The following is a 69132-nucleotide window of genomic DNA, read 5'->3' as shown; positions in this document are numbered from 1 at the left end:
GGTAGGACAGTCACGGTCCCAAATTCCAGGGCCCGCCTGCCCACAGAGAATGGCTCTCCGGGCCAGACATTCCAGTGGCCACTCAGCCCTGAGACCAGGAGAACGGTTACGCAGGCCAGGCGCTGGGCACTTCTGGACCCTCTTATTTATAAATCCATGTGCGTGCGTGCGTGCGTGCGTATGTGGTGCCGGGAATCAACCCCAAGACCTCACGTGTAAGCCACACGTGTAAGACCTCACATGGGGCCACAGCCCCCCTGTACTGCTAGACCCCAAAGGAAACGGGTAAGGACAGAAGCAGCTTGGCCACCACGTTTCCGTGACGCTGAAGTGTGACATCTTCCTCGGGGAGGACGGGGCGTGCAAAGGGCGGCCAGTCCCTTTGGAGGAAACCTGAAGGACACCTGGCTCACCCACCTGCGACTAGGTCCCAGTCCAAACTGCTTTAGGACACGGAATTCCCCTTTCACAGAAGCTGGACACCAAGATACAGCACCCCCGCCCCCAACTCCTACTAAGCTGCCACCAGGCCACCAGTGTCCAGGTACTGCTAGGGGCTGGAGGGTGGCAGGCTGCCAACATCATTCAGCACAGTGGGGGCGGGGGGGAGGGAACAGCCTCCCGTGCCAGTTCTGAAGGGCATGGAAGGGAATGGGCAGGGCAAACAGGTACCAACCAGGTGACTGCACACTTTCGGGGGTGGGGGGGCAGCGGGGGAGGGGGGCAAGGTAAAAGGGTCAAGTCAGGGTTTGGCCGGGACCATCAGGGTCCCCAGGGTGGGTGCCCAACAGACTTCTCTGTCTTCTTCCCATACTTGCTTCTACCAATGAAAAGGGAGGGACAGGTCGCATTTTACGCAAGAAACGCATTTCTAGGGGCTGGAGCGATCGCACAGCGGGGAGGGCGTTTGCCTTGCACGGGGCCGACCCGGGTTCGATTTCCAGCATCCCATAGGGTCCCCTGAGCACCGCCAGGAGTAATTCCTGAGTGCAGAGCCAGGAGTAACCCCTGTGCATCGCCGGGTGTGACCCAAAAAGCGAAAAGAAAGAAAGAAAGAAAGAAAGAAAGAAAGAAAGAAAGAAAGAAAGAAAGAAAGAAAGAAAGAAAGAAAGAAAGAAAGAAAGAAAGAAAGAAAGAAAGGCAGGCAGGCATTTCTAACACAAACTGGGGGGCAGGGAGGGGAGCGGGCTTCACAGGAGCTGCGCCCCGGGGTGCAGAGCCCTCGGTCCAGCCCCTGCCGCTACCTCCTCGCCATCCCCACCCCCCACCCAATTCCCAACCGCCAAAACAACTGTCAGAAGCGGGATTCAAGTTTCAGACGGTGTACAACAACTGAAGCTCCGGTCCAATTTTTTTTTTTTTAAATGAGTCAACCCGGCGATGCTCAGGGGTTCCTCCTGGCTCTGCGCTCAGGAATCTCTCCTGGCGGTGCTCGGGGGGGGGCGGGGGGCCCGGCGGGCGGGGGGGGGGGGGGAGCCCGGGATCGACCCCGGGTCGGCCGCGCACGCGGCAAACGCCCGCCCCGCTGCGGCCCCCGTTCCAAAGTTCCCCCAGTCCGGTTTCACGCGGGCACGAGACGCCGGCAAGAACCAGGTCCCGACCCTGCGCCCGCCGGCCCGCGCCGCGCCCGGGACCCCCGGCCGGCGGCGCCCCCGGCCCCGCCCCGCGCCGCGCGCCGCGAAGGGGGGAGGGGCCGCGGGGAAAGCGGGCGGGGGCCGGGCCGCGGCCTGGGGTCGGCGCCCCCCGCGCCGGCCGGCACTCACTCTCGGTGACCCGGCTGAGGCGCAGGACGTGCTCGGGCCGGATGGTGTCCAGGGTCAGCAGCTCCTGCTCCGTGACGGCGGCCCCGACGCCGTCGTCGGCCGCGAGGTGGGGCGCCTGCCGCCGCCCCTTGAGCCGGTTCAGGACGCCGCCGCCCGCCTTCTTCTTCTCCTCCTTGCCAGCCACCAGCCCCCGGGGCCCGGGCGCCGATCCCGCGGCCACAGCCTTCGGGTTCGGCCCGTTCATCGCGCCGCCGCCAAGATGGCCGCCGCCTCCACAGCGCCGTAACTATGGAGAGCGGGGGCGGGGCCGGAGGAGGGGCGGGGCCTTCTAGGCGGGAGGGGCGGGGCCTGCGGGACGGGGCCTACGAGGCGGCAGGGCGGGGCCTGAGGGCCGGGCGGGGCGGGGCCTGCGAGGCGGCGGGGCGGGCGGGGCGGGGCCTGCGGGCCGAGCGGCGGCGCTGCCCTTTCACGGGCATTGGTCCAGCCTGGTGGTGAGTGGGTGACTGAGGTGCTAGAACCCTTCAGATTCTCACGTCAGTCTACCCACGTCACCCCAGATGTTTTGAAAATATCCCGTACGGTCAAACGACTTTCTATATCAACTGTGAAAAGGCATCTTGAGAAAACGTTTTTTTTGTTTTGTTTTTTTTTAAAGGGGCCGGACCCGTGGTCCAGCGGGTAAGGTGTTTGCCTTGCACGCGGTTTGACCCCTGAACCCCGCCAGGAGTGATCCCTGAGCACAGTGTCGGAGTCACCGCTGAGCACCGCCAGGTACACCCCCTCCACCGCTACACACACACACACACACACACACACACACACACACACACGCAGAATGAACGCCTTTCCTGACCCCCCGCTAGGTTTTGGAGACGTGGGGCTGAGCCACCAGCGGCAATATGGATATGGGGGCAGGGATGGGTCTGCAAGACCGAGTTGCATTAATCATTGTGCCTCTCCCCCTCCACCAGCCTTTTAAGCACGAATGAAGACAGACCAGACTGCTGACTACTGTTTCCGAGGTAGGGCCAAAGCGCTACCAAGTACCAGCCAGTGGGGGCTGGGGGGAGAGTGGGAAGCAGGGACATCTGCAGTAGCCTCTGAATATAATGATTTCATCAATGGGAGGAGTTGGGGGTGGTACAAAGTGGTGTTACATCTGACATTAACTCAACCAGACTTAAAGTGCAACTCCACACCCCCATGGCCAACCTCAAGATTTATGTCCAGTCTTGCTGGGTCGCTGGATCTGGGAGGGGCTGACAGCCCTATCCTGGTTCCTGGACAAAATCCAGGCCTCACTACCTCTCAGTTGCACTGTGCTGGCGCAGTAGGTGCCCAGATTCCTGTCTAAATGCTGCCCGGACTTTGAGAGATGAACTCTGGGAGCACCACCTGCTCATGGAAATTTTAATAAATGTGTACAAAGAATGTCTTTCCCTTCACAAATGTGTATTTTTTAAAAAAAAAATACTACTGGAGTAATTACTGAAGACTTTCCAGGACCTCAGTTATGCAGCTGTGATTTATAGGGTAGACGTTCTCCATACTTACTTGTTCGCTGAACCTCTCTTCTCAGACCAGACTGGATCAGTATTAAGAGTTATCTAGAGGGGCTGGAGAAATAGCACAGCGGGTAGGACGTTTGCCTTGCATGCAGCCGACCCAGGTTCGATTCCCAGCATCCCATATGGTCCCCTGAGCACCGCCATGGGTAATTCCTGAGTGCAGAGGCAGGAATAGCATAGCCCCTGTGCATTGCTGGGTGTGATCCAAAAAGCAAAAAAAAAAAAAAAAAGAGTTATCTAGAGGGGCTGGAGAAATAGCACAGCGGGTAGGGCGTTTGCTTGCACGCAGCCGACTGAGGTTCGATTCCCAGCATCCCATATGGTCCCTTGAGCACTGCTAGAGGTAATTCCTGAGTGCAGAGCCAGGAGTAACCCATGCTTCGCTGGGTGTGACCCAAAAAGCGGAAAAAAAAGTTATCTAGACCTGTGGCTGGAGAAACAGTACAGCGAATAGGGCTTTGCCTTGCACATAGCCAACCTGAGTTTGATCCCTGGCATCCCATATGGTCCCCGAAGCAATGCCAGTCGTTAATTCCTGAATGCAGTCAGGAGTAACCCCTGAGCATTGCTGAGTATGACCCCAAATCCACCCCCTCCTCCAAAAAGGTTACCTGAACTACTATATTTTCTAGGAATGATGACAAATTGATGAGCCTATTTACCTGCAATTCCACATCCAGGAGTTTGGCTGACTTGCCTGCAGAAAGATGTTTACTGCAGGACCATTTGTAGCACTTAAGTATTGTAATAAATTATAGTTGCTTCCATTTATGTCATGCAGCTAAAAAGAATGAGCTCCATCCACATATTCTAGCATGGAGATAGCTCAAAGATGTATTGTTTGTTGGGGGCATAGAGTGAATGAATACAACTTCCATTTATTTAAAGAAAGGAGGGCCTGAAGATGTAATACAGTGGGTGAGGCACTTGTCTTACATGCACCTGACCTGGATTTGATCTCCAGCACACCATATTAACTGTGGATAAAAGGGAGAGATTCTGGCCTTTTTTTTTTTTTTAAAGTACCAGAGGCTGACCAATGGGGCAGTGCTCTACCAAACTATCACCATCCCTAAGGCCCTTGTCCCCAGATCACCTCTGGGTGTGGGCATAGTAACCCCTAAACAACCAGTCACAGAAAGTACACATCTGAACAACCTGCTTGCAGGAAAGATTCCGACTTACTGCATTAAATGGTAGCCGGCCAGGGTTTCCTGGGGCTAGACTTCCCAGGGGAAGACGAGTAGACAGGCTGGGCCCCTTTTAGCCCACGTCAGTGCTCTGTAAGTCCCTCTGTCAGCTGGCTGTTGGCCTTGCTGTGAGATATTTGACAGTGGCTGTTTTCCAGGGCAGTCCCAGAGTAGCCAGGCAGTCTGCCTCAAATCAGGTCAGGCAGGTGGGGCCTGGGGCTGGTACGGCCAAAGTAAGCAAGTTATCTGAGGGTTTTTTCCTGCAGTCTAGCAAGTCCTCCTTCCTGCCTCCTGACCTAAAGGTGGCATGTGGGGGAACAGCCGAACTGTGGTTGGGATTGCAGGCATGCCATGTGGTTTGGAACTAGTAATTTCCCTAGAACCCAAGCCACTTTTTCTTAGACTGGTCGAGGGACTGTTTTTTTTTTTTTTAAAAAAAAAACCCACATATTGGTTATTTATATCTAACCAGTTTCCAAAAATGATTTCTGGCACATTCCAAAGTTCTACCACACCAGACTAGTGAATGAAAATTCTTATGGCCTAATTGAGAGCTGTAGGTCTAAATTTTTTAAATTGCATATACTGATTCCTTAACAGAATTCTGAAGAAACAATTGTGCATGTGTGTACGTACTATATGCAAATGTGTTTATGTAGGTTTCTATACGTATCTATATAACACACAGGCCTACATATGAAATTAGGCTGCTACCTATAATTTTCCTGAGATTAGGATAGGGAAAGCAATGAGTTCTCAAATTTTGTATCCATGCATGTCTTTTTTTTTTTTTTGCTTCTTAGGTCACACCCAGTGATGCACAGGGTTTACTCCTGGCTCATATACTCAGGAATTATTCTTTGTGGTGCTCAGGGGGACCATATGGGATGCTGGGAATCGAACCCTGGTCAGCGTGTGCAGGGCAAACACCCTCCCCACTGTACTATCGCTCCAGCCCCTGTATGTGTCTTTAGAAAAATTATTTATTTTGCTTTGAGGCCACATCTGGCGATGCTCAGGGCTTACTCCTGCTTCTGTGCTTAGGAATCGCTCCTGGCAGGTTCAGGAGACCATATGGGATGAGAGGGATCAAACCCAGATCAGTCACATGCAAAGCAAACGCCCTCCCACCTGTACAATCCCTCCGGCCCTGCATGTGTATTTTTGAGGTGCCGAGGGCCATATCCATGGCCTCAACATGCAAGTGCTCCAACACTGACATAGACTCCTGACCCCGTATCCCAGTATAATTTGAGAGTAAACAATTATATATTGTAATAAAAAATCCAATATATTTGTTCAGGGGCTACTCCCTCCTTTGTACTAGCGAAACTACAATGTTAGAGATCAAGCCCTCTGGCAAGCAACGCTTATGCCCTAGTCCGCTGAGTTATTCCTCTTGCCCTCCTATTTCAAAATATGCATTTATGCATTTCTCCTATCACAAAGTTGGAGAGAATTATAACCTTATCACTCAGCTTTATCTATACTCAAAGGCTCCTTTTCATCTATTTGAGCGGGAGGGTGGGCCACGCCTGGCTATCAGGGCTTACTCCTGGCTGTGCTCAGGGACCATTCCTGGCAAGACTATTTGGTGTGCTGGGTATCAAACCTGGCTGGCTGTCCACAAGGCCAGTGTATTATACTATCTCTCTGGCCCCTTGATCTTTATTTTTGGTTTGGGGGCCACATCTGATGATGCCCTGGGTTTTGGGAATTATTTCTAGCGGTATTCATGGACAGCATATGATGCTGGGGATCAAACCCTGCTTCCTACATGCAAAGCATGCACTCCGTCCATGGAGGTCTCTCTCTGGCCACTCAAAAGATTCCTTTTTAAAACAAAAAAAAATGGAACAGTGTATAACGGGTGCTAAGGCTGAGGCATAAGCGGCAGAGCACATGATTGGAATGTACAGGGTCCTGAGTGGCGATAAAAATTAAGACTCTTCAGTGATCGTTGAGCACCAAGGTTGTGACTCCAAAACTGAAAACAGATAAATGTGGCTCAGTCAATGCACATGCCTTGCATGCTGAGAAATGGGCTCAATTTCTGGCTCTGCAAATAAGTAAATAGTATTTCATGGGGCCAGAGAGACAGGAGCGAGAGCACAGCGGGTAGGGCATTTGCCTTGCACGCGGCCAACCCGGATTCGATTCCTCTGTCTCTCTTGGAGAGCCCGGCAAGCTACCTGTGGCATATTCGATAAAACAGTAACAAAAACAGTAACAAGTCTCACAATGAGACGTTACTGGTGCCCGCTCAAACAAATCGATGAGCAACGGGATGACGATGGCAGTGATAGCGATACAGTGAGGCCAGAGAAATAGTACAGGGACCAAGGTCCTTGTTTTATACTCAGATGACCCTGGTCAGTCCCTGACACTGCCAAGAGTGATCCCTGAGCACAAGGCCAGATGTAAGCCCTAAGCACCACCAGGTATGACCTAAAAAACAAATAGCATCTCGGGGCTGGAGCAATAGCACAGCGGGTAGGGCGTTTGCCTTGCACTCGGCCGACCCCCCCGGTTCGATTCCCAGCATCCCATATGGTCCCCTGAGCAACGCCAGGAGTAATTCCTGAGTGCAGAGCCAGGAGCAACCCCTGTGCATCGCCGGGTGTGACCCAAAAAGCAAAAAAAAAAAAAAAATAGCATCTCATAGCATCGAATGTGCAGGCTTTGTGGCTCCAGAGAGCTGAATCCCAGGTTTCACTTAGCACCTTTGTGACTCTGGGATATCCCACTGTCTCCTCACTAATGTCAGGCTACTTACATGTCTTTCCAAAGGCTGTTGTAAAGAGGGGATGGAAACAACAAAAAGGTGCCAGGGAGAGTATCTCATGAACAGTTCCTCTGGCAATACACTCAAAGTGGGCTCTTTCTCCAGTCCTCTGTGCGAAGGACAGGCACCCGGGGACAGAAGGCACGGAGCTAGGTGGGAGTGCAGTGACTGAAAACAGACTAGAGCAAACTCAAACAAGCTGGAGCCCAGACCCTGAGGAAACAATAGATGGATTATGCAGTACTGAGGAAATACTGAAGAGCAATTCTAAGTATTAAACACCCAAGCCAAAGGCATGTAGCATTATTTTTAACCTATGTGATTAGCAACAAAAGGGAGAATCCTGGGCCAGAGTAAGGCAACAAGCTTTCCAGTAAATGTGTAGGAAAAATTTCATCTTTCTTCCTCTACGGGGTCTGGGGGGGGGGGGGCGGGTAGAGGGTGAGGTACTGAGGATGGAGAATGGTCCGACACACCGGCTCCAGCCAACCTGGAGCCTGATTTCCTTAGTGAGATTAAGATCTGGACCCAAGGAGTGGTTTAACCCAACCCCCCGCACTTGGCCCAAGATCTTGGTCAGACAGTTTCCCGCCCTGCAACTCCCTAGAGCAAGGCTTCTTCAGGTCTCTTCCCCATTTGGCAGCTCAAATCGACTTGAAATAGTAACAGCTAAGTAAAGAATCAGTCGAGAAGTCGATCTGGGTGGGCTCAAGCTAAGAAAGAGGCTCTGTGGGCCTCCTGGCTGATTCGAGGTCGGAACAGACTCCATCCAACACTGGTCTTATTCTTCGGGCTGAGTACTGAATTCTGCCCTTCACAGGGTAAGTGAGGGAGGCAATCCAAACCCTGCCCTGTATGCAACAGTCGCCATTCTGCTGGGAGAAATACAGCAGGTAGGTTCTGGGGCCCTACGGGCACAGCATCATGGGGCCGCCATTCCTGCTAAGAGAAATACGGTAGGTAGGTCCTGGGGCACAGCATCATGGGGCCGCCATTCCTGCTAGGAGAAATACGGCAGGTAGGTTCTGGGGCCCTCCCGCACAGCATCACAGGGAAATGGAAAGCAGCACTTATGGTGAAGAGCGAGAGACAGGGTCAAAATCCCCTACTCTGCCTCGTGCCGGCATGGCCTAAAGCAAGTCATCTCTAATCCCAACAGGTTTCTTGAAGATGAAACAGAGATAACATCTGTCAAAGCACTTGGCATTGTGCCTGGACATTTCAAGGGCTCAATAAAGGATATCTATAATTACCATTCTTTTTGGTTTGTTGGTTTGGTTTGGGGGGCCACACCCAGCTGTGCTAAGGGCTTCCTCCTGGCTGTGCACTTAGGGAGCACTCCTGCCGTGCTCAGAGGACCATATGCAGGGATCAAGTCTGGGTTGGCTGTGCGCAAGGCAAGCATTTCACCCGCTGGGCAATCTCTCCGGGCCCTACGTAATTACTGTTCTTACAGGCTTGGAAAGCACATGGACTTTGCAGGCAAGTGGAAGGAATTTCATTCGTGGTTTAACTACTGACTAGTCTTGGATAAATTACTGGTTATTTTACATTTCATGTTACTCAGCTACAAAACATGGCACATTTGAAAATTATTAAGGAAAAATTGAGGGTTTTGTTTTGGGCTCACACTTGATGATGCTCAGGGCTCTGTGCTCAAAGATCACTCCTGGTGGTGGCCAGGGAACCATACGAGGTGCCAGGGATCAAACCCAGGTTGGCCACAAGCAAGGCAAATGCATTACCTGCTGTACTATCTCTCTGGTTCCAACAGTGAGTAATTTCTTTTCTTTCTGTCAAATATAAGTACATGGGCCAACACATACTTGTATCAAAACATACACTTAGAGGAAAAAGCAAGCAGAAAAAAAACTCTCATGGCTTGTTAGTGTGTCCACAGGCTTTCTGGAGGCTGAAAGAGAGAAAAAGGAGGCAGCAGTGCTTGGCTTGTATGCCTTCGGGGTGAGACTACCATCTGGTTCCAGTGAAAGTGGAAACAAACAAAAGAAACTGTTTATTTTTCCTTGAATGATCTGCAGGCTCAGAGGGCCAGGCAGGGGTATTACAGAACTTCATCAAACAAATATCCCAGTGGAAAGAAAAGCAGGAGATATGAGGCTACATGAATAGCAGCGCCTAGCTTTCTCAAAGGGGGACCGCGTTCAAGATAAACACACACCGAGGCCTCCCTTTTGCTGCCCCATCACTTCGCTGCTTTGCAATCAAGTTCAAACTCAATCCCAACACCGAGTGTCACTGCAAATTGTTTATTAAAACACAAAGCAATGGACAGTGAAAAACATCCTGATTTTTTTTTTGTTTTTTAAACGTTTTGGTGGGAAGAGGGGTGGGGGCGTGGAAGGGGTAGGGACAGATGGAGACAGCCCAGAAGGAAAGACAGCTCTATCCACCCCTACTGCTTCACCGGGCCAGCTAGGTCCAAGCTCCTCAGTTACACCTCACTGTGCTGCTGTTGTGGTTACAGAGTTCAATTGGCCTCCGCAGGCAGAAGACGGGGAATCTAGCGTGGGAGTCGCAAGCACCTGACGCTACTCTCCAGTATTTGGTCCAGAACAGAACAGCCAGGCCCGATGTGGGGGGGGGGGCAGTCTTGGTTTCTTGACAAGTCAGATTAGGCCAATGAAGAGGCTGCCCTCGGCTCCCAATGGTGCTAGCCTGGGAGGAAATCAGAGTGATCTGATCCAGGGTCCAATTTCTCTTCATTCCCTGGATCAGGACAGAGCAGGGCAGAAAGCCTCCTAGTCAAGAATGTCTCTCACTCCTGGTTTTGCCACAACGTCTCTCCCTGCCAATTCTCTCCTCCCACCTGGCAAACTCAGCTCTCCTCTGCCGACAGTTGTCCTTTGAAAGGACGGAAAGCGCACTTCAGTTTGTTGTTGTTTTTCCTCGTACTGTCATAAAGCACTGAAGCTCAAAATAGAGGTGAGAACAGAGTTCTGCTTTGCCTGGTGCTATGTGCCCCCCATCGCACAAGTCTGCCTGGATGCGAGAGGTGCCAAGGCCCTCTCTGCCAACTCTAGCAGGCACTACTGTTTCCCTGGCTGCCAGCACAATCCTGGCTCCTTGTTCTTATACTTGGGGGGCGGGGGTGGGGAGGAACCTGTCCCCAGAGACCCATCCTGCTCTTTTCCTGCCAACCCAACCAATCCCCAAATTATCTTCTCTTATCCAAGTGAACTGGCACCTAAAAAAAGGCTAGCCAAAAGGCAGCTGGGGAAGGACAAAGCCGATGGGCAGCCGGCCACCGTGCCCAGAGACAAAGCCCACCCTCCCCGGGCAGTTGACCCACTGGTGCCATTCTAGCATTGTAACAAAATGAGGAAATCTAGCCCTCTTGTCCCAGGAGAGGTCTCACACAAAAGAGTCCTCTCTGGGACTAAAAGGGAGAAATTACTCTGATCTCTCAGAAGCTGGAACATTAAGGCTTCCTTGCAATTTTCTTAGAGCTCTTTGATCCCTAATTATATCTTTCCATAAAAGAGAAGCAGATTTCTTCGGAGATTTCTGAACAGATTCTGGGTGTTTCTGGTCCTGTTTCAGTACATAATCATTCGGCCTCACCCCAGGCTCCTTCCTCAGGGTCACAGCAGGAGGCCCAAAATTGTCCTTCCCTCCCTCCCCACCTCGATTCTTCCCGCGCCCCCCCCACCCCCTTTAAACAGGAGCATTTACTAGTCTCTTGATTTGGAAAGCTCACCTCCTAGGTCTTTCGGAGAGGCGGGGAGGAAATAACTACATGTTGCCTCCGGATGCCATCAGAGGCCCCGTGAGGCAGAAGACACTTAGACAGAGCCGGCCAACAAAGGGGACGGGGAAGGGATAGGAAGCAGTCCCAAGGGAGGACTGTGAGCCCCCTGCCCAGACCTGAATCTACTGGGAATGCCCAGCCTGGCTCAGAGCAGGAGAGCGAAGGCACTGTGCTGACCGAGCGGAGTTCTTCCCAACCCCCGGGGGCAGGCGAACCTGCGGATTCTTTCCCTGGGCTTCCCGAGGCGAGCCAGTTTTTAGGAAAAGGAATCTAAGTGCTAGGAAGGGGGAAATACTGCTGCTGTTTCTGAAAGTTCAACTGAGATTCCAGAAGTCACGGTCGGGGCCTTCTCGGGCGAAAAGTAGAGAGAGGCGGGATAGAAGAAGGGAGAGAAATTCCTTAAAACAGAAGCTTCTCCACAGAAGATAACGAAGTCAAACCACAATTCGGAAACTGGAGTACACTGTTCCCAAGCACAGAGAGGAGAGGCAAATCTAACTCAACCTTTATGCCAGCTCTTCAAAGCCTAGTTAGTGACCTTTAAAGTGATCCCCCACTTTGACCAATAGGTGCCCCTGCTGGTTCCTCCACCCTCGGGAGAATCTAATACCATCGACACTTGAAGAGAACCAGCTTTCAGCCACCACAGCTCCAGGCTACCCACTGAGCACTACCCACTGAGCAGTGCAGCTTCTATTCACTAGTAGGGATTTTTTCAGAAAAATGGATCTGGTTCAGGAGACATGTTTCCTGGCACGTTGTTTTGATCAGCACGAGCGATGCCCCCAAAATGGTAGGTTCAGACCCTCGTTCTCAATCAGGCGACCCTACAGGCTCAGCCCAATCTTAGCAGCCATCTCTGCAAGGTCTGTCCCGAAATTTCAACTGGTCACACCTCTGGCAAGAGAGTTTCAACGTTGGCCACCTGCTCTTGGATTTGGCTAGCTGGGCTCAGGGGGATCTAAACACCTTGGGCAGAACGTGGATCCAGTAGGAGAAACAAGCACCTCCTCCTTCCCCGTCCCTTGCTGCCGCCACTCATCCCCTTCCCAACCCCGGTCAGACTTCCAGCAGCAGAACCTCAATCCTAGCACTAGCTCAGAGAACAGAGAGAGCAACAAACAGTGCAAAAAGCAAAGGATAAACAAGATTTTTTTTTTTCTCACACACACACAATACAAAAATAAAAAGTGCCCCATCCCACCCTTTAAACCTAAACTTCATGTACCTATATCACCTTGTAAGAGGGAAAAAAATAAACGAAAAAAAAAAAAAAACTTTCAAGTTTAGCATCAGGAGCCAGCAGTGACCAGCCCTGGGAGGGTTTGGCTCTAGATGACTCTATTCCAGCCCCCACCATACCTCTTCCTGTTTCTTGACTTTGCCCTTTGTTTTTGTAAGCCTTGGAATAAGATGTTCCTTTCTTTCAGACACAAGCGAGGAGGAAAGTGCCCACCCAACCCTGAGCTCGGGGAAAGGGCAGGCGCAGAAACAGGCGGAGGCGCAGCTGCTTGGGTTACAGTACCGTTAGGAAACAGCCCCGAGCCACCGAGAGGACGGACTGAGGCGCGGCAGCAGGGACCAGGCAAACGAGCAAGGCAACACGGAGGCACTGAGTCCTCCTTTCTCGTCCACTCTGTTGCCAGAGACCTTTGGGGGGGTCGTGGCAGGATGAAACCAGAGCCGCTGGCAGAAGCCCAATTGACAGGGTGTCGGGTGCCCTTTGCAGGTGGTCCCCAAAACTAAGGCTACAGGAAGTCATTCTTTAAAATGGGGGGAGCACTGTGAAGAACTCAGGGAGCATTCTCTGCTTGAGCCTCAGGCCACAGCTGTTCAGGTGCCTAACTCAGCACTCAAGTACTGAGAGCCTGGTTCCAGCTACAACAGAGGGCTGCAACTCAAATGGTGATCTGAAGAAACGCATTGAAAGTCAACACCCAAGACATTTGAGTCCAAGGCCTACATAAAAAGCAAAGGTCTAGAACTCTTAAGAAATAGATCCAAAAAGACAAACCAAAATTGAACACGTTTGGAAAAAAAAAGATCTAAACTACTGTTTAGCGCAAGTAAAAGCTAATCCTGCTGTCTTCTAGTCACAAAATTCTTTATAGCTTGTCTGAGTCCTCCCTCATAGCTGTCCTACATGGATGACAGTGACCAGAAAGGAGTGGGGACAGGGAAGCTTTATTTCCTGCAGAACTTTTCCCAAGGGATTCAATGTAGCCACTTAGATGCTAAGGTTGGTTTCAGAACTGCCAGGCCTGTTGCTGACGCTGACGGGAAATCCTTCAGTCCTATCACCCCAAGAACTCAAATACCACTGGAATAGGAAAATAAAAGACCACAAGGGCATACTATTAAAACCTGTGAGACGTATCACCTGACCAGCTAGAGGAAGTCTGTCTAGTTCCTTTGGGCAGCTCTGGACATAAACCAAAACTGTGTGAACTGTGACAGGCATAGAAAGAAATGAACTCTAAACAGTGGTCACTCACTTAGAAGGGCTCAAGTCTCTGAGGTTGCTCTTAAATTAAGCTAACTTAAGCCTTTCCTAATCCAAAGACCAGAAGAGACTGTTAAGGTCAAGTGTTCTGCTGCCTGCAGGCTGGAAAGCATCACTGTCCCCTGGCAGCGAGACCCTACAAAGGGGCCAGTATAAGAACTGCGGGGGCATATCCTCCTGGTGGCTGGCTCAGAGATCCAGGGACGGAGTACCAACAATGTGAAGTGGTAGAGGATAAGACATTCAAGCAGAGGAAACTCAAAATCCCCATGGTCTCCTTCCCTTCTTGGCAATAACTTAGAAGAACGGTGGAGAGAAGAGGAGAGATTTCAAATGAGTCCGAGTAAATGAGAGGAAATCAAGTCCCCAACAGGCACTGAAATCAAAATGATTTGTTGCGGTAACAAGTCAGAGGCAACCTGAAGATCTGACCTAAGCTAATCGTCTTGGATACCAGACAGTCCTCTAACTGCCACATGTCAGGGAGACAAGCAATGACAAAGCTCCAACACTTGAGATGGAATCAACACTGGACAAAAACCAGAAAGGCTTCCAAGTAAGAAAGTATCTATTTCCCTTTCCTTTTTTAAAACTCCTCTTCCGTTTTTGTCTTTATCATACAAATCATATATTTACACACACACTCAATCCCAGGACATATGAAAATTTATCTGAACATAACTTCAGAACATATCCAATTCCCAGCAGTGGTCCTCTAAGTAATAAGATGACATTCTCCTGCTGTTGATTTCTAACCTTAAAAAAAAAAAAAAAGGAACTGTGTCTGCTCTGAGTTAAGAGTCCTTTCCACTAGGTACACAGATGAGAATCCTTGAACAGGTAGGATCCAGCTTACCCCAAGTACCCTAGAGAAGAAAGGGACGGTTGGGAGCAAGTCACAAAGAGAGGATTAGGACTGATGCAGGTCTGGGACCAGGTGGTAGATGAGGGTTACTCTCTACTCTGCCTCTTTTTATCTCCTTTAATTTGTGTGTGTGTGTGTGTGTGTGTTGTCTGTCTGCTTTGTTAATCACTGTGAAAAATACAGAAACCAATTTCACCATGTTTGGTTTCTCTCCCATGCCCGGCCACCCTGTTTGGGATGGTAATCTGTTCTCACAACCGGCAGAGGCAGAAGAGGGTTGGAATGAAGACTCCAAAGGCCACCAGGATGGGAAACATGAGGCTGCTGTTGTCCGAGGCATAGGGGTTGGGTGTGCGAGGGCCTGACTGCACACGGTTCTTATTGGTCTGTCTTTTAAGATTCGACCCCTCATCATATTCTTCTTCTTCCTCCTCCTCTTCTTTCTTCTCCAGTCCAGGATGAGGCTGAAGCTTTGGTACATCTGATCAAAAGAGAGGACAACTTTTAAGGCCCACGGCACTTAAAGTACAATCCTGGAAAGTAGTAATATAGAGATCCTAGGACCTAACCAGGACCAACAAATAGTAGTGGTAGAAATAGCTCTGGAGAACCACAGAAATGCTGCCAACACTAGTCTTTGGATTTAACTTTGGTTAAAGCTCTAAGAATAGGAGGGTCACTATATCCCCTCCTTGTTCTACTTTAGAATCCTTAGAGACCATATTTGCATACAGGCAATGACCCAACACTGGAATCTTAACCTTTCCAAGTACCTCCTCCTCCCTACCACAATCCCATATTCCCTTCTGAGTCACATAGCACTGAAGAGCTGATCCACAGAGTTCTGAGTTCTTGGCATTCACTCGTCTCCTTCTTAGGGATTTGATCTATATATCTGTTTGGTGGTGAGACAGCTGCTCCCAGATGTCATAATATAGTAGGATGAGACTGTCAATGCCTTCAAGATGAGCTGAGAAACGTCCTCTATAGAGATGGGGTGAGGGGAAAAAAATGTCTAAGACCGTTTTCTCAGCAAAATCAGCCTGGGACACTGTCAGCCAGAATAACCTACATCCTGAGAAAGAAATTACCGTAAGGCTGGATTCCAAGGACAAGGAGATATTAACAAGTGAACTTTTGTCCCGGTATGATCCAGGAATACACATCAAAATCTTTAAATACACACAGAGAGACACACAGACACACCCCTATCTTTTGTCTTTTTTTCCTTACTGACCCCTGGAAATAAACGTCAAAAAACAAAACAAAGTAAACAGCAACAAAATAAGAATAGAAGTGTTAAAGAGCCAATGCAGGAGGTAGGGTGCTTGTTCTGCATGCAGCTGACCCCAGTTGGAGCACCGCTGGTTCATTTCCTGAGCACTCAGCCAGGAAGAGGCTCCGAGCACTGCCAGGTATGACCCAAACCCACCCCCGACCCCAGCAAAAGATAAAAGTCTTGAAAAGAAGAATACACTTTTTCTACTCTGAAAAAGCATCCGTGTTCTCTTTTGAACACACATCTCCTTCTGTCCCCTCACCTTTCTCTAAGTTAGCTTCTTCATGCTTGCTGTCTTGGAGCCACACCAAGTGGTCCTCAGGGCGTACACCTGACTCTGAGCTCAGGGAACCATGTGGTGTGTCGGGGAGCAAGCCCACTGTACTATCTATCGCTCTGGCCATAAGTAAATTTCTTTAAATACAACCATTTTATTTCACAGAAATAAACAGTGCAGTAAAATGCTTGCCCTGCACAGGCAATCCTGGTTTGATCGCTGGCACCACATACGATCCCCTGAGCAATACTGGGCATGATCCCTGCGCAGAGAGCCAGGAGTCAGCCCTGAGCACTGCTGGGTGTGACCCAAAAACCCAAAAACAAATAAAACTAAAACTAGAATAACAAGTTTTAGTGTTCAGATAACTACAAAATTCAGAGCATAGTAATAGGGGTATTACTAATCCTTATTTACACTCAAGTTAAAAGACCATGTCTAAAACCAAACAACTGTCGTTATAATTGGCATCAAGTTCTGAATACAGAAGTCACTTCACAGTTTATGGCATGGAGCTCAGGGGTGGAGTGGCTTGTTGCCGTGGGGCACGTGTCACAGCTGGATCCCAGCACTGGCCCACGCTGTTGGGTGTCATCACTGACAATGCCCTTATGACGTCTGATGCCACAAGAGCAATCTCCATCATATCATAACCAAGTGCGCGGTGATCCCTGAATACTTCAACAACAAAGAAAGAAGAGGAAGGGGAAAACTTCCCATATAAAAAGGGAAAAAAAAAAAAAACCTTTTTAACTCATGGAGCAGAGAGACAGCTCAAAAGTGGTGGCATGCTGAAGGGTCCAAGAGGAGTCTGTCTGGTCGACACAGCCAAATGACTGTATCCCCAGGAGTGTCATCCACAACTCCCGAGCACTGCCTGGAAGGACCCTCCCATGGACGGACACCTAATGGCAAAGGACCATGGACAATTCCACCACCATCCACCTGATTCTGAGGCCCCCCCAATCGGACTTGAAAATGTCAATCAGCTAAATTACCCTTAGAATTTCTTCTGCTCTAACACTAGTGAGAAAGAGCAGGGCCAGAGACAGCTCAGCAGGCGTTGCGCGCAGGAATACAAGACCAGGGTTTAGTCCCCAGCACCACACGGTCCCCAAAGCACTGCCAGGAAGAGTGACCCTGGAGCACTGAGCTGGAAGAACCCCTTAACACCACCAGGCATGGCCTTGAAGTCAATCAAACAAAACCCCCAAAGGTCAACAGTACAACTTAGCCAGGAATGTGGCTCAGCAGTGCAGCACACATGTGCATGTGTGGAACCCTGGGTTCAGTCTCTGGCACCACAAAACATAAAACCAACAAAAAAAAAGCACAACTTACCATCCACTGTTCCAGCCATGATGTAGAGTGCACAGACTTTGGGATTGTCATAGTAACCCTAGGAAACAGGAAACAGCGGTCAACTCGGACTGTAGCCAACGCAACCCCTGACCCGCCCATTTGAGCCCCTCCTTACTCCTGAGGGCAGAGCAGGAACAGTACCTTGACAAATTCAATGTAGAGTTTCCCCGTGAAGGTGGACACTTCCCCCTGGACGCTCAGTTTCCCCTTTCGGATGCTCATAGGGATGATTTCATCATGAGCTGTGCTGTGCCCAACACGGTCAAAGATATCCAGGTCCTTCACCACGACGTGGCCATTCAATCGTACATCAAATACCTTCCAGGATTACAACAGGAGACAGCGTCAAAATCATCGGCCTCACACCCTGGGCTTCAAGTTCAAAAATACATTTTAAAAATTCCAGGGCAAACAACTGTTATCATGAATAACTTTGTAAATCATGGTGCTTTCTATAAAAAGTAATAGTAATAATAATAATTAAAAAAAACACCCCAGGGCAGGAGATAGCTAGGGTCTTTTACCTGCACGAAATCAAAGTCCACACTATCAAAGAGGCCCCACTTGGGCCTTAGGGAACCGATACAAACAAAAAGCTCAACGTGGGAAGAAGGGAACTCACAGAAGGGACAGGCAAAGAACAGGTATAAAACAAACGGGGGTTCAGGGGTCATAGGAGCAGAGCGCGTGTCTCGCACACTGCAGCCTCAGGTTCCACACCCGGCATCGCACAGTCCTCCAGGCACTGCTGGAAGCTGGGACTATGCCTAAAATCACCAGGTGAGGCCCAAAATATACTGCCCCTACCCCACAGGAAATAAAAACATGCGGACAACCAAGGGATAACCAGGAGGGTCTCACTAGGACTAGCTTGTTACAAAGAAATGGGCGACTGGGGCTGGAGCGATAGCACAGCGGGTAGGGCATTTGCCTTGCATACGGCCGACCCGGGTTCGATCCCCGGCATCCCATATGGTCCCCCAAGCACTGCCAGGACTAATTCCTGAGTGCAGAGCCAGGAGTAACCCCTGAGCATTGCTGGGTGTGACCCAAAAAGCAAAAAAACAAAAACAAAACAAAAAAAAAAACCAAAGAAACGGGCCACTGACATTGCACTGTGTCACCACCACCCAAGGCAAGTGCAGCGTCCTGAACAAGGGACAAAGCTGCATGTGGGGGCAGAAGGAAGCCAACTCTTCCAGTTGGGCCCAAGGCAGACGCCTCGCCCAGAGGCCCCACTGCCATTTGACCAGGCGTCACCTTCTGCTGGGACTGGGCAAAGTAGACCTCGGCAAATTTCAACACCAGCACGTAGTCCCCCTCCTCCTTGATGGGCACTTCATAGCCAAAGGTCTCCTCATTGTACCGCTCTGTTTGATACAGGATCTGATCCTCAGGGTTGGAACGCAGGATTGGCAGCTTCATGCCATAATCAGAGGCTGGGGACAAAAGACAAAAAAGACACATCAGAGGCAAAACACACAAAAGAGCCCAGAGCCCCCAAACAGGCCAGAAACATCTCCAAGGCAATGCTAACAATACTCCCAGGGAAGAGGCCCCTCTGAGGCACCTGGCTCCAAAAAGACCAGGCACAAAGGTTCTTACCAGGGCAGAGTGGAATGAAAGAAACCAGACAGATCCCATGACCTGACAGCAGGAAAGTTGGAAGCAAATTAAAATGACTTTACAGCACAGTGGGAAGGGCGTTTGCCTTACACGCAGCTGATCTCGGTTCGATTCCTCCGGCCCTCTCGGAGAGCCCGGCAAGCTATTGAGAGTATCTCGCCCGCACGGCAGAGCATGGCAAGCTACCCATGACGTATTCGATACGCCAAAAACAGTAACGAGTATCACAATGGAGACGTCACTGGTGCCCGCTCGAGCCAATCGATGAGCGACGGGATGACAGTGATATGGTGCTACCCAGCTATATGGTAATAGAGAAAAGGGAAACGTGTGCCAGAGAGCAAGTTCAAAGAATACATGCTCATGCTGAAGGGCTGGCTTCAATCCTTCGCACCACAGGTCTGTCTGCCGACCAGGAGTGACCTCCAGGCTCAGAGCTGCAGGCATTCCCTCCTCCCCCAGCACTGCCACGTGGGGGCCAAAACCCCCAAGGGAAAACACGCACCACATTCTAGTGTTCTGCTTGGGATTTGGGTCCCCTCCCAGTGGTAGTCAGGGGCTACTCAAGTTCCTTGCTCAGGGGTCACTCCGGGTAGAGAAATGGTGGCAGGGATCAGACTGGATTCTCTGGCGTGCAAAGCATGCAAGTCCAGCCCAGAGCTATTTGTCTGGCGCCATCACATCATTTGCATAAGCAATTTTCCTTTTACTAGCTTTGGAAGTTTGAGGATGAAAATTATGAAATGTAACTAAAGTGGATTTGGGGGGCTCAGAGAGGGGGGGCCGGAGGGCATTTCCGACCATGTTCAGGGCTTACTCCTGGTTTTTCTACCTGGGATTACTCACAATGATGCTCAGGAACATATGGGGTGCCAGGGATGAACCCTAAGTCAGCTGAGTTCAAGGCAAGCACATTAACCCCTGCACTCTCTCTCCTCCCCTAACTTGGGTATCTTTTTAGTAGAAATGACTTTTCTAATAGATAACCTGTTTGTTTTAGGTTCAGCTTTTCTGAGCAAAAAAAAGGTTTTTGAATTTAATGTCCTGTAGACTTCCCTGGTTATCCCCTTGTTTAATGAAGTTAGGAAAGAGAGCAACTGTAATGAAGTATTTTATTGTAATAAGATGTTACACTTTGCAAGCTGGAACCATAGTATAGCTTGCAACCAACCAACCCCCCACAACCTCCCAAAACCCAATACGGTCTCTGGGGCTGGCCCTAAGCCCTGAGCACTTCTTGATGTTTGGAGCAGAAGGGTGGGGCTGCCAGCATGTGGAGAGTTACACTCTGGAAATAAAACACAGTATAGGGTATAGGAGGGGTTAAGGCATTGGCATTACGTGGAAGAGCCCAGGTACCATTAGATACTGGCACAGCACCATTCTCCAGAGTACTGCTGGGAGTGGCCCCAAACATCACAAAGATGTATAAGCTCTAATTTCCTTTAGGTCAAAGTAACTTTACTTTCCAGACTCACAGAACTCAACCTCACCTATCTGTTCTCTTAAACATTCATTCCCCAGTTAAGCAGAAAACAAAAAAGATAATACTCTATAGCCGGCACTTAACACAATCACTGGCACATTCGCCCAAATGCCAAGTAAGGAAGCAGCTACAGAGCAGCTAAATCACGCGATTCTTTCCACGAGGTCAGAGCGATGCCAAGGAGGGAAAGAAGGGCTGAAGAGAGAGTACACTGGGCAGGGCACCTGCCTTGCATGCGGTCGACCTTGGTTCCATCCCCAGCACCCTTATGATCCCCCAAGCCCTACCAGGTGTGATCCCTAAGTACAGTGCCAGGAATGAGCCCTGAGCACTGCTGGGTGTGGTTCCCCCATAGCCCTCCCCACACCAAAAAAAAGGAGGGAAGGAAAATCAACTTAAGCCTTTATTTCTGGTGTAAAACATCCGAATCCGGAGGAGCTATTTTTCCCACTTCACAGACTAAAAAGGAATCAAACAGGCTAAAAGTAAGTTACTTACATGGGCTGATGTCAGAAGTCCAAAAGCTCTACTGTCCCCAGTCCTCCTTCAACATGGCAGGGGACAAGTCTTGTGTTTTTCTCCCCCAGCCCTGCACATAACTAACCAGCGCTGACCCCCAAACTTAAAGACCCCATACTTCAGCCCCCGAGATGAATAGTTACACTTCTTCTATCCAAAATGAGCCTTTGGCTCCTTTATCCTGTACACACAATAAGGTTTTCCAGTGCTCCATAAATCTACTTTCTAAACTACAAATTTAGAAGTGATTTCAGTACAGGCCTATTCTCTTCTGCCAGCGATTAAGATTTCAAACCTACCTCCCAACCTCAAACAATGACTCTGAAGACACTTGGCACCTACATTCCTTGGGAGAAGTCCAGGAGTAGTCATCCCTAGAGCTTTATCTTCTAAATTACCAAAACTCCAACGGAGGCAAAAGTAAATAAAAGACAAGTGGCTAGGGTCAAGTCCTCCAAACAAAAATAAACATAACTACTAACAGTTCCTGCAAGCAAACAGTAGCCAGATCGGATGGACTGATGAGACAATGTAGCAGGAAACTCATTGCACTATTGTCTTCGGACTTTTTTCCTCCTATTACTTAAAAAAAAAAAATCAAAGAAATGTTGCTGAATAGAACTACAAAGAGTATACTGTCCAGGGCTTTCCCAGGCTCAAACAGTTACAGTTTGAGGGGCACAAACCTATGTAGATTTTTTAAAGAACTGTCATTTCTCCTTGAACTGAGTTAGAAGAATATCCATCTTCCATGAAGATGCTGATCCTTACAAATTTGGAACACTGGCTAGAACCACATTTTAGATAAACAGAAAATTATGTGCTTGAGTAGGGAATCATTTTTTTTTTAATTGCCAAGTGGAAAAAATGAGAAACTAATAACATAATCTGTAGCATCTGTAGCTGACTTAGTTTTCCACAACTAAGGAAACTCAACCATGTGAACAAAACTATTTAACCTCGGAGCTATTTGAAAATATTTTCAGGTTTAAAAAAAAAAATTGATGGGGGAAGACATACCTGGCAGTGCTCAAGGCTTACTCCTGGCTCTGAACTCAGAGATCACTTTGGTGATATTCAGGGAACCACATGGGGTGCCAGAGATTGAACCCGGCTTGGCCACAGCAGGGCAAGCGCCTTGCTGGCAGTACTATCTCTCTGACCCATTAAAAATTTATTTTTTATTTACTTATTTTTGCAGTGCCACAGATCTCAATTTTTTCCCCCCATATTTTGCTTTTTTGGCCACACCCTGAAGTGCTCTGGAAACCCTTACATGGTGCTGGGGATCAAATCCAGGTCAGCCATATGCAAGCCAAGTGCCCCACCTACTGTCCCATCTCCCTGGCCCCATTTTCCCACACGATTTTTATTTTTTTGGTTTGGAGGCCATACCCAGCAATGCACTGGGGTCACTACTGGTGGTGTTTGAGGCCTATGCATTAATCAAACTCAGGCCTCCCATATGAAAAGAATGCACTCTGCCCTTGAATTTCCTTTCTTGGACTATGGGGGGGGCTGTGTCTTGGGGTAACACCCAACTCTAAATTTGGGTGTTTTTTGTTTGTTTGTTTTTTGGGTCACACCTGGAGATGCACGGGGGTTACTCTTGGCTCTGTGCTCAGGAATTACTCCTGGCGGTGCTCAGGGGACCATATGGGATGCTGGGAATCGAACCCAGGTCAGCGGAGTGCAAGGCAAACGCCCTACCCACTGTGCTATCGCTCCAGCCCCATCAACTCTAAATTTTGTTTTGTTTTGTTTTGAGCCACACCCAGTGGTGCTCAGGGTGCCATATATAGTGCTAAGGATCAAGGCAAGCACTCTACCCACACTGTTCTATCATTCCAGGCCCAGAAATTTCCCCTTTTTGCACAGAAGCATCTTAGGGCCATACCCAGTAGGACCCCTGAGCTATTCCTGGCTCTGTGCTGAAGGTCACCACCTGATGTGCTCAGACCAAACGCAATGCCAGGGATCAAACCAAGGTGAACTATATACATGTGTCTAACTCCTGTACTATTTCTTCAGTCTTGAAGTATTTTCACTTTGCTTTTGTTTTTGGGCCACACCCTGCGATGCACGCTCAGGAATTACTCCTGACAGTTCTCAGTGACCAGACAGAATGCCAGGGATTGGAACCGGGTCGGCTGCATGCAAGGCAATCGTCTCACCCACTGTACTATCTCTCCAGCCTAGGAAAGTTCAAGCGGCAATCCCAAGAAAGGTATCACATGCAAAGATGAAATTTGCCAAAGTCCCAAGAGATGCATCTGCAAAAAGAGAATTTTCTTCTCCCCATTTAGCCTTGGTGCATCTGTAGCTAAGTAAATTTCTCTGAAATACACTGAAGTGTTCAGTCAGCACACTGCTTAAACTGGCACAACATAGCCCAGACAGTTAACCAAAAAGAAAGAAGGCCAAAGGGCCTACAAGACTGCTGTCTTCAAGATCTTAGACAATGGAGTAGGCAGGCGGCTTGAGAAATCCAAGCGGTTAGCGGAAGACAGATCTCATTTTAAACCTTGGCTCCACCATCTACTACGTGATATTGAACAGGTTATTTTCTCTAAGTGCTTTGTCAACTGCGTGTGGGCTATCACCTACTCTACAGGGTTACTGTGAGGATTAGGACTTCTGTAAAGAGCCTAATATGGTGCCAGAGAGAGAGAGAGAGAGAGACAGAGACAGAGACAGAGACAGAGAGAGAATACAGAAGCATGCCAGTCAGGCAAGCATGTGCACACAATAAGCACTAAACAAATGCCTCCTCTCTGGGGAGTTTAGGGAAAGGACCAAGCGGAAATGGAAGAAATAAAACTAATTGGAAAACTGCAGCAGGGAGCCACAGGAATGGCAAAGCCAGAAAGAGTGGCACATGTTCTACACAAGCCCACTGCCATAAAGCTCCCCCCAGAGCTCCAACGTCACCCCCCCCATGTGAGCTGCCCCTCCCCATAACCGCTCGATTTTTTTTCCTTGATCACTTTTTTCTCAGGGGAGGCCAGTTCATAAAGAATGACGGGGCCGGGGGTGGCTCAGCAGCAGCCTACTTGTCTAGCCTGTGTGGGGCCCTGGACTCAATAGCGGGCACCGGGGGTAAAAAATTACTGTGAATGCCCTGACACAGGGGACCCAGGGATTCAATTAAGGAAAGATGAAGGGGGCAAAAGGGCTCACGTTATGTCATGTCTGCTGCTTCTTTTTTTTTTTTTTTTTTTTTTAAATAATTTTATTGAATCACCATGTGGAGGGTTACATAGTTCTCAGGATTATGTCGGTTATACAATTCTCAAACACCCTTCCCTTTACCAGTGCCCATCTCCCATCACCAACCCCCCCAGTATACCTGCCACCCCCTCCCACCTCCCCAGTCCCCACCCTTGTACATGATAAGTTCCACTTCGTTTATGCCTTATCTCGATTACATTCCATGTTTCAACACACAACTCACTACCATTGTTGGGGTTTCCCCCAAAAAAGGAAAGCAGTCCTATTGCCAAGGAGGCATTTGATAGTTCTCCACTGCTAAGAATATAGAGATATTAAGTCCCGCTGTTTGTTACATAACTTTTCTTTTTCCCCCTTGCCCCGCGCCACCGAGTTCACGCCTGTTTGGTAATCACCACGCTGCCTGACAAGGGAAAAAAAAAACCGAAAAGGATGGTTATTTCCCGTCATCGGCAGGCGTGGGGCTCTGGCTTAGTTGATAGACTAGTAGAGTTTCTGCAAGCAGTTTCTGGAACCGAAGGGCTTGCGCTGGTATCGGCTCCGGCTCGAGATTCCACCAGCGTCCCACTGTTCCATGTACATAATTTTTCCCCTTATATCCCATTCCCACGCCACCAGGTCTGTTTGCTTAATGGACATCACACTATGTTTGACACCACGCCGCCTTTCTTCCCGAGAAAGAAGGATATTTCTTCTCGTCTGCTGCTTCTAAATACACAGACAATGGAGGAACCAGCCTACTTGAAAGACTCAACCCAGGTTTTAGAGTAAGATAGACCTACACTTGAATCCTGGCTTCAGCACTTACAGTGGTATGAGACAAGCTGTTTTTTCACCTGTAAAATGGGACCACCTAACCCAAATTCTCCACTGATGAATTCCTACTGCCTGGAGAGCCTGCAAAGGAATGAATTCTATTTTTTTTCTTTTTGGGTCACACCCAGCAACGCTCAGGGGTTACTCCTGGCTCTGCACTCAGGAATTACCCCTGGCAGTGCTCAGGGGGACCATATGGGATGCTGGGAATCGAACCCGGGTCGGCCACGTGCAAGGCAAACGCCCTACCCCGCTGTGCTATCGCTCCAGCCCCAGGAATGAATTCTAAACAAATCCCATGCCTTCAGCAAACGCAAAGCAACAGCAATTTTACTTTCAAGTTCTTACTACTCCAAGGCCAAATCGTTCCTCATGAAAACGCTGCCCCAGAAAGGTCTTCTAAAGGCCACAGCACCACACAATCAGTAAGTAATCTGATTGGCTTCAGGCCTCTATCTCTGGATTCATGTTCTACCCTACTTTTAATTCAATGTAAAAGGTCATCAAGCTACCAAATGGGAGGCCCTTTAACTTACTCTAGGTAGGGGATTTTCCGGATTCAAGTCAATGATTTCTAAAGCATGCAAAGTTTCACAGAAGGCGGGGGGGGGGGGGGGGGGGGGCAAAAAAAACAAGACTCTGGATGGAGCATTAGTACAGGGATTAAGGAACGGGTCCTGCATGGAACAGGCTCAACCTCCCCTTACTGCATATGATACCCCAAACCCCAAACACCACCAGGAGTGACCCTAGAGTATTGCTGGGTATGGATACCCTCCAACAGAGGTTCAGTAGGGACCAGAGAGATAGTACAGCAGGTAGGGCATTTGCCTTGCATGGGGCCAACCGGGGTTGGATCCCCAAATCCTGCATGGTCCCCCAAGTAACCACCAGGAGTGAGCCCTGAGTGCAAAGCCAGAAGAAACCTATGAGCGTGGCTAGGTATGGCCCCCAAACAAAACTAAAACAATTAAAAAATAAGGTTTATCATTGGCAAATGCTAGTCATTTGTATTTAGTATCATACAAATGATTAACAAGTGTCTATGAAGAGGAAAAAGTGTCTCTTAAAACTAAGCATATTTCTGGGCTCTCAAGCCAAATAGCCAGGCCTGTTCCTCATCAGAGTCAAGAGGAACTCAAATAAGCAAGTCAAGAACCTGGAACGCGCAGCATACCAAAATCCCCAAAGACTGCTTCCGAACCACTTTCTATAGTGGTACTTTCATCTGTGGGTGCACACAGCTTGGGAAAAAAGCCCTTTCCCGGGCTTCAGGATCTCCTGTGGCAGAAACGAAGTCAATAAACATTATGAAGTGCCTTTGAAAGCAAAAGCCACTAGGTACCCTAGGCCACTCATTTGGGAGAATGCTGAATTACAAAGACGGAAAAAAAGCCCAGCAAGTTCAAAGCAGGTCAAACCCTTATCTGGATTAATTTAGCAACAAATTTCTGAATTCATTCAACATAAAATGAGCTTTCCTGGAGGTGGTGGTAATAGTACCATAGGCATTTCTTTCTTTCTTTTTTTTTTAATGAAAAAAAGAAGCCAGAGCAGTAGTACAGCAGGTAGGGTGCTGGCCATACATGCAGCTGACCTGGGTTCAACCCCCCTCAGCCCCTCTGATTCAGAGTACCACCAGCGTGATTTCTGAGTGCACAAGCAGGAGTAATCCCTGAGCACAGCCAGGTGTGCCCATCCCCCACAAAAAGAAAAAGAAAAAAGTAAGCTATAGAGCTCCTACTGCAATTAGTGCCTATAGCTGTGTAAGGCAAGGGTCTCCAAATCCCAGGGCCACCGTTGTCAACGTAAGACAAGTGGTCAGAAAGGAAGGCAGGGAGGACAGCCACGCTTCCCTACGTGGTGCCGACTCCAGAGTTGCGTACTGAGAGTGGACGCACGTTACATCTTAACCCCAGATCTAATGGCAACAACAGGCTATTTTCAGGAACCTGGTAACTGCAGTGATGCAAACAGGCTGGTCTGGGCTGCAGCCCACAATCACCCCTCCTCTCTATTCAGACACCGTCATATGTCTACAGGTCACACCCTGTGCGGGGGGCTGACACTCAGGTGCCCCCAAAGACCAGGGTCCAAGATGGGGCTCTTGTCTACACAGGCACTGGTCTAATGGAATTGCACCTCCGGCAAAAAAAAAAAAAAAAACTCTTCCTAAAGAGCTGCAACCCTAAGCCAATACCAGGCAAAGACACAGAAACCAAACCAAGAAATCCTCAGGCAGCAACCGGACCCCTGGAAACCGGGATTTCTGCAAGAGGGGAGGAACTGCAGGAAACCTGGGCGGTCTCAGCGCCCCTCTCTCTCCCAGCCGCTGAGCTAGACGGGGTAAGGTAACCTCTGTCAAGTCTGCTGCTATCTAGCAAGTGAAAGGAACCATCTGGCGGAGCCCTCAGCAGAGCGGCTCTCCGGGGGCAAAGTCCACCAACGGTCTCCAGTTTCCTCAAGGACCCAGGCCGAGGACAGTAACATTAGCGGCCCTAAGTAAGACCTGCCCGGGGCGGCCCTTCCAGCTGCCCAAAGCGCCCAGAGCCTGACTCAGCGGAGCCCAGGCTACCGACACCTCCGTGCCAGGCCCAGAGAGACTCCAAGACAAACACAGAACTTCAGCACTCTGCCCCGCGCCCGCAGGCCCTCGCCCACACGGAGCCGGCCCGACCACCGACTGGGACCCTCTCCTACGAAACCCTGCATCCAGGCAGCAGCCTAAGAGGGGGAGGGGGGGGCGTCCGCGAAGAGCGCAGGAGCCAGCCTGGCGCTGGGCTGTCGGGAGGGGGCCGCGTGCCACTGGGGGTGGCCTCTGAACCCAGCACACGGCCCCAAGCTCCTCCCAACACAGGGAGCAAGGAACTTCCTCCCTCAACCTATTTTCGGGTCCTCCACGAGCCTGGGGCAAGCCCCCCCCCCACCCTCGCCCCCAAAGCGGTCTGGCCAGTAACAATCTCTGGAGCCCCGGGTGCAGGCACCTGGGGCCTAGCCACAGCATCAGACTATTAGGGGAGACGTGGGGACCCGAACTTCTGCCTTTCGGAACCAGTTCTCCCCGGGCATCGGCAAAAAATGACTGCAGGGGGGCCGAAATCCCGCTTTCCCACCCACCCCCCACCCACCTCCCCACTCCCCGCCCCGAGCCAGCCTCGGATTCCGCGGGGCCACGCAGGCCAGACCCTGAGCACGCTCGCAGGGAACGCTCCGATCCGATCCGACTGACCCAGATAGAACCACCCCGCGGGGCGGCCTGCGGCGGCCGCTTCCCCGCACGTGGAGGGGTGGGGGGCGGCGGTGCTGCAACTTTCCCGGCCCGCCCGCCCCCGACTACCCACCCAGGCTACGCTTGGGGCTCGGCTCCCCGCGCCCCCAAAGGGGTTAAAGGGGAGCGGGCGCGGGCGGGCTGGGCAGCAATCCGCCCCGACCGGTCTGCAACCGGGGCGCAGAACCCAGGGGGCGGGGGACGCCCACCGCCCACCCCACCCCCCACCAGCCCCAGGCCTCGAGGGGGCCAGAGGCCGCCCCGGACTGGCGTCTCCCGGCTCCGGCCCCAGTGAGGCGTCGGAGACAGCGCAGGACTCGCCGGCCACGCCGAGCTGGTCCCTGCCAACTCCCTGCGCCTCGACGGCCGCGGGGGGCGGCGAGCCCCGAGGAGGGGCCCGGGCTCCCGCCGCTCGCGGGAGGGGCGCTCACCTCGGCCCACCCGGCCTTCCAAAGGGTCCTTGCGGAAGTGGATCCCGTGCACGTCCACATGCGCCTCGCCGCCCGCGTTGACGGCCCAGATGACGCTCTCGGGCAGCCCGGCCCCCGCCAGGCGGACCACGCCGAGCCCCGGCTCCCGCTGCGCCGGGAGCAGGAGCAGCAGCAGCAGTCGCAGGAGCGCCACGGCGGCCCCCTCGGCCGCTCGGGACCCCAGCATGGCGCCCACCACGGCGGGGGCAGCCTCTGCCGAGCCTAGTGCGCGGCCGGCCGCCAGGCCGCCCGGGTCTCAGTGAAGGAGCGCCGCGGGCTGCTCTGCCTCAGCCGCCGGGGACATGTCGCTCTCAGGCCTCCTTCTCCTCGGCCACGGGGGCCGCCTCCCACCTCGGGAACAACCTACCCCATTGCCCAGCCCCGGCCACGACTCGACAGCCAATCGGCAGCCAGACCTCATTAATTACCCACCACCCCGCCCGGAGAGGCCCTCCCATTGGCCGGCAGGCGCGGGGAAGGGCGTGGCTTCTCGCGGGCGCCCACCCAACCATCGGACTCGAGACGGAGCGCGCGCAGAGGTGAGGAGTTCGGTTGAAGCGGCGGTTCAATGCGGAAGTGGCGGGGTGCAGCGCCCGGGCGGCCCCGGAATCCCGCCGCTGACTGGGAAAGGTGGCCGAGAGGGGGGACGGCTTAGAGTAGGGCGCACTGACACGTCGCCAGGACTTCCGGTGGCCCAGATCTTGGGACTTCATAGGTTCCAGAGGGGGCGTTTCTGACTTTCCCGCCCCCTCTCTCTTTTTTAGGGAGAGGCGTGCGCCTCTGCTACAGTAGGCGGAGCCACGGGCGCTCTCCCGACCGGAAGTCCCGGCTTTTTTTTTTTTCCCTCAGCGTGAAGGCGACTCTCGGAAGCAGCCACGTGCACAGGTCTGCGGGACTGGAGCAGCCTCACGAGGACGGGACCCCGCCCCCACCCCGTAGCGGGCTGGGGGGGGGGGCTGGTGGTAGCGTCCAGGCCGCTGTCCAATCAGAAGGCTCCAACGCAGCGGAAACGCGTGGCCCCGTGGGGGAGGGGCGCCGGGCTACCCGCGTCTCCATGGCGACAGTCTCGGCTGGGCGCTCGGGAAGGGGGCGGGGCCGGAGCGTCTCTGGTCCGGGCTTCTGTGGCCTGGGTTGGGGGCAGTCGGAGGCGGCGCGCGGGCAGTGGACCGGCAGAGAGACCCCGACCCCCTCTCCGGGGCTTGCGAGGGCCGCCAGGGCTCGCCAACGTTGCTGATCCCAGCACGGTGGTCGCGGCCCGATCTCACTTTTCAAACAGGAAAAATAGACCCAGAGGGCTACGGAATGTTTGGCCCAAAGGGTCCCCAGGCAGGTTAAAGAGAGCTTTGGCACATACCCCTTTCAGTCCATTTTGTGCCACCAAAGCTTGGATAGCTTAAGTTGTCAGATGTAGCAGCTACCGTGCAGAAAGCCCAGCGAAACGTGCATTTCAGATTAAATGGGTACCCAAGAGGGTCATATGGAATGAGGGGAGCACCGCCAGGTGTGTATCTCTCCCCCCACCAAAATAAATAAGTAAAAAAAAAGAGACGCGGGTACTTCCTCCAGGCATTCTGATGCACTGGGGTTCACTGCCTTCCAGTCATGTTTTTTTCTCTCCGTAGGGCCCTTCACCCGGGGAAACCACCCCAGTGAACCTAAACCTCTCAGACTCCCCCAGATCCTGCTTCACCCCAGGAGGGGAATAATATACCTGGCCAACCACCACGTGCTCACTCACAGATTCAGTTCCTCACTGCGCTACCCTTTTGCCTTGTTGGGTTGGTTTTGAGGCCCAGAGTCATAGATTTCCTCCCCCACTGTCTTCCCTCTGTTGCTATTGTGCTTGCAATGACAGGTTCGCACAGGCTTGGTCGTGATGCTCAGCAGGCGCGGAACAGCCGGTGGTTGTGCTCGCAGGAGTCACACACACACGTGCTCACAGGAGGAGGGATGTCGCACTTCTGGCGCCTTTCCTGCATACAACTCCATTGCACCCCAGGACTCCCAGACAGCAGCATTGGGGGACCCCCTCTCAGTCCACGTGAGCAGCACCAGGGAGAAGCTTGTGCCACTGAGCCGAATTAGTACCTTATTAGGAAATTCCCTGCTGTGCAGCCAATATGGTCACCCTCAAAAGGCCTGAGCCGGTGTTGGGGAGCAGTTAATGTCCCAGTGGTCAAGCCTGATGAGCAGGCTTGATCCCCACAGCTGCTGACCCACAGGAGACCCCAAATATTCCAAGGCTGCTGTCCAGACTGGCTACCCGCAAGGAAGAGAGAGAGGCTGAGCGCTCAGTCCCCAGGTTGCCCTACAGCAGGCAGTGACGACCTATGACTCCAGCCTTCCTCATCGGAAGTCCTGCCGCAGGAGTTAGCCCTCCTATAAACTCAGCAGGACTCCGGGCGGTGAAATGTCAAAGTAATATTCATCACTGCGTCCTTCAGCAATATGTAAGCATCGGTGATAAGGCCTGTCCACTCTCTGGGGCTTGTTCATAATGGGATAAGCTGGTGCCTCTAAGGGCAAGAGATATCTGGGAATCTGAGTACCTTCCCATCATTTTTGCTGTGAACCTAAAACCGCACGTTTAAAAAAATAAAAGAGGGGGCCAGAGCCATAGTACAATGAGTAGGGCGTTTGCCTTGCACATGACCAACCTGGGTTCAATATTCAGCTTCCCATATGGTCCTCCAAGCACCAACAGGAATAATTCTTGAGTGCAGAGCCAGGAATAACCCTTGAGCATTGCTGGGTGTGGTCCAAAAGCAAATAATTTTTAAAAATTTTAAATAGGGCTGGAGCGATAGCACAGCGGGTAGGGCATTTGCCTTGCACGCAGCCAACCCGGGTTCAATTCCCAGCATCCCATATGGTCCCCTGAGCACCGCCAGGAGTAATTCCTGAGTGTAGAACCAGGAGTAACCCCTGTGCATTGCCGGTGTGACCCAAAAAGCAAAAAAAAGAAAATTTAAATGAGGGGCTGGAAAGGGGCTGGAGTGCTAGCACAGCGGGTAGGGTGTTTGCCTTGCATGCGGCTGACCCAGGTTCGAATCCCAGCATCCCATAGGGTCCCCTGAGCACCGCCAGGGGGTAATTCCTGAGTGCATGAGCCAGGAACGACCCCTGTGCATTGCCAGGTGTGACCCAAAAAGCAAAAAAAAAAAAAAAAAAAAAGGGAGGGGGCTGAAAAGATAGGATAGCGGGTAGAGTGCTTGCCTTACATACAGCCAACCTAGGGTCGATCTCTGGAACCCCATGTGGTCCCCCAAGCTATTAGTAGTGATCCCTGAGCAGAGCTAGGAGTAATACTGGGTGTGGCCCCAAACCAAAACAGCAATAATAATAAAACACCCAGACCTCTGCAGCTAATCTTAAGAATTACCTTCATTCACAATGCTTTCTACTTAAACCATGATGGGGAAAATTAATAAAAGCAGAGGAGGGCTACTTTTAGATATTCACACAACAATCCAGACGATAGCTCTAGTCCTTACAACAGTGAATCCTAACAAGATACAGATCTGCTAATGTGCATTTAATCTCCAAAGAACTGAAGATGTCTGGGCTTTTAGTCTATAATGTTTCTAAGACTGTGTCCATTAAATACGAACAAAAAAGGAGAAGACTTGGTGGAACAGAAGTGCTGCACACTTGATGATCAGATCAACTTAAATATTATTCGTGGCATATTGCCTGGTCCATGCTCTAGCTGTCTCTATGGTTTGGTTGGTCTTCTAGGGCTCCGCTTCATTTGCTAATGGATCATCTGGATTAGAAGCACTTAACAAAGCTGGGATCGATAGCAGAATTGTGCAAATCTGCAGATCCAGGGACCACTTATCTCTTAAAGTATCTAAACATAATCTTCCCACTTGTATATGTGAGGATGATAAATTTTGGTCATGAAATGTACTTTAGGGACTACTGTTGGGTATTCTGGAAGGAATAGTTCAGAAAATTATTTAAGCTTAAAAGTCCCTCCCTCAAAGGTGGAATCCTAGAGGCCAATACTGACTGCATGAAAATAATGGGTGTCGCGGCCAGAGTAATAGAACAGCGGGTAGGGTTGTTTGCCTTGCACGAGGATGACCTGGATTCAATCCCCAGCATCCCATATCATCCCCAGGCACCCCCCAGGAGTAATTCCTGAGTGCAGAGCCAGGGGCAAACCCTGAGCATCACCGGTGTGGCCCCCACAAGAAATAAAAGAATGGGTGTTGTATTCATCTGGTTTTGCTTTTAATGCCAGAAACTGCTTCTGCCAGCAAACTCTGGATTTCCTTAAGAATCCTGCAGAGCAGCCCAGCTGTCTTATCAGCACCCAAGTTTGGCCTCAGATCTGATCTTCCAACCCAGATTTGGTCCCTGGCACTCCATATGGTCCCTCAAGCCCACTAGGGCTGGGCCAGGCCTCTGCACCCAAACCCCGCTGAAGCAGACTCTTAGGAGTCAGTCTCCATCCCTGAGTGCAGAGCCAGGACTAAGTCCTGAGTGCATGGAGGTGTGACAAGGAAGGAAGGATGGAGAAGAGAAGAAAAGAAAAAAAGAAAGGGAAGGGAGGAAAAGAGAGGAGAGTTTGGACTGGAGCAATAGTACAGTGGGGAGGACATTTGCCTTGTATGCGGCGGACCTGAGTACAATCCCCAGCATCTCATATGGTCCCCCAAGCACTGACAGGAGTCATTCCTGAGTGCGGAGCCAGAGCAACCCCTGAGCATTGCTGGGTGTGACCCAAAAAGCAAAAAAAAAAAAAAAAAAAAAAAAGGAGAGATTAAGGGTCTGGAGAGATAGTATAGAAGTTAAAGCACATACTTTGCATGTGACCAATTCTGGCACCATATCTGGTCTCCTGAGCACCACCAGTGCCAGGAATGACCCTTAAATCAGCCCAGAGTAAGCCTGGGTGTGGTCCCAAAGCAAAAATAAGGGGCTGGAGAGAATGCGGGAGCCGTGGGTTCAGTGGCTGTCTCTTCATGGCCCTCCACACCGGAGTAGCTCCAACTACTTTGCCTGGTACCCAAGAAAAATGACAATAACCCAAATGGATGCCCTTTTTTTGTTTATAGAAATAAAGATACAGGGGCTGGAGCGATAGCACAGAGGGTAGGGCGTTTGCCTTTGCACGCGGCCCACCTGGGTTCGATTCCCAGCATCCCATATGGTCCCCTGAGCACCATATGGGGTGCTGGGGATCAAACCTGGCTCTGTGCAAGGTAAGTGCCCTGCCAGCGGTACTGTCACTCCTGGTGCCTTGTAGGACTGTAAGAAATAAAATAACTGTTCAGCGCTTGGTGTAGATGTAGATACCTCCACAGGCCACAGCACACGCTTTGCAATTGGACCCTGGGGTTCAATTGCTGACATCACAGGGTCCCCGGAGCACCACTGGGAAGAACCTTGATTGAGCACTGAGAACTGGCAACAGCCTTGGAGAACTGCCCAATGTGTGACCCCCCCCCCAAACAGAATAAAACAAAACCATTTGAGGGGAACTAGAGACATAGTACAGCAGGTAGGGCATCTGCTTGTAGACGGTCAACCCATATGAGTTGATCCCATATGGGATCAACCCATCTGCTTGATCCCTGGCACCCCATATGAGTCCCCAGGCTCCATCAGGAGTGAGCCAGGTACAGCTTAAAATAAATATATATATTTTATATATATAAAAATGGGCTGGATCGATAGCACAGCGGTTGGGCGTTCACCTTTCACGCGGGCTGACTGGAGTTCGATTCCTCCGCCCCTCTCAGAGAGCCCGGCAAGCTACCAAGAGTATCGAGCCCACGTGGCAGAGCCTGGCTAGCTACCCGTGGCATATTCAATATGCCAAAAACAGTAACAATAAGTCTCTCAATGAGAGACATTACTGATGCCCACTCGAACAAATCGATGAGCAATGGGATGACAGTGACAGTGATATATAAATACATATTTATTTTATATATATTATATATATATATTTTTTAAGGACCCAGAGAGCCTGTACAAAGGTTAAGGTGCTCGCCTGCTATGTGGCCATCGTGACCACAACCCTGCTTAGAATCCCAGCACATATGGTTTCCCAGTGCCGCCAAGAGTGGATACTGAGCACAGAGCCAGGTGTATCCTCCCTCCACCAAAAATTTAAAAAAAAACAAAACTTTTTTGTTTGTTTTATTTTAGGGGCCATACTTGGTGGTGCTCAGGGCTTACTCCTAGCTCTGCATTCAGGGATCACTCGTGGCAGGGCTCGGGGGATGGTAAGGGGGACCGGCAATTGAACCTGGGTCATCTGCACAGCACAGCGTGTAGGGCGTTTGCCTTGCACATGGCCGACCGGGGTTTGATTCCTGCGTCCCTCTCGGAGAGCCCAGCAAGCTACCGAGTATCCCGCCCGCACGGCAGAGCCTGGCAAGCTCCCCGTGGCGTGTTCGATATGCCAAAAACAATAACAAGTCTCACCATGGAGACGTTTTTGGTGCCCACTCGAGCAAATCGATGAACAATGGGAGGACAGTGCTACAGTGCATCTGCACACAAGGTCATCTCACACACACACACACACACACACACACACACACACACGCAAGCACACACGCATGCAGTTTCCTTCCTGTAAAGGAATAGCAACCTTCACGTCCCAGGTTGGGATAAGGGAGCTACACTCTCAATGGTGGTCCACCAAGACCCAGCCCACCTGCTGTCCTATCTCTCCAGCCCTCAAACCTAAGATTTTAAACCAGAAAGGATATGTTTTAAAAGCTAGCACTAGAGGACCCTACCCAGGGATTCAGTAAATATTAGCTGAGTGTGTTCGGAGGCACAGAACCCAGAATTCAAAGGCTTGCTCCCCTTCATAGCTCTGGGTAGCCTGGGGCAAGCCATTTTTTTTTTCTTTCTGGGTCTCAAGTTTCTTCACCTGTTAAAGAGAAATAATGAGAAGCCCCCCTTACTGTCGAGGAAGTTAAGAACCTTTAAAGCCCGCTGGCCTTTTTTAGGCCCTCAGATCACAAGGAATTCTTGTTCTGGTTCACCTAGGAAAGTGCTGTCCGTCCTGTCGGAAGAAATAATCCCGACACGGACTGCTGAGGGCAAAATCACCGCAAAGGCTTGGTGGAGCGCGGGGCTCGGGGCTTGGGAAAAACCCTGCCACCCACCGGCATGGAAAAACCAAGCTGGGAATTCAGAAGGGAAACACAGCTGGCTGGGAGCCCCCAGAGGCCGGTCACCTTGACTCACAGGACTTGGAGGGGTGTGTCTTCCTGTGCAGATAAGGATCAGAAGAACAAAGCATCCTAGTAATTCCGTCTGGCCTATTTTAAGTTTATAAAATAACCCACCCCCATACTTTTTTACAGATCAAAGTTCAAAAGGTAACTACAAAGAGGTGTGGGGGGCAGCCCAGCTTGATGCTCGGTGCTCCCCGGCCCACCCTGGGATTTGGAGCCCGGTGGTCTGGTTCCCCAGAGCAAGTGTTCTGGCCCAGGACCTCTTGTAGATGAACAGCAGGGAGCCCAGAGACCCCAGTGGGCAACTTGAACGGAACCTTGAACTTCAGGGAAGGAAGAATGAACTTGGCTTTCCCTCCCTCTCTCTCTCTCCCAGGGGTGGGGATGTGCGTCACATTGGCTCGGGAGGAAGCCAGCCGGGCAAAAGAATGGGAAAACCAGCACCTTTGCCTCTTGGAGCCCAGGACAGGTCACATTCCTTCAAAACTGCTGTTTCCTTACCTGTAAAGGAGATGATAGCAACCTTCCCCTCCCAGACTGGGATAAGGGGGTGACACTCCCAACGGTGGCCGCCGTGTGGTGCTGGGAGGCGCCCCGGGCCTCCTGCGTGCAAAGCCTGCCCTCCATCCTGTTGAGCTCTTTTTTAATTTTGCATTTTTGGGTCACACCTGGTGATGCACAGGGGTTACTCCTGGCTCTGCACTCAGGAATTACTCCCAGCGGTGCTGGGGGGACCACTTGGGATGCTGGGAATCAAACCCGGGTCGGCCACGTGCAAGGCAAACGCCCTCCCCGCTGTGCTATTGCTCCAGCCCCACCTGTTGAGCTCTTAACTGTGTTACTGGAGAAATATTTTCCTGTAACTGAGCCAAGGCCCAGCCCACCAGTAATGCACCTTGTCTTGTGGTACTTGACACTAACATCATAGTCATCATAGCCAGATCTCAGGTGTAGGCTGTGATTATCTTGTCACTGTCTATGAGAGGTGCCAGCACAGCCATTAGGGGAATGCCAGGGCTGACTCTCCCTTCTCCTTTCCTTCTGAGGGAATCACAGAGGCAGGCAGGAGAGACGGGTGAGGGAACTGGGAATAACATTGCAGTGACGGTCACAAAATCTGAGTGCTGGTACCGTGCTGGGCATCATTCCAGATGCTTCCAGTACTGAAACGAGTTGAATCCCCCAACACCCTGTGTGTCTCTGTATTGGAGCGCTTGTCTGGCATGTGCGAAGTCCTGACTTTGATCCCCGACACCACAGTCAAGCAAGATGAAACAAAACCCCCTGCAACACCACCTCCGTTTTGCAGATGAGGGTGGGCATGCAAAAGCAAACAGACCGATGAGGAAACCAAGGGTCACACAGGGTCTCCTAACCAGCCTTCGTGGCAGCCAGTAAGAGGCAGAGCTGGCATTTGAACCCAGCTGGTTCCAGAACCCATTTGAAAAAAAAAAGCCTTTTTATTTTCAAACGAGAAACAAAAGCATACAAAGCAATTCTGCGACTTAGTGGATTGGATGGGCTGGAGCTATAGCACAGCGGGTAGGGCGTTTGCCTTGCACGCAGCCGACCCGAGTTCTATTCCTCCACCCCTCTCGGAGAACCCAGCAAGCTACCGAGAGTATCCCGCCTGCATGGCAGAGCCTGGCAAGCTCCCCGTGGCGTATTTGATATGCCAAAAACAGTAACAACAAGTCGACGTTACTGGTGCCCACTTGAGCAAATCGATGAGCATCAGGGTGACAGTGACAATGACAGTGGATTGGACACCCTGACCAGTGCTTGTTCTGCATGCAAGCTACCCTGAATTCAACCCCTAGCACTGTGTGGCTCTCCAGAGCTCCACCAGGAGCAGTTCCCAGGTACAGAGCCCAGGAGTTGACCCTGAGCACCAATAGATGTGACTTCCCCAGCCAAAAAAAAAAAAAAAAGAACTTCCGGCCAGGAAAAAAAAAGAAAAAGGAAAAAAAGAAACTCCGATAGACACCCAGGAAGGCCTTCTGGCTCCTCCCCTACTGTTCAGGCTTTTTATTTTTTTATTTTATTTTATTTTATTTTATTTTATTTTGCTTTTTGGGTCACACCTGGCGATGCTCAGGTGTTACTCCTGGCTCTGCACTCAGGAATTACCCCTGGTGGTGCTCAGGGGACCATATGGGATGCTGGGAATAGAACCCGGGTTGGCCGTGTGCAAGGCAAACGCCCTACCCACTCTGCTATCTCTCCAGCCCCCTGTTCAGGCTTTTTAAAAAAAAATTTTTTTGTTGTGGGACTGGAGCGATAGCACAGCAGGTAGGGCATTTGCCTTGCACGTGGCCAACCCGGGTTCGATTCCCAGCATCCCATATGGTCCCGTGAGCACTGCCAGAGGTAATTCCTGAGTGCAGAGCCAGGAGTGACCCAAAAAGCAAAAAAAAAAAAAAATTTGTTGTTTGGGGAACTCCTTAGGGTCACCCAATGTTGGGTCTCAAACTCTGGGCCCTGTGCATTGCCAGGCACACAGTTTAGCCCTTGGGTGATCTCCCCTGTGTACCGTTCAGCCTTTCCTAGAAATATTCGCTTCGTGCTCTGCACCCACCCCTCCCCCACTCCGACAAGCGCTCCCAGACTCTGTCGTCTAGCCTGGCCCACATTCTTTCTCCCGCTGTCCGTTTTAGGGATGGTTTTGTTTGGTTGGAGGGCTACCGCCGGCAGTGTTGGGTTGCTCCCAGCACTGTTTGGGGGTTGCTCCCAGTAACACCCAAGGGACCTAGTGATGCTCAAGTGGTTCCAGGGAATCCAAGCCCGCCATTCCCCCGAGCCATCTTCTTAAGTAGAACCTTTTTAAATTGCTCTATTCTAGAGGGACCGGAGCGATAGTACAGCGGGTAGGGCATTTGCCTTGCACGCGGCCGACCCGGGTTCGATCCCCAGCAACCTATATGGTCCCCCAAGCACCGCCAGGAGTAATTCCTGAGTGCAGAGCCAAGAGTAACCTCTGAGCATCGCTGGGTGTGACCCAAAAAAAAAAAACTGCTCTATTCTAGATACCCTCCCTCCACCCCTTCTCTTTCCCTTGTAATTATCTGTCACAGGATGCGTTGTTTTCCACTCCGGATTTCGCTGATGGGATACTTCAGGGGGCAACTCCGCGTATTCTCTGCCTGGATCTGGTGGTCAGAATCAGGCTCCAGCTTTTTATCAAAACCCTGGGGGCTGGGGAGCGGGACTCCGTGCTCAGAGCCTCACCACATTGCTGTCCAGACACTTCCTGGCACCAATGATCGGCTTTCCTTTTTGTTTTTTTTTTTTTTTGGGGGGGGGCCACACCCAGCAGTGCTCAGGGCTTACTCCTGGCTCTGAGCTCAGGAATCACTCCTGGCGGGGTCAGGGGACCATAGGGAATATGAGGGGGTACGGAGGATCAGATGTAGGCTGGCCGTGTCCACACTGCCCGCTGGACATGGCTCAAGGCCCCACCTAGTTGCTAAGCCTCAGTTTCTGCCAGGCAGGCCTGGCTCACCCCCAAAAGGGCCCTCCCCAAGAGTCTCCGCAGACTCCAAGGTCTGCGGTGGCATCAGCCCTGTCTCACGGCCCAATTCCGTGCTCTCTGCCCCTCCACCCAGTGCTGTATACCGAGCCCGGGAAATTCTGCCTCAGTTCCCAAAAGGAGCAAGCTCTTTTGCACCCCGGCCTCTGCTGAGGCCCTTCCATTAACCTGAAACTCTTTCCCCACCTCCTTGGACCAAACCTGCTTGGGGTCCACCTGGTGGTTCTGGGGAATCCAACTTCGAACACACAAAGCATCTGATCTACCACTTGAGCCATATCTTCAGCCCCTTATCTTTGTGTGTGTGAGGAGGGAGGGCACATCCGGCAGTGCTCCTGGCTCTGCACTCAGGTATCACTCCTGGCAGTGCTCAGGGAACCAACCAGCTGGGGTGCCAGCGGTTGAAGCCTGTTGCCAGTTGTATGCAAGGCTGTTTGCCCTAGATCCTAGATTAGCCCGCTGGCCCCACCTTGTTTGTTTTCTTGCCTGTTCCTCCACTGGACGCTGGACTCCTTGAAGACAAAGGTCCTGGCACAGAACTTGGCACATTGTAAATCTCAATAAATGCCCTCCTCCTCTTCCAGCCTCCCCTCTGCAGCCAGGAAGCACCCGGGTGTCCGGGATCTAACAGCATCCTTCCCGCTGCAGGCGGGAGGGCGGGCAGGGATGAGCTTCCTGCGAGCTTATTGGAGAAGCAAATTCCAGGCGCTGCCCCAACCACCCAATCCGAATCGCCAGGACTGCGCCCAGCTCCTAGGCTTCCCAAATGCCCTCCCGGTGCCTCTTTCCCTGGAATGACACTTGCTTAAGTTCATTCCACACACAACTGTCTGCTTATGACCCAAGCCCCATGACCCATGACCCAAGACTGGTCCTCTTGGACCCACAAATTTCTCTCCTTTGGAAGCCATCAACCCGTCACTTGTAGAAATCAGTGGCCACGTGACTTACATGCCCTTGTGACGCCCTGCCTGCCTGCAGCTGGGCTTCCTGAGAGCACTTCCAGGGGAGTTTCTGAATTCCTCCTCATTGTTATAGGACACACAAGGAAACTAAGGCTTGGAGCAAAGTCAAGCCAAACTACAGCCTGGCTACTTGCCCGTCTTGCTTCCCACTGGTTCTGCTGCTCCCACATCTGTCCATCTACACGCTGGGCTTCCCCCAGGGGCCACAGCCCGGTCCCCTCTTCCCACAGAAAGGCCCTCCTGGTCCCCCAGAGCTGGTCAGGACTCCTGACAGACCTTGTACAGGACTCTGGATCCCAGGAGCTCCCAGAAGACTTGGGGGGTCTGGAGAAGGAGACCCCGTGCCCCAGGCTTCTCCAGCATCTCCAATATCTATTTCCTTCCTTCCTTCTTTCCTTCCTTCCTTCCTTCCTTCCTTCCTTCCTTCCTTCCTTCCTTCCTTCCTTCCTTCCTTCCTTCCTTCCCTCTCTCCTTCCTTCCCTCCCTCCCTCCTTCCCTCCTTCCTTCCTTCCTCCCTCCCTTCCTTCCTTCCTTCCTTCCTTCCTTCCTCCCTCCCTCCCTTCCTTCTTTCTTTCCTTCCTTCTTCCCTTCCTTCCTTCCTCCCTTCCTCCCTCCCTTCCTTCCTTCCTTCCTTCCTTCCTTCCTCCCTCCCTCCCTCCCTTCCTTCTTTCCTTCCTTCCTTCTTCCCTTCCTTCCTTCCTCCCTTCCTCCCTCCCTCCCTCCCTCCCTCCCTTCCTTCCTTCCTTCCTTCCTTCCTTCCTTCCTTCCTTCCTTCCTTCCTTCCTTCCTTCCTTCTTTCCTTCCCTCCCTCCTTCCTTCTTTCCTTCCCTCCTTCCTTCCTTCCTTCCTTCCTTCCTTCTTTCCTTCCCTCTCTCCTTCCTTCCCTCCCTCCCTCCCTCCCTCCTTCCTTCTTTCCTTCCCTCCTTCCTTCCCTCCTTCCTTCCTTCCTTCCTTCCTTCCTTCCTTCCTTCCTTCCTCCCTCCCTCCCTCCCTTCCTTCCTTCCTCCCCTCTCTCCTTCCTTCCTTCCTTCCTTCCTTCCTTCCTTCCTTCCTTCCTTCCTTCCTTCCTTCCTTCCTTCCTTTCTTCCTTCCTTCCCTCTCTCCTTCCTTCCCTCCCTCCCTCCCTCCTTCCTTCTTTCCTTCCCTCCCTCCCTCCTTCCTTCCTTTCTTCCTTCCTTCCCTCTCTCCTTCCTTCCCTCCCTCCCTCCCTCCTTCCTTCTTTCCTTCCCTCCCTCCCTCCTTCCTTCCTTCCTTCCTTCCTTCCCTCCCTCCCTCCCTCCTTCCTTCTTTCCTTCCCTCCCTCCCTCCCTCCTTCCTTCCTTCCTTCCTTCCTTCCTTCCTTCCTTCCTTCCTTCCTTCCTTCCTTCCTTCCTTCCTTCCTTCCTTCCTTCTCTCCCTCCCTTTCTTCTTTCCCCCCTCCCTCCTTCCTCTCTTCTCTCTCTGTCTCTGGGCAACACCTGGTGATGCTCAAGAATCACTCCTAGCCTGCTCAGGGGACCACATGAGATGCCGGGATCGAACCCAGCTTGGCCTTGTGCAAGGCACGTGCCCTACCTGCCCTGGCCCAGTGTCTGTTAGGACCCCGTGTGGACTTGGGGCTACAGCAGCCCACTAGACCCGCACATCCCTCTTCCTTTCGGCTCTGGGAACCGGCTTCTGCGCTGAGCAGCAGAGAAACTGGGTGCGTCCAGCCCATGTGCCGGTACCTGTGCAGGGCACGAATGTTCTAGAAGTGCAGGTGGTCCTTTAACGGGGCCCAGGAGACAAAGACAACACCCTCCTTGCCCACAGTCACCTCTCCCTTGGAAATACCTTTATTGGTTGGGAGATAACAGGGCCGGGATGAGCTAGAACGGGCATAGAGCCAAGAGCAGGGGCGGGGTTTGTGGCTGAGCAGAGCCCCCCCAGGGGCGGGCATGCTGTTTGGGGGCTGCTGGCTGGCTCCCTGGCCCCCCCAGCCAGCAGCGGCTGGATCCATGGCACTTGGCGCCGGGCAGGACCTCTGCCGGCTTGGCACTGGGGCCTCCTCGGCGCTGGCGCCTCCCTTTCCAGTTGCAGGAGTTGTGAGTCTTTCACAGTGCAGGGGTGGGGGTCCGGGGTGGGCGCCTCCCCGGGGAGCAGGCAGGCCCCATTCCACCAGTCCATCCTGGGCTCTCGGCGGCTGCGGCGGGCCGCAGTTCCTCCTCTCCCGGCGGGGGAGTTTGGCAGTCCTGGATGGGCCCTCCTGGCCTCAGCGGGACATCATCCGGACAAACTCTAGAGAGGGGGGCCAGCAGGAAGGGGTCCCAGCTCAGCACACCGCCCCCAGCTAGCCCCCAGGTCTACCCCACATACACACACCCCCGGGCCCCTCCGCCAGTCCATCTCCTACGCCAGCCAGCCGCTGGCAGGAGCCTTCTAATCTGCACACCTGATCCCTTTGAGTTCCCCTCCTGGCTTCCCCTGGAAAACAGCCGATGCCGGGGCCGAGGGGGCAGCTCCCAGGGCTGGGTGCATGCACACCGCCCGGAGTAGAGCCCCGGCACCGACCCATTTGGCCAAGGGCCACTGGCAGTTGTTGCTGGGACTGAACATAGCTTGAAAGAGTCTCCACTGGCCACCAAAGAGAGAAAAACATCAAACTGGCCCCCACTGGGCCTGGCCCCAGTCGATGGCTTCCCACCACTCGCCTCCCATCTCAGTGCTCCAGCCACCTGGGTGGGTAGGGCTAAACCCAGCGATGCGTGGGACAATACCTGGCTCAGGTATTTCTGGGGATGCTCAGAGGACCACGAAGGGGCCAGAGCAACAGGACAGTGGGACTGCGGGTGTTTGCCTGGCCCGCAGCCGACCCGGGTTTGATCCCTGGCACCCCATAGAGAGTGACCCCTGAGTGCTGAGCCAGGAGTAGGCCTGGAGCCCTGCAGGTGTGGCCCCAAACAAACCGAGTGGGGGGGAAAAGGTAGAAAGAAGAAAAGATGGACAGATGAACAACTGGGTGAATGGATGGACAGATGGACAGGTGGACGGACAGGTGAGGTGAGTGAATGGATGGTGGACAGAGGAGTGGGGAGGTGGGTGGATGGACAGAAGGGCACAGGGACAGGAGGTAGGTGGGAGGGGAGCCTGGGTGGCAGGGGTGAGGGGGGACGAGGAAAGGGTCTGGGTAGGGAAGCCTGGGGCAGACTGAGGGAGGCACCCAAGAGAGTCCCCACTTGGGGCTGGAGCAATAGCACAGCAGGTAGGGCCTTTGCCTTGCACGCAGCCAACCCGGGTTCGATTCCCAGCATCCCATATGGTCCCCTTAGTACCTGAGTGCAGAGCCAGGAGTCACCCCTGTGCATCGCCAGGTGTGACCCAAAAAGCAAAAAAAAAAAGAGGGTCCCCACTTTCCCACCTTTTCTCAAGCTTCACCCACCTTCAAAGTCCACTCGTCCATCCCCGTTGAGGTCCACGTCTCGGATGATTTCCTCTATGTCTCGGTGCCCCACCTGGTGTCCCAGGAGCTTCCTCATGGCCTCACGCAGCTCGCTCGTGCTGATCTCTCCGTCACCGTTGGTGTCAAACTGGGAGGGGGGGGCGGGGAGAAGGAGCTGACACACAGGGCCTGTCACCAACAGGTCCCAAGGCTCAGCGCCCTCCTCCCCCACGTCCCTGGACACCCTTCTCTGGGGTCCAGACTCCTGTTTCTTCTCGAGCCACCACTCGGGGTGGGCGGGGGGGGGGGCGCTTCTCGCCTCGGCCCCCACTGACCTCTCGGAAAGCGTCTCGTAACTCCTTTACTCCGATCATGTCTGCCGTCTCCGCCAGGAGTTTGGGTCCCATTAACTCCACGAAGTCATCGAAATCCACGTGGCCGCCCACTAGGGACAGAGGAGAGGGCTAGTGACCACGACCTGCTCAGGGCCCCATGCAGGGGAGAAGCAGAGAAGTGACCCTGGGTGGTGGATGTCAAAGAAAGACTCAGGGCAGGGCCGGGGCCTGATGCACAAGGGAATAAGCGCAGAAGTGGACAGAGGACAGTGCTAGGGACAGATGGGACAGAGAAGTGTGGGTTCCCAGAGACGGGCAGCAAACCCGAGAAAGGACAAAGACGTGAAGAGATGGTGCTGGTCCCCCAGGGACTCTCAATCCCCAGATCAGCTGAAGCCTCAACCCCACCTCCTCCCACCAGGGGCATCTGACAGGTTCTGGGGAGCCCCTGGACATGCTCCAGAAGGAGCTCGAATCCCCTGTGAATCTCTAGCCAGGGGAAAGGGCTTCCTCATCTTGTCTGTTGTCTGTGCGTGTGCGTGTGCATGTGTGTGCGCGCATGTGTGTGTGTGTGTGTGTGTGTGTGAGAGAGAGAGAGAGAGAGAGAGAGAGAGACACCTGGAGATGCACAGGGGTTACTTCTGGCTCTGCACTCAGGAATTACTCCTGGCGGTGCTCAGGGGACCATATGGGATGCTGGGAATCGAACCCGGGTCGACCACGTGCAAAGCAAACACCCTACCTGCTGTGCTATCGCTCAAGCCCCTTGTTTATCTTTTTTACTCTCACCCCACTCCCTGCCTTTTACCCCTTCCCTTTGCCCCCCAAAGAAACTCCTTCTCTCACCTTGGGATCCCCTTCCCAACAGGTGATCACGCCGTTCAGCCCCTCCTGTGTTCCAGCACCCCAACCCCACGGCCTCCACCCTGCCACCAAGTACTTCCCAGAAACCCCCTCGGTGACTTCCTGTTCTCTGCCCTCCGCCCCACCTCCTCCTTCTACAGGTGATGGGGGGGCAGGGGGGGCTGGGGGGGAGCGGGGGAGTGGTGCGCCCCGAGCAGGCGGGCAGGCGGGCGGGCGGGCTCACGGTTCATGTTGATCTGCTGGGAGAGTTCGATGAGCTCCATCTCGGTGGGCATGTAGCCCATGGTGCGCATGCAGTTGCCCAGGTCCCGGCAGTTGATATAGCCGTCCTTGTCCTTGTCGAACTCCCGGAAGGCCTCCCGGAGCTCTGGGGGATGGAGCAGAGGCGGGCCTGGCTGAGGCTTGACCACCCAGTCCCATGGGGAGATCCCAAGCCCCTCATCCTGCGAGCCGAGCCCGCCTCCCTCCCTTTCCCCCAGGCAGCCGCCAGGGCTCACCTTCGATCTCCTCTGGGCGCAGAGACCGGTCCTGAAACAAGAGAATGGACGCCATGAGCGGCCGCCAGGGCCTGGCCTGCGGGGGCAGGAGTAGGGGGAGGCAGGAGGTGATGACGGGGCTCTGCCGAGGTGGCCTGGACGGGGTCCCTGAAGGAAAAGGGGAGGGGGTTCTCTCCCGCTGTCATGGCGACCCAGGCGCCCCCTCCAGCCTGGGCCCCGAGTCTCCGCCCCTGGTCCCTGATTCCAGATACAAAACATGTCAGGGAACAGAGCGGATCCGGAGGCAAAACCCTGTAAATGAAACAAGGTGTGTGTGTGTGTGTGTGTGTGTGTGTGTGTGTGTGTGTGTGTGTGTGTATGTGTACAGGGGGGTACAGGGTGGTGTTGCCCCAGGAAAGAGTAGTAGAGAAGGAAGCTTGGGGGGCAGAAGGGAAGTGACCAGTAGCAAGAGGGATCAAAGGGACAATAGAGTTGGGGTGTGGAGGCGGCATCAGGGCTGTGATCTCCTTCCTGGACCCATCAGGGAACAAAGCCCGGACCCCCAGGTGCCACCGGAGCCCCTGGCTGCCACCAGGACCCGAAACACGCATCTCCAGGCTCCACCCAGGGCTGGGCCTCCTCAGGGGGCTGAGGACACCCGGAGTCCAGGCAGAGAGCAGATGGCAGAGGTCTGCGGCAAGCAGGTTCCGGCTAGTGGGCTGCCTGTCCCCGGCCCCCGGCCTGCCCAGGCAGACAGAGCTGAGTAGGCCCCGAAGCTGGTTCCCTGGGCAGCCCCTCGTCCCCGCATCACCGCTCCTCAACCTTCAGGCAGGGAGAGGGTGGGCGTGAGGAAGGACCCCCCGGGCTGCGCACCGTGGATGCAGACGCATGGGCATGCGACAGGAGGAGAAGGTAACCCGTGGATATATGGGCTCTGTGGCCCACAGGCTGGGCCAGGTCCAACACCCTCCGCCAACCGGCCCCAGAGCCAGGGACACTGGCGCGGGGAAGTCAGAATCTTCTAGAAACAGAAGCTGAGCAACATCCTGCGGGACGCCAGGACCCTGGTGCTCTGAGAACGTGCAGTGAGGGGCCACGGGGATCCCCCACACCGCCCGCAGGTCGGAGTCTGAAGGGGAGGCACAGAGGGCCACCTAGAGAGCTTGTGAGGGCCCAGGAGAGGCTTGAAGGACTGGAGGACTGGCCCTGCACGCCGGGCCCTGAGTTCAATGCCCTGTATCTCGTGGTCACCCAAGCACGGCCGGATTTGGTCCCCTCCAAATAACAAAAACAGAACAAACAAAAACCATCCTAGATAAATACAAGGATGCATGTCCGAGGTTCGGGACGGGTTCAGGGCATGTTTAGTCCCCGGCATTGCCTGCCCACTCCCATCCCAGCGTGCCTAAGCACTGCCCGGCATCCCAGGGCTGGGTTTGAGGCACTGACCCGCCAGGCCATCGTAAATGTCCAGGAGTTGTTTCCAAGCAGCCTCAGCGCCACGGGGTGTGCCCCCATAAGATAAAACTCACCCCGGGTACCGCAGAGATAGTCCGGCAGGCAGGGGGCTGGCCTTGCATGAGACCAACCAGGTCTGATGCCTGGCGTCCCAGAGGGCCCCCCAGCACCGCCAGGAGGGATTCCTGAGCATCGTGGCACCAAGTCAAAAACAAAACAAAACCACTTTTCCGCTGCTGCACGAGCACGATCCCGGGGGCAACTCAACTACTTTGGACACGAGCAGCTCGCAGAAATGCCTCCAGACTGTGATCGGAGCCACTGGCCCATGCAGCACCAGCGGGGCAGGGTTTCTCTCTCCAGGCTTCTCCATCATATGAGCACCACAAAAGGGAAGTAAAAGCTTGCAGTGATGCAATTACTGGCAGAATTTACCCCGAACTTTATACAAAAATCCAAAACCGCGTGGCCACTGTTGTAGCCGCGCAACCTAATATCTCTTAATTGTCAGCAATGTGAAACGGGAAACTCCAAACAATAATACTGAGTTTTTTGTTGAAATATTGAAGGTAATCAAAGTAGCAGCCATTTCTCTAGACTGTGAACTAAGCCATAGCCCCATGCCGGCCGAGGAGAGGAAATATCCTCCTTTCTCGGTTCTTTTCCCTTTTTGGGGAGAAACGCGGTGTGGCGTCCACCATATTATCGAGGTCTATTAAGCAGGCACAAACTTAGAGGCGCGGGAATGGGAGGGGAAAAAAATTATGTACTTGGAACAGCGGGACGCTTGGGCAGTCTGGGGCTGATACCAGCACATGCTCTGCTGAGATTCGACCCGGGTGGCCACACTTTTGTGCGGCCACGCTGCTACTGATCAACCAGAATCCGGAGGCCAACTAGATTACTTTTGGTTCCAGAAACTGCTTGCAGCCATGTCTCTAGACTGTGAACTAAGCCATAGCCCCACACCGGCCGAGGACGGGAAATATGCTTTTTTCTCGTCGGGCGGTGTGGCGTCAGCCACAGTATGAGGACTATTCATTAAGCAGGCATGAACTTGGTGGCACGGGAAGGAGGAAAAAAAAATTCTATGTACTTGAAACAGCGGCACTTCATATCTCTCCATTCTCAGCAATGGAAAACTAATTATCAAATGCTTCCTTGGCAGTAGGGCTGTCTTTCTTGGGGGAAAACTCCAACAATAGTGAGTTTTGTGTTGAAATATGGAATGTAATCAAGGTAAAGAGAAAATGAAGTGAAATTTATCAATTACACAAGCGGGGATGGGGGTGGGGGGTGGGGGTTGCGAGGTATACTGGGGTCTTTGGTGGTGGAATATGGGCACTGGTGAAGGGACGGGTGTTTCAGTATTGTGTAACTGAGACATAAGCCTGAGAACTTTGCAACTTTCCACATGGTGATTCAATAAAATAAATAATAATAATAATAAAAAAAAAACCAAGCCAGCCCTGGTGCCCGGGCCAAGCACTGCCACTCTCGTTCCTAGTTTGGATCCTGGCTATCCCAAGAGGTTGATTTTTTTTCTTTTTTTGACAAATGCCTCGGGCCAGGCAAACGTGAGCAGGGGTGAGTGAGGCAGAGTCTGCTGGCTAGCATAGGCCGAGCAGGGCCTGGCATACCTTCGGGTCTCGAGCAGGACTTGCTTCTCCAGGACCCAGCCCTGCCGGGCTCCGGAGACACAGCTGCTGTTGGCCTCCCAGGGACCCTCCGGGATGCCCAGACACCCCAAGGCAGATAGCAGGATAGACGGTGCTCACAGTGCTCCTCCTGCGTGGCTGGAGGAGGTGAGCTGGGGTCCAGCCGTCCCTCAAATCATGGGCTGCCCCAGGGTGAGCAGCAGAGAGAGGCAGGAAGCTACCCCACCCCCCCAACCAAGGTGGCAGGAAGCTTCCTGATTGATCACACACTCACTCCTTCCTCCCGTCTCTGCAGTCAGGGAGGTGGACGAGGCTTCCAGAATCAGACAGCCTGGAAAGCAAAGCCCAGATCTGCTAGTCCCTGGCCTGGCTGAATGACTTAAGCTCTCTGACTTGCCACCTGTAAATCTGTAAAGTGGGTTCTTGCCGGCCCCTGCCCCGCCAAAGCAGAGTCCCAGGAAGTGGGTTTGGGAAGTGGGCCAAGAAGATGGCTCACAGGGTACATGCGCAGGGCCTTCTGGCCAGATACATAATTCCATCTCCCCCAGCACCACTGAGAGCCACTTCCTGAGTATTGGTCCAGGAGTAGCCAGAAAAAAAAAAAAAAGGACTGGAGCAATAGTACAGGAAGTAGGGCTCTTGCCTTGCATGCAATCAACCCAGGTTCACTCCTTGGCAACTCATTTGGTCCCCTGAGTCCCACAAGGAGTGGCCCCTGAGCACAGAGCCAGGAGTAGGCCCTAGAGCATGACTGGGTGTATCCTCCAAATAAGCAAACAACACACAGAATTGTAATGTGTTTGACCTATGCTGCTGGATGAATGGAACCTAGGAATGTTTGCAGTCTGTCACTTCGGGCCCTTCCCCTGTGACTGATGAGATACCTATCACGGTCATGGCTGTCCGGTCCAGGAGCCAATGGGAGGCTCAATAATGTGAAAAATTGGGGCTGGAGCGATAGCACAGCGGGTAGGGCGTTTGCCTTGCACGCGGCTGACCCGAGTTTCATTCCCAGCATCCTACATGGTCCCCTGAGCACGGCCAGGGGTAATTCCTGAGTGCAGAGCCAGGAGTAACCCTTGGGCATCGCCAGGTGTGACCCAAAAAGCAAAAAAAAAAAAAGTGAAAAATTCACTTCCAGGGGCTGGAGAGATAATACGGTCGGTAGGGCATTTGCCTTGCACATGGCCCACCTGAGTTCGATCCCTGGCATCCCATACAGTCCCCAAGCATGGCCCGGAGTAATTCCGTAGTGCAGAGCAAGGAGTGACCCTTGAGCATGAACAGGTGTGACCCCACCCCCAAAATTTTACACTTCTACAACTTCCAGCAGTTTACATGCCTTCACTGCATTTCAAACCCTCCATACCACTCAGCTAGTACCTCTGGACTGGACAGCACAGATGCCATGGACATGCTCCTGGCTAGGAACCTTTCCTCCCTTTGAGGAGGGCTAATACTCAGTCTCAGTGCTCGATGCATTGGAGGCCCTTGAATCAGACTCCCAAAGTTCTTTTTTGGTGGGAGTACGGTGGTTAGGGGTTACTCTTGGCTCTGCACTGAGGAATTACTCCAAGCGGGCTTTGGGGACCATAAGGGATGCAAGGCAGGAGCCTTACCCACTGTGCTATCACTCCAGCCCCAGACTCCCCAAGTTCCAGTCTTCTTTTTTTTTTTTTTTTTTGCTTTTTGGGTCACACCCAGCAATGCACAGGGGTCACTCCTGGCTCATGCACTCAGAAATTACCCCTGGTGGTGCTCAGGGGACCCTATGGGATGCTGGGAATCAAACTCGGGTCGGCCGCATGCAAGGCAAACACCCTACCCGATGTGCTATCACTCCAGCCCCACCAAGTTCCAGTCTTCTGTGCCCACCCCTCACCCCGGCAGCTAGCCACTTCTCCCACCTCATCTCTAGAATACAACCGTCACAGTACCTACCTCTTGGCGACACAATGAACCTTAAGCGCAGGGCTTAAAAAAAAAAGACTCCGAATAAGTGCTCAAAAGAAAAGAAAAGCCCAAACAAGACTGGCTGCTAGTATTCCTTATCTTCGCTTTTGATCCACATCAGGTGATGCTCAGGGCTTACTTCCGGCTGTGTACTCACTCAGGGATCACTTCTTGCAGTGCTCAGGAGACCACACTGGGTGCCAGGCATGGAACCCAGGTCAGCTGGTCCCTGTCATTATTGCTTCTGGCTGGCAGATGTGGCCCCGCCAGGCAGGCGCGGTGGTGGGTTGGGGCGGGAGGGAATCCCCAAGGCCAGGGCTGGAGGTGCGGTGGGGGAGGGCGCCAGAGCCGCTTCTTCCCCGTCCCTCCTGGGCTCTCTGGCCCCGGGAAGCCACGCAGAGGGCGCAGGGCTGCCGGGGGGGCCCACTTACGTACAGGCTGCCGGTGGTCCGCGAAGCCCTTGCGCAGGAAGATGCAGGCGGGCCCCAGCAGGTTGTGCATGAGGGCGCAGTTGTGGGCCAGCGCCACGAGCGACCCCGGGAGCTCATCAGGGGCCGCCAGCCCCTCGTCCTCGTCGCAGGTCTGCACGGCCGAGTAGCTGCTTCTCTCCTCCTGGCGCATCTTCGGCAGCACGCCAAGGCAAGAGAGGGGCGGCCGTCACCTTCCCGCACGGCCTGGCCCCCCACCCTCGGGGGCCCGGAGGGCTGAGGGCGGCCCCTCGGTGCCGTGGACGGCGTGTCCAGGACTCGGCTGCGCCAAGGAGAGCCGCGGTGATGGATACCCTCTGCAGAACATCACAGATGTGCACACACGCAACACGCACAGATTCACACTGCTGCTGCTGCTCTGTGTGTGTGTGTGTGTGTGTGTGTGTGTGTGTGTGTGTGTGTGAACTCTGAGAGTCGCAGGCTCCTGTCCATTCTGACTGAGACTAACAGGGGTCATCCCTCCCCCAGCGGCCCCGCAATCTGCATGCCGTGTCCAGGGCTGAGCTGGCCAGCGGACTCGTCCCCCAGGCCCCGCGGGATCCTCGGGGAGGCTGTGAAAACAGTGAGAGCTGGTGCCGGAGGAGGGGGCTGCCTGGGGCTCGGGGCGAGCATGGGACGAGCCGGCTCTGGAGCCAGTGCTCATCCTCCTGAGCGGATGCTCATCCTCCTGAGCGTACAGCCTCTCCCTGTGCCAGCGGCGCCAAACCTTCCGAGCTCAAACCCTGGACAGGCCAAGCCGAGCACATGGTAGGGCAGGGGTGCATTCCTTCCCCCCCAAGTTTGCTTCCAGCAGCCCTAGCCCTTGCTCCCGCCTCCCCTGGCTCCTGGCTGGGGCCGCAGGGCCGTCTCTGCTGACCGAATATAGCCGTGCTCCCAGGCCCCGGCGCCCAGCCTCCTCGCTGCCCGTTCCCACGCAGCTATAAAAAGTCTGTGCGGCCCATGGAGCAGCCCCTGAGGAGAGCACAGCGTCCAGACACAACATCCTCTCCCCCCATGCCTGGCGCGGCCGCGATCCCGCCAGCCCTGCAGCCCCCGGCTGGCATACCTCCCCTGCCCCGGGGGCCCCTTCCTGAGGAGAGAAAGCAGCCTAACGTGCATCTGCGTGGCCCCCGGCCCCCAGAGCTGCTGGCTCTCCCCTTGCTGGCTCCCAGGGTGCTCCCAGGACACCCCAAGATCTAGTGGGGGGGGGGGCTGTCCCTCCAGCACAACCTCCACTTTTCCCTCCTCCTCTCAGGCATCTACTCCCCAGAGCCCCTCGTGATGGGGCGACAGGACGTCGATTCCCTTCCCACTTCTGAAGCCCCCTCCAGGCCCGGGCAGGGGGGAGGGGTAACCCTGGTTTCTTGAGGCCTGAGCGCCTCCACCCCCAAGCGCAATGAGGGCAGTCGGGGCTGGTTTTAGGGTACCTCAGTCTCTGAGCAAGGTGGGACGCAGCCCCCAGAGCCAGGGCAGACCCAGAGAGTTCCCTGTCTGGGAGAGGGGTCAGAAAGTGGGGTTGCCAGGGGGTGGGGCTGAGAGGGTAGGGCAGGGGCTTCATCCCCTCAGACAAACTCCGGAAACATTTGTTGGGGATCAGCTGTTTCTGTGTGTCCCTGGCTGACTCTCAGCCCCTGGGCTCAGAGAGGCAGTTTAAGGGCGGGGGGCAAACTTAGGCTCGGCCATCAGCAGCGCTGTGTGACCTCAGGCAGCCCACGGCCCCTCTCTGGGCTCTGGCTGCCCTCTCTGCAGCCTGGAGAGGACGGACACTTGGGAGAATGACAAGAGCCTGTGCATGGGGCTGAGAGCCCGGGAAGGCCCGATCCATGGGGTTGCCATGGTGATGGCAATGACGATGACAGCGGTGATGACAGTGACGGGCGAGGCAAGCGGAGAGATGCGGGGGGCCAGAAGGCATTGACTGCTGGCTCCGGGGGAAGTGGGAGCACGTTTGCCAATCAGGAAGCAAGCGAGAAGGACGGAGGGGCTGGATCCCGGGTGGTGGCGGGGGAATTTCCACTGCCTCTCCCACTTCTCATCCCGCCTGGCCCCCTTGGCCCCCGCGGGCTGCTGCTCTGCCCGGCCCCTAATGGCACCTGACAGGCTGGCACGGCCCCGTCCAACGCCAGGGGCAGGCGGCGCTCCCTGGGCCCTGCTCCTTGGCGAAAGGAGGCCGGGTGGGCAGCGGCCCCCCTCCTGGCACCCAGAGGGGCAGGGGGCCCCTCCCGAGGGGGGGGCGACACTCTGACAGTGCAGGTCGGCCCTCCCCGCAGGGAGAGAGTAAGTGGGTCCGGGGCGGGGGAGGGAGGCGCGGGGACAGGGATCCCGGGTCAGGGCTGGCCGCTGTCAATGACATCTGACAGCAGAGATGACACAGAGACACGACACAGAGGGGCCGCCTGGAACAAGGGCGAGAACACAGACCCCCTCCCAGCGCCCAGGGCCACACACCCCCCCCACCCCCGCCCCGGGGGTTTAAGCCTGGCTCTGCTTCCGGTGGGTGACCACAAGGAGGTCTGATCTCGGGGTCCCCTCCTCTCTCTGGGAAACACCCAAAGGACTCCCGCGAGTTCCCCCCCCCCCCGCTCACGGGCACTGGGGAGGATGCAGAAGCACCCCCAGCACCCGCACGGGCACCCAGGCCTCTCCCCGACTCTGCGACCCAAACGCTCCTGCTTGCCTCTGTCCCAGGGCGGGGGAGGTGAGCCTGGCGGTGACAGGGCCCTCGCTGGCATTCTCCGAGCACTGAGCTCCAGGCATCGAGCAAAGCACCCGACTGGGCACGGACCGTCACCTCAGGCGGCAGATAGTAGTTATTTCCACTTGCTAGACAAGGGAACTGAGGCACGGAGAGGACACGTCACTCGTCCAAATGCCACATGTCAAGTCCGTGTAGGGGAAGGTGGGCAGCGTAGGCTGGAAGACATTTCTCAAGTTTATTTCTTTAAGCTTTAAACTTAAGCTCTCCTCTCCTCTCTCCTTCTCTCTCTCCTCTCCTCTCCTCTCTCCTTCTCTCTCTCTCCTCTCCTCTCCTCTCCTCTCCTCTCCTCTCCTCTCCTCTCCTCTCCTCTCCTCTCTCTTCCTCTCTCTGTCTCTCTCTCCCTCTCTGTCTCTGTCTCTCCCTCCTTTCTTTGTTTGGGTTCTGTCTCTGTCTCTGTCTCTCTCTCTCTGTCTCTGTCTCTCCCTCCTTTCTTTGTTTGGGTTCTGTCTCTGTCTCTCTCTCCCTCTCTCTGTCTCTGTCTCTCCCTCCTTTCTTTGTTTGGGTTCACACCCAGCGATGCTCACGCTTAGCCCTGACTCTGCACTCAGGAGTCACTCCTGGCGATGCTTGGGGGACCATATGGGATTGAACGTGAGTCAGCTGCAAGGCAAGTACCCTACCCACTGTACTATCCCTCCGGCCCTCCTTCCTTCTGCCCATTCACCCTCTCTCCTTCCCTCCCTTCCTTGTGTTTCTGCACCCTGTTGTTCTGCCTGGCATGCATGCACCTGGCCATTGAGCTACATCCCTGGCCCACCTTGAAATAGGAGGTTTAGACAGAACCCAGGGGAAGGGCTTTTGCCCTCTTGGCCTCACATCAGTGATTCTCAACTATCAGCCTGCAGATTAGTCAAAAAGGTTGAAACCCAACCCCTCCCCCTAAGAGCGCCCCCCCCAAAAGAAAAGGAAAGAAAAAAATCGAGGCTAGAGGTAGACTTGACCTGCAGGAGGCCCAGGTTTTGACCCCTGGCACCGCACAGTCCCCCCAAGAATTGCTAGGAGCAACAATCCCCCAGCCTGGAACAACTCCCCCGCTCCCAAAACAAAAAAAGAAAAAAGGTTGAAAATCACCACTCTGGATTAATTCAGATAAGTTTCCGCTTCTCTGCTTCAGCTCTGAGGCCAGTTCTGATGCAAAAGACTCCCCAAAGGAAATGACAGAGGATTGGGGGGCGTGGGGGGACTCCCCCGAAGGAAGAAGAAACCAAGGAACAGACGGATCCCGAGGAACAGTGACGATGAGAAGGAATTAATTCGCAGTGAGCAGTGTAGCTAAATGAGGAAGGCGACAGCCGAAAGGACCCCAGTGTCCAGCCCCAGGCGCCCGTCAAAGGGACTGAGCAGGCAGAACAAAGAGGACGGGGCGGGGGGTGGGGGGGAGAGGGTTACAGTGAGCCACTTGAGACTCCTCCTGGGTCACTGAGCCTGAGAGGCAATGAGTGCCCGTTCTGGCACAGGCAAGAATGGCAGAGACACCTCCCAAACCTCCTCTCTCTGACTACCCTCCCCGGTTCCTCCCGGGGCTCGGGGCAGAGGGCTGAGCACAGCCTCGGAGCCCAGGGCAGCAAAACCTTCCCTGTGACTCCCGCGGGGAAGATGCTCGGGAGGGGGTTATTTGGCGCCTAAAGGAATGCTTGGGAGAGGATTATCCTACCGGATAAGCAACATCCCGGGGCTTGATGGAGGCTATCCCTAACCATCAGGGCGAGAGGGAGACAGTGTGTTCCATTCTTTCTAGATTCTTTCCAGCCGCAAGGGGATCTAACACCCAAACCCAAGGCTCGGAAGGCTGAGTATCAGCAGAGAGGGTAAGAGACCCTCGGAGGAGATGAATGAGCCCCTGGCTGGGAAGGAACAAATCCCAGGGCGTCCCTGTTCCGAGGCGGCAGCTGGCTCCCTCCCTCTCTCCCCAGGACCTTAGCTTCTCTGGCCCCTAAATCCTGTGCCACCCTCTCAGCTCTTCCCACCTTCCCCCACCAAAGGGCAACTTCATCTCTGAGCCTGGGGATGAAGGCAAGCGTGACAGGACGGGACCGAAGGTGGGACCCGGAAGTCACTGCAGATGGGAGGGGAGCAAGCTTTAAAGACCACCCCCCCCCTACATGCCCAACCTCTGGGACCACCAAGGGCAGGAGGCCCTGATCCCCAAGCCCCAGTCTGGGGAACTCCAGAGACATACCTTCCTGGAGAGGCTTCTCAGTGGAGACTTGACACAGTTGCCCATCGTAAGCACAGGCGGCCCCCAGTGGGCGCAGATCCATGGAGGAGGGTCCTGGGGGCTGGGACTTGAGTGGGGTCGGCCAGCGCGGCTCTCCCTCCGGCACCAGCCCGAGCCCTGGCACACCAGCTCTCTCGCGCCCCTGCCTGCTTCTTGATTTTGCGTGTGTGTGTGCGTGCGTGTGTGTGATGTGTGTTTGTGTCTGTGGGTTTAACTTTCTGGGCACTTTCTTAAGGAGCGGAAGGCAGGCGGGAGAGCACAGGGCACGGGGAAAATCACCAGCCGGCTGAGAGCTGATCGACATCAGATTAGAGCTTGTGTGTGTGTGAGTGTGTGTGTGTGAGTGTGTGTGTGTGTGTGTCTCTCTCTCTCTCAGATCATTCCCTTCAATCAGGCTCCTCCTCTCCCGCTGCCAAATCTGCAGGCAGAGACGGGCCCAGGAGGGGGCCCAGCGGGGCAGCCGCAGCTGAGAATTAGGCCAGCAGACACGGAAGGCAGAGCAGGCTAGTTTGGGCCCCACAGGCCAGGGTAGTTCCTAGTTCCTGGAGTGTGAAAGCACAGACGCGCACGTGCACGCACACACACACGCTCACACACACACACACACACACACACACACACACAAGCACGCACGCACACACTCAGGCTGAGACCAGGGTCCGAATTGAATTGTCCCCGATGCTGAGTGCAGTCCACAGAGCGGGCAGCTCCAGTGGGGGTCCACGGGGGGGCGGGGGGGCTGCAGGTCTCTGTCCCACGCCGGTTTCCACACTTGGCTCATCAGACATGGGTGAAACTCCCGCAGCTGTTCCTTTGGCTCCCTTGGCGATCAGTGAGGTCTCTTGAGGGGCTCGAGGGGAGCAGAGAGATGGCCCGGGTGGGCTGGGGGTGGGGGGCAGCCGTGCAGGGGCAGAGGGCCAGAGCAGGGCCTGAGCCAACCTGGTCCTGACCTTCTGCCTCCTCCTGGGGGAGGCTCACACCGCCGTGGCGTCCTGGGGCTGCCCAGCAGAGAAGTGGCCCTTGGCTGAGTCCTCGGTCCTTGGTCCTGTTTTCAAGGTCCCACGGCTGAAACTTGGTAGGTGACTAGCTCTTCTTGCAGCCAGACTCTTGCTTTGTGGGGGGCTGCGGCTCCAGCCTCAGACAGAGGTCACAGTCGAAACCAACGGAAAGCCCCAGCCAGACCACCCGGGAGAGGAAGTGGCCCCTTCTCAGCACTTCCCAGCAGGGGGCAGCAGAGAGAGGTCGGGTCGTCCAGTTCCTGCACTCGCCGCCCACCCCACCTCCCCCCCCTCCGCCTCCCAATTCCCAATGGGAGGCTGAAAGGTCTCTATCTTGAGGGATCCTCTCCCAGGAACTTTCTGGCCGGCTTTGGGGGCTGATCAAAACTTCTGGGAAGAAGCTGGAGGAAACGGGCGCCGAGTCTTGTTCCAGGGCTGTCGGTCAGAGCGGCCCCTGGTCAGCTCTTGATTTGGCTGCTGCCGCCGCTGACCACAAAAGGGGTGAAAACGCCGCAGCCTTGTTTGGAGGGGCAAGGGCGGAGTCTGGGAAGGGGCTGCTGGCCGCCCAGAGGGCAGCAAGTGGACTGCAGCTGCCTGGGAGCCGGACTGCGAGGAGGGAGCCAGCAGCCAACAGAAATCATTTGCTCCCTTCAAAGTTGCGCTCCCGGGGCTGGAGCCATAGCACAGCGGGGAGGGCGTTTGCCTTGCACCGGCCAACCCGGGTTCGATTCCCAGCATCCCATATGGTCCCCTGAGCACTGCCAGGAGTAATTCCTGAGTGCATGAGCCAGGAGTAACCCCTGTGCATTGCCGGGTGTGACCCAAAAAAAGCAAAAAAAAAAAAAAAAAATCAAAGTCGAACTCCCTGGAAATGCGGCATGAACCAAGCAAGGGGCTGGGGTCGGGGGCAGGCCCCGGGGCAAGGGCTCAGCTGGATGGAAGGATCTAGAGGCTGAGCCTCGACTGGGCCGGCTCTGCTCCTATCTGGCCACTCACAGAACTTAGGTTTCCTCCACTGGACGACTGAGCCTCCCCTCACTTGCTCCAGAGTGATTAATGCCAGGAACCAAGGAAAGATGACGTATGCGGTGTGTATGCCAGCCACAGAGCTTAAGTAGGGGCAGGGGGTGAGGGGAGAGGGGCATGAGGTCGCTGCCTTCCTTCCCACAGGTGGGCACTGCTTTATTTTGGGTGGGGGGTCCCACCCGGCGATGCTCAGGGGTTCCTCCTGGCTCGGCACTCAGGAATTACTCCTGGCGGTGCTCAGGGGACCCTATGGGATGCTGGGGATCGAACCCGGGTCGGCCGCGTGCAAGGCAAACGCCCTCCCTACTGTGCTATCGCTCCAGCCCCTGGGCACCAGCTTTAACCACCCACACTCACTAGCTCTCAGCCGAAGGCGGCAAAGAGGAGCAAAAACTGAGACCCTGGAGCCAAAGGATGCAACTTAGTCTGCCCCGAGGTTCCCCACACTGACCGGGCCGCCCTCCAGGAACAAAAGCCGTCAGGAAAAGAAATGACCCTGCACTCCCCTCACTCCCACCTGCTGGGAATCAAGTTTCTGGGCCACACCCGGCCATGCTCAGGGGTTCCTCCTGGCTCTCTACTCAGAAATCACTCCTGGTGGTGCTCAGGGGACCCTATGGGATGCCGGGGATCGAACCCGGGTTGAGAGGGCCACATGCAAGGTAAGGGCCCTACCCACTGTGCTACATACATCTCCAGTCACACTGCCTGCCCCCCCCCCCGCCACAACTACACCCAAAGACATTACTACTCCCCGCCACCATGTAGATTGTTCCAGTGCAGGGAGGGGGGCTGATTTAGCCCACTCTGGGAAACGTAGGTTTGTGGGGGTAGGTAGAAAAGACCAGGAAATGAAATCTAGAAAACTGAACTGACCACCCACAGACTCCTGAGGGGTTAGGGCCCACCAGGGAGCCCTAAGCACAAACTCAGGCCACAGGAGCTCACTGGGGTCTCTGCAAAGGCAGGGACTGAGATGCCACCTACGGACCCGAAGGTCTGGGAGCTTCCGCAGACGCTCGCTGGCGGGGGGGGGGGGGGTCACGCTAATGAACTTGCACCAGTGCTGATGGCAGAGACCGGAAGGCAGAGTCTGGCAGACGTGGGTTCAAGTCTTGCCTTGATACCTTGCATGGGTGTGATCCTGAGGACAAGTTTATCTCTCTGAGCCTCATTTTCTTTTTGGGTAACACCCAGTGATGCTCAGGGGTTACTCCTGGCTCTGCACTCAGGAATTAGTGCTCAGGGGATCATACGGGATGCCGAGGCTCAAACCCAGGCTGGCCACGTGCAAGGCAAATGCCCTCCCCTAAAGGGCCAGACCTGGGGTCAGACATATAGTACAGCAGGCAGGGCTCTTGCCTTGCACATGGCTGACCTGGGTTCAATCCTGGGAACCCCTACCAGGAACTCCTGGGAACCCCCACCAGGAGTGATCTCTGAGTGCAGAGCCAGGAATAGCCCTGAGTACTGCCGGACGTGGCCCCCAAACAAAAACAAACAAGGCCAGACATGAGGAACCAGAGCAATAGCACAGCAGGCTCAGTGCTTGCCTTGCACACAGCTGACGCGGGATGGACCCTCAGCACCTCCTGTGGTCCCCCCACCCCCCCCCCCGACCCCTGCCAGGAGCGATTTCCAAGCACAGAGCCAGGAGCAATCCCTAAGCACTGCTGGGTGTGACCCCAAATCAAAACAGGCACAACAGAGGCAGCAGAAGGCCAGGAGTGGCCTCCGCGGCGCGTAGCAGGGCAAACCAGTGTCAGACCTGGTGACTCCTGCCCCCTGCAGGTCAGCCCTGGGCACAGCACCCTCTTGCTGACCTTGGGCTCTGCTTCTGTCCTTGGAAAGAGATGATAAGAGACGGGTCAGGAGTAGAAAAGTCACATGCTCTGAAGAACCCCATCCTCCTTAAGCTGCTGCGGGGTGGGGGGATGCCGACGCTAAGCTTGAAGCTAGGGATCCGAGGGTCCACCTGAAGCTCTTTGGGGTGGGACAGCGGGGTGGAGGTCGGCCAGAGTGACAGGAGGAGCCAGCCATCCTGAAGGGGCAGGGAGCTGCCTTGACTTCCTACAGACACGTGTGAAAAGGACTGAATGGGGGCGGGGCCGGAGGGGGCTTCTCTACAGAGCAAAGCTCACCCCAGGGCCCCACTCTCGTACACTGAGGCCGCAGCCTCTGGCCCCCCGAAGTGACACTCCACTCCGGGCTCTGGAATGGAATCACAGGATCAGAGGGATGAGCAGCATAATGCCCTGGCTGATTACTCCTGATTAGGCTGGCCTCGGGCCCTGATCAGTTCCTGCGCCAGCATCTGAACTTGGATGCCAGCCCGGTGCTAAGACACTCAGTGGGCAGGTAAGAGCCGTTCCGCAGCTCTGACAAACAGGAGGAACCAGCCGAGGGGACCGGCAGTGCGGTGCGGCCCTAGACCTATCACCAACCAGCCACGGACTTACCCTGTGGCCTTAGCACAAGCCACGTCCATTCTCGTGAGCCTTTTCCCTTCCTCTCTGAGAGGGGGGAAGAGAATGCCAACCTCTGCTCCAAGATGAGATGATGGGGAAGGACATGGGCAATTATTGGGAGGAGGGTGTCCAGACTGAGCTCCTAAGGTCCCTTGATTCTCCCCCAAAACAGTAGAAGCAAAGGACATCCTCGGAGACTCCCCAGACTGACACAAAAGACAATCCACGCCTACCAGCGCTGATTAATGATGTCCCCAAATGACCCTGGCCCCAGGCCCTAAGGGAAAGGCAGCAAGGTTCCCAGCCTCCCTCTGAGAGCCACTGACACTTGACCTGGTAAGAATGAGGGAAATACACAGCCTCCCTCTTCAGAACAGAGAGTGATTGGATCCATTAGGACCAGTACAGACTTCCCCATCCAATTAAGGACCCTCTGAAACCCAGGGGCCAGACATACCATTCATTTAGTCATTTTCTGGTTTCTTTTTTTGGCTTTTTCGGGGAGGGGAGGGTACACATACCAGATGGTGTGCAGGGGTTACTCCTGGCTCTATATTCAAATATCACTTCCAGCGGTGCTCGAGAGACCCTATGGGATGCCGGGGACCCAACCCGGGTCGACCCCGTACAAGGCAAGCGCCCTACCCTCTGTACTATCGCTCCAGCCCCTGTTTTGATTTGTGAGCCACACTTGATGCTCAGGGCGGACTCCTGGCAGGGCTGGGGGACCATATGGGGTGCCAGGGATTGAACCCTGATTCAGCTGGCTTCGGGCCCTGATCAGCTCCTGCACCAGCACTTGAACTTGGATGGCAGCCCAGCTCTAAGGCACTCTCGGTCGGCAGGTAAGAGCCGCTTTGCAGAAGCTGCTCTTGCCTTGCCATATGTGAGGCAAGTGTCTTACCCGTCGCACTATCTCCCCAGCCCCTCGTTCATTCATCTGCCTGCTCAAGGAAATCTGCCATCCTGCTCGGAGCAAAGCAGTCTTGGAAGTGGGCTAATAGACTCCAATCAGAGTCTGCTCTCAAGTTAGAAAGTAGGGGTGAGTGGCAGGGTGTGTGTGGAGGGGGGGTGGGCGGGGGGGTGGGACACGTACAAACTAAAGTCTTTTGTTCCCATTTGCTTTCTCCAAGGGGCGTTTCTTCCCAACCTTCTTCCCAGGTGCGAAGCAGCAAAAAGACTGTTCTTAAGATACTTTTTTGAGGGGCTGGAGCGATAGCACAGCGGGTAGGGCATTTGCCTTGCACACGGCCCACCTGGGTTCGATTCCCAGCACCCCATAGGGTCCTGGAGCACCACCAAGGGGCAATTCCTAAGTGCAGAGCCAGGTGTGACCCCAAAAGAAAACAAACAAACAAACAAAAACCAGTCCTGCCTTAATTATTTTTGGGGCTGGAGCCATAGCATAGCGGGTAGGGCGTTTGCCTTGCACGCGGCCACGGCCAACCCGGGTTCGATTCCCAGCATCCCATATGGTCCCCTGAGCACCTCCAGGAGTAGTTCCTGAGTGTAGAGCCAGGAGTAACCCCTGTGCAGTGCCCGGTGTGACCCAAAAAGCAAAAAAAAAAAAAAAAAAAAAAAGGCAACTCAAAGAGCTACTTGAGAGTCAAATGTTAAAAAAAAAAAAAAGAAGACACTTGACACTTTTTCAAGCCCCAATGCCAAGAATTTCCCCAAGGCCTGTGTGTTCTGAGTTAATACTTCACAGGGCCAGGTGCAGTGATAGCACAGGGGCGTTTGCCTTGCACGCAGCTGACTTGAGTTTGATCCCCGACATCCCTTATGACCCCCCCAAGCATTGCCTGGAGTAATTCCTGAGTGCAGAGCCAGGGGTAACCCCTGAGCATCACCAGGTGCACCCCCAAACAAACAAAAATCTAACATCTCCTCTCAAGGCTTGTCCTTAGCTGGCCCCAACCAAGGAAGCTCGGAAGGTCTTTTGTCATGTGGCTCCTTCCACAACCTTCCCCGCCTGGACAGGAGGGAGCTTCCGAAGTATCTTCCACGGTCCCATGTCCAGACAACTACACTCTTCGTAACAGTAACATTTATGAAGACTTCCCACACCCAGCACCATCGCTGGAGCCAGGTCATGGCCATCCTTTATTTGTCGAAACCCTTGTCCTGCTAGCTCTGCAAAGTCATTTGAGATGATCTCATTTCTGAGTTAAGGAACCAAGACCAGAGATAGAAAATCACTGGCCCAAGGGCATGGGGCTAGGAGGTGACAGAGCTGGGAAAGGAAATCAGAAGTGCCTAGGGTAGGCCCAAACCCCAAAGGGTATGAAGGTCCCAGGAGCTTTGGGCAGCTTCTAATTATTCCCCAGCCCCTCCAAAGGAGCAGCCTACCTGGGTACCTGCAGCATCACTTTTTTTTTTTGGCTTTTGGGGTCACACCTGGCGATGCTCAGGGGTTACTCCTGGCTCCGTGCTCAGGAATCACTCCTGGTGGTGCTCGGAGGACCATATACCGTATGTAAGGCAAAAGTCCTCCCCTCTATACTATTATTGTCGCCCCCCTTTCAGCGTCACTTGGAACCCCGATGTCCCCTGTATCTATTGTAAGAAGAAAGAAGCTCTGGGGCTAGAGTGATAGCACGGGGGTAGGGCGTTTGCCATGCACGTGGCCAACCCGGGTTCAAATCCCAGCATCCCATATGGTCCCCTGAGCACCGCCAGGGGTGATTCCTGAGTGCATGAGCCAGGAGTGACCCCTGTGCATTGCTGGGTGTTACCCAAAAAGCAAAAAAAAAAAAAAAAAGAAGAAAGAAGCTCTGACATGGGACCAGAGAGATAGTAGAATGGGGAGACGGGGAGGACACTTGCCTAGCATGTGGCCAACCTGGGTTTGATCCCCGGCATCCCCTCTGGTCCCACGAGCCCACCAGGAGGGATCCCTGAGCACAGAGTCAAGAGTAAGTCCTGAGTACCCCCGGGTAGGGCCCCAAACTGAAGATATGACACAGTCCTTGAAGGTAATCAACAATAACAACAACCACTGCGGCAGAGGGCACCCTTGTGCATATCTCCGTGTGCTCTTTCATCTCCAGAAGACCCGCCTAGGTACCATGGTCACAAAGAAACAGGTTTAAGGAGGTGAGGCATGGGCTAAGGAGAGCGCTCAATGGGTGGGGAGCACCCGGAGGGACCCCTAAGCACTGAAGAGTAGCCCCTGAGCAGCACTGGGTATGGCCACAAAAACAAAATACGTTCCTATGTTCTCATATAACAGGGCTTCGGGGCTGGAGCGATAGCACAGCGAGTACGGCGTTTGCCTTGCACGCAGCCAACCCGGGTTCGACTCCCAGCATCCCATATGGTTTCCCCCAGCACCACCAGGAGTATTTCCTGAGTGCAGAGCCAGGAGTAACCCCTGAGCATTGCAGGGTGTGACCCAAAAAGAAAAAAAGACAAACCACAGGGCTTTTCTTGACCCAAAGCAGGGCCTGACTTCCTATATTCAGAACACTATTTCCCTACTCCCCGTCCTGACCCTGTCTCCAAGACAGAACGCTCAAGGTGGGGGAAAAAGGTAGGTCAGAAAAGACTAACCCTGGGTCTCAGGAGGCCAGAGATGGACACCCAGGTGCCAGGCCAGGTTTTGCGGTTGCCGGTGTTCCGGCAGATGGACCCCTCGGAGCCGCTGCGGGAAGCCCAAGTGGACTGGGCAGCGCTTTAAAGGAAACATCCGCGGCTCCAGAGCGGAGCTTCCCGAGGGAGCTGGTAAATATTTGATGGGACCATCCAGATCACTCCGACTCGGGTGACCCTGTGACATTTCAGAACACCAGGCTGCGGACTCCGGGAGAGAAGCCGGGGGGGGGGGGGGGGCTGGAATGCTCAGAGCGGGGAAAGGACCCGCACGGGCAAATTCAGCCCGACTGCAGAGAAATGGGCGCTTCTGGAAGCTGCAAGTTGAGTCAGTTCGCGAACCAGCTGAGCAGCCAAGAGGCGTGTGACTTGACAAACTGCCCTTCCTGGCTGCCGGGCTCAGCTCCCGAGGAGCCGAAACCCTCGTGCTTGTCCTTCCCTGCCGTCTGCCCCAGTCCCAGTGAAGCAGATGATACACACACTGATCGGAACGGAGGGGGTCAGCTCAAAGAGCTGGGGCATGGGCTGCCATGTGCCATGTGGAACCCTGGGTTCAGTTCCCAGCACCACACAGGAGTGCCCCCCCCAAGAATGACTCCTGGGCACTGTACTGACTCTGTGTTATCAGCCCACAAACGGGGGTCCCCAATGCCACAATGTTCTGTCTGAAACTCAGCGCTGATGCCCGGAACTAATCCCCTGCCCCTCTTCATTCATTGCTAACCCCCCGTGGCCAGCTTCTCCCCTGTGGCCTGTCCCCACCTCGGGCTCTCCGAGTGCTGTGCCCAAATTTCTACTCCCCAGAACTGTTTTGCAGAGAACTGGCTAATGAGGGCTCCCTGTAGGAACAAAGTCGCACACGGCCGCCCTGTCACACTGCCACAGCCAGACTTCCCGGGCACCCGCGGCTGCAAGTAGTATCCTGCGAATGATTGTGCAGATCTGAAGCATCTCTCTCTCTCTCTCTCTCTCTCTCTCTCTCTCTCTCTCTCTCTCTCTCTCTCTCTCTCTCTCTCTCTCTCTCTGCCTCGTTAGGATCCAATAGCTTGAAACAGCTGCTCATCCTCCCTTTAGCACATACAACGCTCAGGCCCGCAGCACCCCTGCGGCCGCCCCACTCCAGGCAAACCCTGGAGTGAGCACTGCGTTGCGTTACACTCCACCGAGGTGGCCCCACAGTCCAGATGCCCGCGCGGGGGACTTCACTGGGGGCTCACAACTAGAGGCTTTGGCTCAAGAGCTATTGGCTCCTTTCTGCTCTGCCTCTCTGCAGCCCCACAAACTGGATGGTGAGGACCGGACTGTCTGTCACGAGCCGCGGCCGCCGGGAGTCCCTGAGCAGGGGCCAAGTGGAGGAGCCAAGAGTGACCGGAAGTCACCTTCCTGACCCTGGAAGCACAGCGCCTCCAGGTCGGGGGTCCTTGGGGCTTAGTCCGGCCCCACAGTTCGCCAACAGCCATGCTAGTACCCACGGGGGGGCTGGGGGCACCCTGCAGTTCCAACTGATCCGGGCTTCTGTGCATCCCCCCATCTGCACCCTCCCCCAACGCCTCCGCGGCTTTCTGCTATTTGTGAGTCTCCTTCGAGCTCTCCAAACTTTTCCCAGGTCTCCGGGACCACCCCAGGCATCCACTAAGGGCTCCTCATGCCCCAAGCAAGTCCGTGGTCCCCAGAGCGCCGCTCTTCGCGCCCACCCCTCCAGCGACCCCGCACCCCGCGCCCCTCGTTGTTCACGGGCGGTGCTGGCCACGGGCCAGAAGAGTGGGTTTGGCGTCACGCTCTCGGAGCGCCCCTGGTGGACCCCTGCACACGGAGGAGGGGGTCGCTCCCTTCCAGGACCGGCCGGTGGCGGGCAGGGCGAGCGCGGGCCGGCGGCTGGGCAGGAGGCCGGGCGCGTGGACAGCGCCCAGGGTGCTGAATCAGGCGCGGCGGGAGGCGGAGCGCGGGACGGGCGCGGGGCTGCGGGGGCCGCGGGGAGCGAAGCGGCGGGGCGCGGGGTCCCGAGCGCGTGCCCCCGGAGGCGCGGCCCTTACCTGGCCGAAGGCGGAGCTGAGCATGGGGCGCAGCTGGTGGAGGAAAGGGTCCGCCTCGGACGCGGCGCCAGGAGCGGAGTCCCCGCGAGCCGGGGCGCGCGGCGAGCCCCGGAGGCCGAGCGCCGGGGACATCGCCCGTTCCTCCCCATCCCGCCCGCGGACCCGCGGCAGCGGCGACGGCGGCGAAGGTCGGGGCGCCGCGGCGGGCAGCGCCTCCCGGGGCCTGCAGTGCGCGGGGGGCAGCCCGCGGCGGCTCCCCCGCGCGCCCTCCTCCCGCGGCGCGGGCCGGCACAGGGGCCTCCGCGAACTGGGGTCCCCGGACGGCGGCGGCGTGCCCGGGCACGGGCCGGTCAGCCGGCGGCCGGGCAGCAGCCCGGGCTCCCGGGCCGGGCCGTGGCGGGGCACCCGGCTGCCCCCGCTCGCCGCCGCCGCCTTCAGCAGCGACGTCTTGGACTCGCTCTTGGCGATGTGCGAGCTCATCGCGGCGCGGCCCGCGCTCGCATGGCCCGGCGGGGGTGGCGCGGGGCGGCGCGGCGCGGGGCCCCCGGCGGGCAGGTTGCGGGGCGCCCGGCGGGAGCCCAGCCCGAGGACGCGCTGGAGGCGGGCGCTGTCCCCCGGCCGCTTCAATGCGGCCCCGTCGCCGCCGCCCATGTGACAGCGCAGCCTCGGCGCCCGGAGCCCCGAGCTCCCCGGCGGCTGGCGGCGCGGCTCTGGGGATGCGGCGGGAGGGGGTGCCGCCGGCCGTCCCCCGAGAGAGCCCACCCCCGGCTCCCGGGCCGCCAGGTACCGCCGCGCCCCGCCCCTCGCCCCGCCCCGCGCCCGGGGAGACCCGGTTCCGAGCGGCCCCTGGCGGCGGAGGGGGCGCTGCGGCGCCGAGCCGCGAGCGCAGCCCGGCAGGGGCTTGGCCCGGGCGGGGGGGGGGGGGGTCCCCCAGGGGTACCCGGACCGTGACCGCCCCGCGGGGCCCACTTGCACGCCCGGACCCGGAGACCCGGCAGCTCGGAACTGCAGAACGTGCAGACGGGCCGGCGGGGCGCGCTCCCCGGGCGGGACAAGTTTGCAGCTGCCCACCCCAGAGGGGCAGTGAACTGCACCCTGGGGGGCGCCGAGCCGCTGACCCGCTTTGGACAAGCGGCCGCCAGACCGGCCGGGTGGGCAGGCGCCAAGCCAGGGGCCTCTCCCCATTCCCTGTCCCACGGTGGGGGCGCTGGGCTGACCCCGGTAAACCACCCACACACTCCTCCGTTCTCCGGACAGGAGACAGCAGGGGACGTCTGGGGAACTTTGCGGGGCCTGGTGGATGATGGAGTCTCAGGTAGGACCTGTTTGTGGCCCTTCCTGCAGGTCCCGGCCCTGGTCTCCCCTTCCAGCCGACCCTCGGAGACGTTAGAGAACTCCTGCTCTTGGTTCCTACGGCCGGCCGAGGCCGAGGAAGGCTCCGGGGCCTGGTTGGGATCTCAGATCTCAGCTTCCCTACTTCCCCGTCTGGGACAGTCTGGGCACGGGTCATCCACCTCTCTGAACCTGACTTTGTTCGATGTAAAACATAGATAATCATCGGAAAAAGCTCTTGGTAACACTGGGTGACGTCAAGCACTTCTAACACAGCCTGGGGATGGCCCACGTGCAGGCAGGTTAGTTTGGTCCCTGGGTGTCTCAGGACAGTCCATTTACTATACTTGCTTAGAGGGTTCCTTGGGATTTGAGGAGGGTTGGCGGGAGGTGGACCTCCCAAGTTACCCCTGTTTTGCTCTTTGGCCCGGATGCCATGCTTGCATGAGAATCTGGTCACGCCTTATTCTCAGTGGGGTAGTTAGGGACCGAGTGCCAATATGCTACACTCCTTTCACTATTTCCGTGGGCTCATCCTTGCAAGGAATTCAGAAAGGCAAGATGCGGCCTGGGGAGATAGTTTTGCATGCAGGAGGCCCTGGCTTTGATGCCTGGCACCACCAGGAGGGCCCCTTTCCCAAAAGCACTGAGCTAAGAATAGACCCCAAACATTGGAGGGGGGGTGCATTGGTGGTTCAAAAAAAAAAAAGGGAAAAACAGAATGGGGGGGCTGGAGCGATAGCACAGCGGGGAGGGCATTTGCCTTGCACGCGGCCGACCCGGGTTTGATTCCCAGCATTCCGTATGGTCCCTTGAGCACTGCCAGGAGTAATTCCTGAGGGCATGAGCCAGGAGTGACCCCTGTGCATTGCCGGGTGTGACCCCCCAAAAAAAAACAAAAACAAAAACCAGAATGGGGGACACTGCGCCGGGGCCAGTGAATGTGGCCACAAGTAAATGTGGTCAGTGCTTCCCCAGCTGACATGCCGAGGTCACATTGGTTGCCAGAGTCCCAACAGGCAGGGGGTGGCAGGCCTGAAACCTTCGGGCAGTGTCCATCCTGGGCAGAGCGTGGAAAGGGTCCACCCTGGCCGAGTTTGGGGTCAGTCCTGCCCTGCTTATCCCAGCTCTAGAATAATCAGTGTTTGGCAGGATTACACAGACTTGCTCTCTGTAAAATTGCAGGGGATAAAATCTCTTATCAGAACCCCTCAGGAGCTGCTGAGAAAACCGGGGAGCACAGGTAGGCTAAATGCCCCAGTGCCACTCTGAAATCTCCCTGAAATGCCCTACCCCCTCCTCTGAGCAGACCTCCTACCCTCTGAGAAGCAGCTGGTTCCTCACCCCAAATTCTTCGCCTGGGTTTTATGGTTTAGGGAGCTCACTCGGAGATGCTCAGGGACTATTCCTAGCTCTGTGCTTGGAAATCAAATCAGAGTTGAGCAAAAATGTGTAAGGCAGGGGCCTTAACCCCTGTGCTGTTTCTCTGGTACCTCACAGCTAGTTCTTAGTGAAAGCGAATTTAAAGTGTTTTTTTTTTTTTTTTTTTTTTTTAATGGAGCCAGTGGAAGTAACGCTTGTCCTCAGATCCCGGGTAATCCTGGATTTAGGCCAGGGT

General features: G+C 54.7%; 3 protein-coding genes and 1 pseudogene across 5 annotated transcripts in view; all 4 read right to left on the bottom strand.

Annotated features, from left to right (window-relative positions):
* Window positions 1-2044, bottom strand: part of UNC119B (unc-119 lipid binding chaperone B) — a 14864-nt gene extending 12820 nt beyond the window's left edge. The window contains exon 1 of the mRNA XM_055147195.1: window positions 1764-2044. Within this exon, the coding sequence (XP_055003170.1) occupies window positions 1764-2007 (244 nt within the window). The 5' untranslated portion in view covers window positions 2008-2044. The remainder of the gene's footprint in view (window positions 1-1763) is intronic.
* Window positions 2045-9297: 7253 nt separating this feature from the next.
* Window positions 9298-29115, bottom strand: MLEC (malectin). 2 transcript variants are annotated; one of them, XM_004611086.2, is made up of 5 exons: window positions 28739-29112; window positions 18622-18800; window positions 17503-17679; window positions 17341-17398; window positions 14557-14924 (listed from the first exon to the last, which is right to left on the bottom strand). In XM_004611086.2, exons 1-5 carry the CDS (start codon window positions 28962-28964, stop codon window positions 14695-14697), a joined length of 870 nt encoding a protein of 289 aa, XP_004611143.1. In that variant the 5' UTR covers window positions 28965-29112; the 3' UTR covers window positions 14557-14694. The 2 variants fall into 2 exon arrangements, with proteins under 2 accessions (XP_055002865.1, XP_004611143.1); XM_055146890.1 differs by lacking the exons at window positions 17341-17398; window positions 17503-17679 and having other exon boundaries at window positions 9298-14924; window positions 28739-29115.
* Window positions 29116-32445: 3330 nt separating this feature from the next.
* Window positions 32446-37213, bottom strand: LOC129407013 (ubiquitin-conjugating enzyme E2 N-like; annotated as a pseudogene).
* Window positions 37214-42280: 5067 nt separating this feature from the next.
* Window positions 42281-66964, bottom strand: CABP1 (calcium binding protein 1). Of its 2 annotated transcripts, XM_004611085.3 has the most exons (7): window positions 56028-56322; window positions 51059-51244; window positions 45576-45606; window positions 45302-45445; window positions 44215-44324; window positions 43880-44027; window positions 42281-42738 (listed from the first exon to the last, which is right to left on the bottom strand). In XM_004611085.3, exons 1-7 carry the CDS (start codon window positions 56070-56072, stop codon window positions 42713-42715), a joined length of 690 nt encoding a protein of 229 aa, XP_004611142.1. In that variant the 5' UTR covers window positions 56073-56322; the 3' UTR covers window positions 42281-42712. The 2 variants fall into 2 exon arrangements, with proteins under 2 accessions (XP_004611142.1, XP_055002848.1); XM_055146873.1 differs by lacking the exons at window positions 51059-51244; window positions 56028-56322 and adding an exon at window positions 66183-66964.
* Window positions 66965-69132: the final 2168 nt, after the last annotated feature.

The sequence above is a fragment of the Sorex araneus genome, chromosome 9, assembly GCF_027595985.1.
Source record: "Sorex araneus isolate mSorAra2 chromosome 9, mSorAra2.pri, whole genome shotgun sequence".
Lineage (NCBI taxonomy): Eukaryota > Metazoa > Chordata > Mammalia > Eulipotyphla > Soricidae > Sorex > Sorex araneus.
Note: the sequence above shows the minus strand (reverse complement) of the source record. Positions and strands in the feature narration are given on the sequence as shown.

Bases quoted from the DNA above. Each gene is read 5' to 3' on its own strand.
- MLEC (XM_004611086.2), bottom strand. From the start codon at position 28,964: ATGCTGGGGTCCCGAGCGGCCGAGGGGGCCGCCGTGGCGCTCCTGCGA. The intron at 18,801-28,738 runs GTGAGCGCCCCT...TTTTGTCCCCAG, and splicing joins GGAAGGCCGGGTGGGCCGAG to CCTCTGATTATGGCATGAAG. The intron at 17,680-18,621 runs GTGACGCCTGGT...TAATCCTGGAAG, and splicing joins TTGCCCAGTCCCAGCAGAAG to GTATTTGATGTACGATTGAA.
- CABP1 (XM_055146873.1), bottom strand. From the start codon at position 66,833: ATGGGCGGCGGCGACGGGGCCGCATTGAAGCGGCCGGGGGACAGCGCC. The intron at 45,607-66,182 runs GTAAGGGCCGCG...CTCTTGTTTCAG, and splicing joins TCAGCTCCGCCTTCGGCCAG to GACCGGTCTCTGCGCCCAGA. The intron at 42,739-43,879 runs GTGGGTGAAGCT...CCCCCTCTCTAG, and splicing joins TGGACGAGTGGACTTTGAAG to AGTTTGTCCGGATGATGTCC.